This window comes from Topomyia yanbarensis, chromosome 3 (genome assembly GCF_030247195.1).
Source record: "Topomyia yanbarensis strain Yona2022 chromosome 3, ASM3024719v1, whole genome shotgun sequence".
Classification (NCBI taxonomy): domain Eukaryota; kingdom Metazoa; phylum Arthropoda; class Insecta; order Diptera; family Culicidae; genus Topomyia; species Topomyia yanbarensis.
The window spans coordinates 11,859,640-11,931,728 of record NC_080672.1 but is presented as its reverse complement, the minus strand read 5'-3'; the positions used below and the strand labels follow the sequence as shown (position 1 = coordinate 11,931,728).

The following is a 72,089-nucleotide window of genomic DNA, read 5'->3' as shown; positions in this document are numbered from 1 at the left end:
ACCAAAGATCGAATGCATCCATCAAATCGATGCCAAGAAGGTAAAGTGGTTTTTCAACAACGTAAAACTGACAGGTATGTTGTTTGTCATTGAACGAAATGTCACAACTGAAATTAAACAAAAACTGCAAGCGGTCGCCTGACGCTGTGGCGGCTTGTTCGTTTGCCGGTACTGTGGGTGGTTTACCTATTTTCTCCCACAAACGTTTCGAAATGATGCTTATGTCAGATCCCGTGTCCAACTGCAGACGCACATTCACACCGTTCAACATCACTGTAACAAAACGGCGCCTTTTATCGACGGTATTAATCACAAGACTTACGCTTTTTGTAGCATACGATCCCGGGTGCTTTTTGTTTCGACTCGCTTTGGATGTTCGCTTGGCAGTGGAACAATAAACCTCACGGTGTCCGACAATACCACAATCTTTGCATTTGTGGCTCCTATGAGTACAGTCTCGAACGAAATGCATTCCTCCACAGAACCAGCAGGGCGTTGAGGGAATGTTTTTGTCGGGTCCGGCTGTCTCCATTGGCGGTTTCTGTTGATGCTTTGAAAATTGTTTTCGCTTGATGAAATTTACCGATGACGGTGATGCTGATGACTCGATCATTGCCGTGTCCCGCTTTAGGCACAACAATCGCTGACAGTCTTCCGAAAGATGATCGAGAGTAATGTTATCGCGTTCCTCAATTTTCGACAGTAGCCGCGGTCGTATTTCGCTGTCTCCTTCCGACTTTAGACCGCAAACAAACATAAGACATTTGAACTGCTCCTCGGTAAGTTTGCTTAGCTCGAATTCAACGCAGGTCTTGTTGATTCGACAAGCATATGTGACGTAATCGTCGGTCGGTTGTTTGGTAACCTGCAAACACCGATACCGTTTACTGATGACGGACTCTGCAGCGCCGAAAAGGATTTTTAGCTTTTCAACTGTATCAGTAAATTTGTAGTCCTTCGGCAATTTCGGCAGGATGTAACTCACATATCTTTCGTGCTCAGATGATCCGAGTTTTCGCATGAGCAAGAGGACTTTCGCTTCATCGTCCAGCCGTGCAGCATCTTGCTCGAACAAATCGTCGTATCTGCCGTACCATGCAGCGAAGGTTATGTTTCCATCCGGATCGTAGCGAAACTCTTTGATATTGTTTGCTAGTGAATCGAGAATCATTTCAGGGTTTGGAGGGACCTGAATACTGATTGATGAGATCACACTCCGGAAGAAATCTTGCTGCTGCTGCATCAACTGTTGTTGCTGCTGCTGCATGAATACCTGTTGCTGCTGCATTAGCTGCTGAAAGAGCTGATGGGATGCTTCGGCGGACGACGAACTGGTACTTGAAGATTGCTGCGCTGATGGTGGACCGTTGAAAAATGGAGCCGAGTGCCGCTGATGACTTTGCTGCATTCCCGGGTGTTGTGGGTTTACTCCTGGCGGTAGTGGACCGCCTGGCAAGCCGTTTCCCGGCTGATGCTGCTCCGGATTGATGTTAGATTCCGCCATGCTTTCCGTTTACACGTGGGTGATAAATATTGGCTTTCGATCGCCAATTTTACTAAATTCTCGTCGCCACTGGTGTGGTTCGTGTTCGGAGGTGACCGATAGAGAAGATTACACGACCCACACGTTAAAACATATACTTTATTAAAATATTACGCGGACGAAACAGAGTGGTAAAAATACGCGTGTTACTTATAGTATGGTATATCACTTTCTGATTCCTGACCGGATGCTGTTCGGTGCGTCAACTGAGTGACAGGCGGGCTGCCACCAGTGAGCCCAGCAATTCCTGTTGAGTTGTAGGGATGTCCACGTCTCCAACAGTAACGTCTCCTTTGGATAGTTTTTGACATCTGTCAGTAGGTCTAGGGTGACCATATCAGACGAGTAAAAAAAACAGGGCAGTCGAAAGAGTACTGCTTCCCCCCGTTACAATCGATCGCAGTTAAAAAGTTCTGGGGTCTGGCAGGCAGAGCTTCAACAATAAAAAAAGTTCTGGGAATCTGGGAGGTAGATCTCTGTCAGAAAGTCTGTCATCGGAATTCTATCACCAAAAACTTTTTCGGATTTACACAAAGGCAGCTATGCCTGGCAATCTCCAATGACAACCATTATCTTTCGGTTTAATAGCTGCAAAACCTACCGTTGTTACCAAAAATGTCTCCATTTAATCGATTGTTATATGAAAACTGGCGGATAGCTTGGTGTAAATAATATCAGTTTAAGCCCGAAATGTTTGGTTCGTTTCCCTCGTCATTCGTTCTCCCGACACAGCGCATTCAGGTTAGGACATGTTCGGTTTCAGAAGCAAACTGAAGTTTGTTTCCATTCTACCTATGAGAGGGATTATTGAGCAAAAGATATAGATTATTCAGTTTACTTATGCTCGAAAATGTAGAAGATGCCAGATTCTGCCCTCAAACTGTCCACATAATAACAAATAAATGTTTTGGTTGGTGAAGGAATTTATATTTCCTCTGCACTGAAGCATTCCATTCTGCATTAAGTTTCAGTCAGTTGGGAAGCTAATGAATGGTGAATCTCAATTTTGGTTTCGGTAAATACATGCAGAAATAAGTAACTGATTTTGAAATTTCGCAGCACTGGTTTGAGCGCGACATTCCATACTCCCTATTATGTGGAATGCTAGACTCGGCGGTTAGTCGCTGTTCAGCGTCCAGGCGTGAAGGCATGTTAATCGTCCATTAGCTAATACATTTATTTGACACGCCTCAATGCATTACCTGAGCCGTGGAACTTTTAATATTATCAATGTGTAAATAAAAATAAATAAATCGAATTTTATTGTATATCCATCGGATCTTGTGTACGCGATTTGTTACTTTGCGTAAATATTTTATTTCTTGTTCTTGATCTATTTACTTCATTGCCTCTTGTTACTTGTGTTCACTTGGTCCACTTTCTCTAGGTTTATCGTTTTCGTTCATGCTATCCTCGCTGTTAATGTTGTATGGGCTTTCTCTATTACCTGGTTTGAGTTGTTTGTGAGGCCTACGGGTCACGATCGCGTATCCGTGTTCTTTGTTATTGTTATTATCGGTGGTGCTGGCAGTCTATTGGGAAGTAGTAGGCGCATCACAATGATCGGACACGCTGTGCGTGATTTAGTTGATGTTGATGAAGGGCCGTGTGATAGGTATGCTTGCAGTTGATATTGCTTCGTTAGAGGTTTGTGTACATGGTTTCTCGTAGTGTGTCTTCTTCTGTAACAACTTAGGGCACGCAGGGGTCTGTTCTTTATACGTGTACAGCGTGATTTGAGATTTGGTCACGCGTTTTGCTTTGAATTGAAAGTTTAGATATGAAGGAACAGGTTCCATCACTCGCATTCTCACGAAACAAACACCGTTAGAAATACCTAGAAAAAATTTCTCCATATTTCAAGCTTTAAGGATTCCACCGTTACGTATTCCGACATGATGGTTTTAATAAATTTATTAACAGTACCCAGGTGTAGATCGAAGCATATCAATCTTATCATTGTCAATATAAACGGGTATCTTGGTCCTAACATTATCATGCTCAACGACGTATTGCATGTTGTCTTCCATAGCGTAGCTTTCCATTATGGCCAAAGTTTTAAACATTATTAGTAAGGATTGTGGTGGGCTTGTATAACAACGACTTCCGTTAGTCTAAACTGCATTTGCAGATTTTCTGTTGAGTTTCAGACATCTTGAAATTAATGATCTCTATCGTACCGATGAAAGTAACGGTGCTTTATTGTTCACACTGGCAGACTTTAGGTAGAAACGTTCGTTTAATTCACTGCACTGTTGATAAGCAGAGCGACTGAATAGGTACTGGTAGCTTCCCTGTAGCAATTCCACGAATCCCAGCTCGAGAGAGCGCTCAATGAAATTATTCCACGATAGTTCCAATTTTTCTTTTTATGGAATGGATTTCCAGTAAGACGAAAAAAGCCCAGAGAACAGAAGCACCTAAACGCCGATGTGTATTTTCAAAGGCACCAAAGGGAATTCCCTTTGGTCGCAAATTGAAAGACGATTTAATCCGAGAAGACGCGCTGGTAACCATTGTTTCATCGATGTTGACGAGGTACTCATGAGAGATTTAAAAAAAAACCATCGGAAGGTACAACTGTGAGATTCGACTGTATTAAGTTTTGCTTGTCGCATTCCGATTGAGGATGAGTATACGTTGCAGTTATGGTTGTGGTCGGTCGTAACTACGATCTGGAGCATAGTGAAAAGCAAAGACTAAATAAATAGAAATATATTAGGCTTACAGGAGAAAAACCAGGACAAATCAAGCATTTTCCTCGACTTTCCAGGACACCAGGACAGTCAATGCATGTCCTGGGAAACCAAAATGTATAAACACCCTAAGTAGGTCCAACTAACGAATAAAATTCGCTAGTTGGACAGAGGTGTGACCCAACCAGCGAATCAAGACTGTATCATATCGGTTAGGGCTCAAAAGCCAAATGTCAAAATTCACTTTGAGGAGAAATTCTGGAGAAACCTAGGAGAAACCGTTACTCTCCAAGAAAGGTGCATAGCAGTCAATAAAAGAGTTCTGTTTTGCTGGCAATCAACGACTGTTCTGTGCGATGAAAGATTCGTCCGGAATTTCCCCCTAAAGTGAATTTTGACAGTTGACTTTTAGGTTTTTAGGCTTCCCAGTGGAATTGAATCAGTCTTATCGATTGTGGATCAACCTTAACCCAACGTCTTAGATCTTGGATTCAAAATCATGGTGGCGATTCTATAACATTCACCCGAAAGTCATGTACCCGAATGCATCATTTCCCCGAATGTCATAAACCAGAGTATACCATTTACCCGGATGCCATGAACCCTAATAGACCACTTGCCCGAATATCATTATTCCCGAATACTTCATTCTCTCAAACATAAAATCAAATGCAACGGAAGATACTTTTATGCTTATAAGACCATTTACTATTGCTTCAATTCCAACAAAAGGAACACAAAATAATAATACTGTCCATACAATCATTCTTCTATATGCAATAAATTCCCACAAGGGAAAATTGGACTAAACCGTTTTGCGCGTTAAGGCACAAGACCTAACTTTAATTAAATTTTGTTTTTTTTGTGTGTTTCGAATTCATCTCGTCAGTAACTAGCACCATCTGGGTGTCTAGTTGGACGATGTATCTAAACTAGTACCCAAATTAGCACTAGTTAGACACAAAAAAGCCATTCTGTTTTCGTTGCTTTATTCAGTTTATTAAAAGTCGGATAGTGAAACGATTTTTCTGGGTTTTATAAACAAAGATTTACATATCGAACCGTCGTGCTTGCCTTTAAACATCAAACATTACCATGTCGAATGTCTTTCGGCTGTACGTGACATTCGAGTGATTGACATTCGGGCAAATGTCAATCGGGTAAATGGATGATATACTAACGATAGTGGTCGTGTACTTTACTTTCAGTATAATCTATATTATCTTAAAGCAAATAGGCATTTTTCGACGCTAAGGATGTTATTTTAATGGGTATTCATGTTAAATATTACAAAAAGTTCTCAAAAGTGACTTTTGTTCTAAGCACAACCTCAATCTTGGAATTAGATATTACGAGTTGAAGCATTTTTCCTTATCTAATGCTACTAGATTGATGTTATGCTTAATAACAATCACTAAAACTTTTTACAGCTTTAACAATGCGTATGTACTGAATATAAACATTGATTGATGCTGCAGATCCCTAAGGCTTCGTGAGAGCTATTTGATTCTGGTACTGCCGCTGTAACTTCTGCAAATTGGCTCGGTATTTATCCTGTTTCTGCTCAAGGTTGCTTATGTTATCCGTGCATTTTTTCAACTCTTTATTGATGTATTCGATACGTTTGGCCACATTTTGCTTACTTTCCTCCAGTTCCTGTTTCACCAGCACCGGTCCGTAAAGTTTATAAACCTAAAATTAAGCGTTAGGCACATGGTATAACAACTCCTTCGGAAGCGATGGTCGAGTAAAGTTTTACCGTGTTTGTTGGTTTCAACAGCTGCAGTTCCTCTAAAACATTCTTATTTTCATTATACTGGCCATCAAGAAGCTGCTGTTGCTGGACAAGCTTGTTGAATTCTGCAAGACAAAATTACATTAGGATTACTACTCTTAATACCTAGTGTCTCCGCTAAAACTTACCTTTTTGGGCATCTTTGTAGTTTTTCAACTCGGATTCCAGCTTGCGCTGTAGCACGGCCGTTTCTTTATCCATTTGTAAGTTGATAGAAATCGATCAATGTGCCTTATGGGATTAAAGTTGGGATTATTTTCGGAGTTTCTATGGTGATGACCGTAATTTTGCCCGTGCTCGTGGGACGTTCAATGATTTTTGACAATTTTCTACATGACATTTACAATCGAGACCATGGTCTATTTCATAACAAAAGTTGCCTTTAATTCCGACTTCATACACGTTTAGTTGCATATAGTAAAATCTTTGAGTAACAACGACTGTAAACGTAAGAAAGATGATAGAAATAGAAAGGTTAAACCCAGTTAGGCTCTGCACGGTTAAATAAAACAACCTGCAGAAAAGTTCTTTTAACTTACTTTTGAGTTGTGCGTCGCTTTCGCACTTATTAGTGTTGTCAAAAACAAAACGAGAGGTTCGACTCAGTCGAGATCTTCCGTGGGGGAAGTTACTTTTGAGTTGTTTGGGGTGAACTCAAAATTAGGTAAATTCAACTTAAATTTGAGTATAAAAAACCTATCAATGAGTTGTAATTTTTGCCGTGGTTAAATGGAAACTACCTTCAACACGGTTTACCTAATTTTAAGTTCCCCCACGATACCACGAGATTGAGTCAAAGGAACTCAATTTTAGGTAGTTTTTTGTTTCCGTGTGGGACAGGACTTGCTGATAGATGTTTCCTTTTTTTTTTTTAATTCTATCGTTTGTCTCACATAGCTTCTCTTTTTCCCTCACATAAGTTTAAATGGACTGGCTGTATTTGACAGTACCCCCCAGTAAAGTTCAACCGGAAATTAGCTGGAATTCTGGCTGTTTCCAGTTCGTACACGCACGCTTACCAGCCGTTACCTAATTTTGGGTAGAATCCTACCCAACATGGACTAAAGTGCATCTCCTCACTTTCGGGTAACAAGCTTTGAACTTAAATTTTGGGTAGTGTGAGGACTACCCAAAGTTTGGGTTACGGATAACCCAAGCGTTGGGTACAGAGCGGGTAACCCAAAGTTTGTGTAGCAATGAAATAACCCAAAATTTGAGTAACTAGCGGATAACCCAACATTTGAGTACTGAGCGGATAACCCAAAATTTGAGTAAAGAGCGGATAACCCAAAATTTGAGTACTGAGCGCATAACCCAAAATTTATAACGAGCGGATAACCCAAAATTTCTGTAACGTTCGGATAACCCAAAATTTAGACTTCCAATATAAATTATATGGATGCTTGGCATTCGCACTAAGAACAACCATCAATATGGGTATTATTTGAAAGGTAGCCATTCGTAGATGCTGAAAATTGATGATTGGCGCCATTTTGAAATCCAAGATGGCGGCTTCCGGTTACCACAAAACACTTGAAACTACCATAAATATGGGTGTCATTTGAAAGGTATTTAGTAGTTGAAGGCGAAAATTGATGATTGGTGCCATTTTGAAATCCAAGATGGCGGCTTCCGGTTACCACAAAACACTTAAAACCACCATCAATATGGGTGTTGTTTGAAAGGTAGTAATTAGTAGAAGGCAAAAATTTATGATTGACGCCATTTTGAAATCCAAGATGGCGGCTTCCGGTTATCAAAAAACACTGAAAAATCCCATCAATATGGGTGTCATTTGAAAGGTAGTAATTAATAGAAGTTAAATGTCGATTATTGGCGCCATTTTGAAATCCAAGATGGCGGCCTCCGGTTACCACAAAACACTGAAAACCACCATCAATATGAGGGTTATTTGAAAGGTAGTAATTAGCAGAAAGTGAAAATTAATTATTGGCGCCATTTTGAAATCCAAGATTGCGGCTTCCCGTTACCACAAAACACTTAAAACCACCATCAATATGGGTGTCATTTGAAAGGTAGTAATTGTTAGGAGGCGAAAATTGATGATTGGCGCCATTTTGAAATCCAAGATGGCGGCATCCTGTTACCACAAAACACTAAAAACCACCATCAATATGGGTGTCATTTGAAAGGTAGTATGCTGGATGCTTGGCATTCGCACTAAGAACAACCATCAATATGGGTATTATTTGAAAAGTAGCCATTCGTAGATGCTGAAAATTGATGATTGGCGCCATTTTGAAATCCAAGATGGCGGCTTCCGGTTACCACAAAACACTAAAAACCACCATCAATATGGGTGTCATTTGAAAGGTAGTATGCTGGATGCTTGGCATTCGCACTAAGAACAACCATCAATATGGGTATTATTTGAAAAGTAGCCATTCGTAGATGCTGAAAATTGATGATTGGCGCCATTTTGAAATCCAAGATGGCGGCTTCCGGTTACCACAAAACACTTGAAACTACCATAAATATGGGTGTCATTTGAAAGGTATTTATTAGTTGAAGGCGAAAATTGATGATTGGTGCCATTTTGAAATCCAAGATGGCGGCTTCCGGTTACCACAAAACACTTAAAACCACCATCAATATGGGTGTTGTTTGAAAGGTAGTAATTAGTAGAAGGCAAAAATTTATGATTGACGCCATTTTGAAATCCAAGATGGCGGCTTCCGGTTATCAAAAAACACTGAAAAATCCCATCAATATGGGTGTCATTTGAAAGGTAGTAATTAATAGAAGTTAAAAGTCGATTATTGGCGCCATTTTGAAATCCAAGATGGCGGCCTCCGGTTACCACAAAACACTGAAAACCACCATCAATATGAGGGTTATTTGAAAGGTAGTAATTAGCAGAAAGTGAAAATTAATGATTGGCGCCATTTTGAAATCCAAGATGACGGCTTCCCGTTACCACAAAACACTTAAAACCACCATCAAAATGGTGTCATTTGAAAGGTAGTAATTGTTAGGAGGCGAAAATTGATGATTGGCGCCATTTTGAAATCCAAGATGGCGGCTTCCGGTTACCATAACACTGCAAACTACCATCAATATGAGGGTCATTTGAAAGGTAGTAATTAGTAGAAAGTGAAAATTAATGTTTGGCGCCATTTTCAAATCCAAGATAGCGGCTTCCGGTTACCATAAAACACTTAAAACCACCATCAATATGGGTGTCATTTGAAAGGTAGTAATTGTTAGAAGACGAAAATTGATAATTGGTGCCATTTTGAAATCCAAGATGGCGGCTTCCGGTTACCACAAAACACTGCAAACCACCATAAATATGGGTGGTTACCCCTAGGTTTAAGAACAATTATTCACTAGTGGTCTATCCCCCATACGCTTGATCATATATTTAAAATGAATTAATCACCAACAAAAAACAAAAAACATGAATGCACAATTAAAATACTTGTCTCTTAGACAGCCAGAATTCTATATTATATTCCAGCCGGTATGACTAATGTCAAATGGAATTGTAGTGGCTCGGAACTCGGGTAAGCTACAGTATTCTTCAAATGTTCCATATTGCTCGATGTATCCGATGTCAATAACCGAGATGACGTTGTTTCACCGGTGTTGATTATTGGAAGCTTCAGTTTGACATGACTGAATAGTTTCCTGCAAAAAATGTTATTATATATACGTTATACCACGACCGATCATCTTAACCATACCTGAAGTCACCACGCAGATGCGAGATCAGCTAAACGCAACCAAGGCCCATAGAAACAGGTGGAATATCGAAACAAGCCACGCGGCTCGCCACCAACGAGTTGACGATCCACGAGGCAGTACGTCAAAGCCACGTGACCGGAATCGAACGACAGCAAGGAGTGCAGAGGCAGCAGAAATAATCTATAAAAAGTGGTAGAAATTATATTAATCTTATGGCGCTTTCGTTTTTTCTTGGTGCTACACCGGTGTAGTGCAAAAAAGAGATAAACTGATTACACTCACGTTTGAATGAGTGTAGCATCGACTACACTGGTGTAGTGCAGAGTCAAAAACGAAAACGCCATTAGTTTATCTTCCAGTATATCCATAAGTAATAGTGAATAAATGTCGTTTCCACGCCCACGATAACAACTTATATTACGTGCAAAACTGTTCTTATTTACTTACCAAATATTTTGAGGAGAAAAATTGCTTCAACTATTTAGCTAAAAGCAACAAACTGCAGAGCGAAAATACGACATCTCTGATCTCGTAGAAAAAACGGGCGGAGCAAATGCAGCAGCTGATCGCTATGTTTTCCGTTCGTTGGTAACAAGAAGTGCAACTCGATCATCATCTACAAAATGAAACGTGTCAGATTTTTAATTTTAATTTGCGTAATTTTGCAATATTTACCCTTTAGATAGATTTAATAGGTGTTTGAAACAAGACGACCTAAAATGCACGGAATAAATTCTTCGATGCCGACGCATTATTCTTTTGATTCGGAGTCACAGAACCGAATCAATTTTTCAACCCTGGGGGTATTGATGACAATGCTTTAAATATACGATTCGATTAATAGAATTAAATTACAGGACTAGATTAAAAATAATAAATGTCCTTACATATCCAACTGCTCCGGACAACGATGCGAGGATACCAAAATTTGTTTATATTTCTTTAACCGTATCCAGGCCTGCGTTGATGATTTTCGTTTCCTCAGTTTTCTCAAAACACTCAAAAGAAATATCAAACTGGGACGTCATCAAGCGGTAAGTGCGGTCAAATCTTAAGGGACCTGAGCCACTCATTATAAAAGTGTAAAATGTGCCACTATTTGCTATAACTTGTTCGTACGATTTACGTTTTGCCTTTCTCAATACAAAACTGCTCTGAAAACCGTCTTTTAAAAGGAGGCCCAGAGGTCTAAGTGACATATACCATTCGATTCAGTCCGTCGAGTCTGTGTGTGTATGTATGTGCGTCTGTGTGTGTTTGTGACCACAATCTCACTCACTTTTCTCAGTGATGGCTGAACCGATTTTCATAAAATTAGTCTCAAATGAAAGGTACAACATTCCCATAGGCTGCTGTTGAATTTCTAATGGAGCCGACTTCCGGTTCCAGAATTACAGAGTGAAGAGTATGATCACGCAGAAAATGTCGATTTTAAAATTTCTGTAATTAATGTATAAAGGTGAAAACTTTTCCAAAATGGTGCCACATCTACTTAGATTTGTAGTACTAGGTCACTAACAGCCATTAAAAGTCTCTTTGGTCACATTAGCCACCGTCATCGGTTCCGGAAGCCCCGGTGGAAGTATCCAAATTCAGAATTACAGTCACATTGGTTTCTCGGTGATTTGACCAAACTTGGTCTTAAATGAAAGGTGTTTTATCCCCGTAAATGGCTATTAAATTTCATCTCGATCCGATTTTCGATTCCAGAGTTATGGGTTGTGGGGTGCCGTCACTAAGTAAAATCTGTTTCAAATCGAATATTCTAGGGGAATTGTATTGACCATTAGAAGGTAGAAATTGAGCAGTTTCTAGCGCTGCGAGGGAAGCTTCTATCTTTATGAATAAGACTTAGTGTTTCTTAACCTCACTGTTTTCAAGGAAAAATAGTTTTGAAACCCTACATGCACTAGAAAAACTATTAGATTTCATTCAGTTCTGACTTTTGGTTCCGGAGTTACAGGTTGGTTATAGCGGTCTTAAAGGAATTTCTCATATAAACCGGTACAATCGTAATACCTTATAGGTTTAAAAATTATTGAAATGAACATCAAATTACTTCGATTCGCAGGCCTAGATTACTGATGGTGAATAAAAAATTATTGGAATGTATTGTCTACGATCCGGAAAAATTCCAGATCTAAAGCCACTTCAATGACGACTGAACCAAATTTCACTAACCAAGTCTCCAATGGAAGGTATAATATAAAGTTCGGTGTTGAACCTTCCTTTTACTCCTCCACCTCTTACCTCTGAACTCGCCTTCTCCCCTCTGTCTCACCCCCCATCCTCTCAGACTAACCTCCTACATGCATCTCCTTCATCCACCACGTATACTAAAATAAGTTAGATGATTCCCGACACATCCTCCCCCTCCTACTAATTCTATTTCGTCCCTTCTCCACCATGAAGTTAACATGAAGACAACAATGAACTCACGCTGATTAAGCTATATAAATAATATATACTTGTTTGTTTCAAGTGTGTCAGTATCGACATGTTGCTTATCAGGTTCGTGACAGTCGAGCAGTTATATATGCTCATCAAGTGTAATAAGAATGAAATAGACATTTCCACAATGTTATATTGAACATAACCAGCCATTAAACCATAGTTTGGATAAATGAGAAAGGCACAATTGCACCACTAGGTGGATTAAAACAGGTTTTTCAATTCAATATTACCGTGGCTGTTTTTTTCTTTTGCAAAATTTTAGAACTCGAATAATGATTTCTTTTCTTGTATATAGTTGTCATGTCATGTAGAATAATATTCCCACAGATGTCTATAAAATATCGTACGGATCTCTTATATGGTTCCGGAAATATAGACTAAACCGTCCGATCACATATGAAATTCCCACATAAGCCGGAACTCATTTTTTTAAATGAAATTTCAGAAATCGAATTCGTATTTTTGATGCCAAACATCTTTAAAATGCATGAAACGTCGAGATTTTATGTTATCACGAATTTTTTTTTATAATGAGCGACTTTTTGAGACTTTGCCTTTCTCATATAAAGAAAGGCTATGCAATCACTGTAAAAATCGACTTTTCAACCGAGGGCCGAGTGTTACATACCATTCGATTCAGTTCGTCGAGATCGGCAAATGTCTGTGTGTGTCAAATAATGTCACTCATTTATCTCAGAGATAGCTGAACCGATTTAAACAAATTTCAGTTTCAAATAAGACGCTATTAAATTTTTAGTTCATCGGACTTTCGGTTCCGGAGTTACGGATTGAAGAGTGCGGTCACACAGCAAATTCCCATATAAACTGGTAACTGGTACATATTCAAATACGTTCAACATTACTTGGATTTGCGGGTCTAAACCACTAATGACCAATCAAAGTAGTTTTGACCACATTGGTCACCTATGACGGATCTTGATGCCCCCGGAGAACTCGCCAAGTTCCCGAGCTAATGTCACACCTATTTTCCAGCGAACTCTTAACCGATTTTGACAAACTTCATTTCAAATGAAAGATATAATACCCCCAATGAGTGCTATTGAATCTCATTCAGTTCTGACTGTTGGTTCCGGAGTTAAAGGTTGGTTATTGCAGTCACATAGTAATTTCTCATATGAACCGGTACAATCGTAATACCTCATAGGTTTAAAATCTTTTGAAATGAACATCAAATTACTTCGATTCGCAGGCCTAGATCACTGATGGCGAATCATAGATTATTGGAATATATTGTCCACTATCGATAATTCCGGAAGTCCCGGGTTCCGGGCATATTGCAGATCTAAAGCGACTTCGGTGATGACTAAACCAATTTTCACTAAACTAATCATAGTTTGGATAAATGAGAAAGGCACAATTGCACCGCTAGGTGGATTAAAACAGGTTTTTCAGTTCAATATTACCGTGGCTGTTTTTTCTTTTGCAAAATTTTAGAAGTCGAATGATTTCTTTTCTTGTATATTTATCATGTCATGTATAATAATGAAATATAATATATGCATTTGAAAGCTTTTAATGAATATAAACAACGCAAACATTCTCGTGTTCATGATTGAGAAAGCCAAATTGCACCACTAGATGGATTAAAACAGGTTTTTAGGTGAGAATATAGTCACCTCGAATATAGATCGCTTTTTTCGCTCTCACCTCACCTAACTAGGCGAGGTGACGCGTCATAACGGTGAGAATACATTATTCTTTTTTTAAACTTTAAACTTTTGTTTCATTAAACCTTTAGTAACATTGGAACCTTTGTTATTGTCAATCATTTGCTATATTCGACCTTGTATCATTCTACATTTCGTCACATCTTTTAGAATTACCCCGTTTACTAAATTCACACCACTTGAGGTTTTTGCCTGCTTTTGATCAATAAAATCGAAACAATAGAGTAGAATTGTTGCAGCCTGGAACATTTGGTATATAATTGCCAAACTGTATCATTTTGTAGCTGCTATTGTTACTCATTACTTTAACCTGCGTGTGTCAGGGGCAACAAATGTCAATCTAATGGGCCCATCATATGTAAGAGCTAGAAAATATTTAATCACCGCTAGCCGCTGCAATTGCCCTCTAGTGGTTATATTCTATTTTAACCCTAGCGATATGCATTTCAGACATTTCCAAAAAAAATATGAATCATCAACGTCCTATCAAGAGTCCAATGTGTTTTTCGAGGTCCGATCGGGTTTCGGAATGATGCGGTGGCCTCTATTTAAATGATATGAGCAACTCAACATGAACCCACAATCAAAAAATAAACAAAATTTCAGTACTCACCGATTCATGTTTTAGATCCAGCACTAATTACTTTATTCTAAGCTTGTAGGCTGAAATAAATTAATCATTATTTTTAATTGAAATTATTGCATTATGCATTATAATTACCATTCTTTTCCAGAACCACTTCATGCAATTTGATTCACAACAATAACAATGGCTGTCAAAAACATTACCTACTATTTTGTTTGAAAGGGGCTACCCAAAATATAAGTACGAAGCGATGAACTTGAATTTGGGTGGACGTCATTATTCAATTCCTACCCAACACGAAGTTCACAGCGACCAACTCAACTTATGGGTAATCGCCATGTTCAAATTTCTACCTAATTTTGGGTTGCCCATGTATAAACTTCGCAGTGAGCAAATTTAACCCAAAAAATAGGTAACTTTGTTTTTCAGTGCGGGCTCCAGTGACACAACCGATTATAACTAGAATCGGTTGTGTCACTGGAGCCAGAATACGAACTGGAGCCAGCCAGAATTCCGGTTCATTTCCGATTGAGCTTAACTGGGCCCCTTGCTGCATTTGACGTTCGAATCAACCGGAATCCGGCTGGTTCTAACTCGCATTTCGACTCCAGTGAAAATCGGCCCTTACACGTTCAATATTTTTGACAATAGTAGCTTAGTAAAGTTCAGCCGGAAATTAACTGGAATTCTGGCTGGTTCCAGTTCGTACACGGGCTCCAGTGACACAACCGATTCTAACTAGAGCCGGAATACGAACCGGAACCAGCCAGAATTCCGGTTCATTTCCAACTAAGCTTAACTGGGAGAGAATATAATGTAATGTAATGTAATGTAATGTAATGTAATGTAATGTAATGTAAGGTAATGTAATGTAATGTAATGTAATGTAATGGAAAAAAAATTGTATTGACGATGTGGATTTCAAATGGGATTGAAATATTGTAAGAATATCGTCAATTGATAAAAATATTGAACGTGTAAGCACAGACTAACAAACATAACACTCAAAAACAAAGCTTCGCCCGCTTTAACGGTAATTTTAAATATATTTTTAGTTGGGACTGTGACCGCTTTTAAAATTCTTGCGCCACTGACATATGGACAAGCATATGGGGGATGTTGTGTCCCTTTGCGAAACTAGTGTCCCAGTAGGATCCTACCGTTAGAGATTTCGTGGCGGTCCTCTTGGTATCCTAACGGATGATTTGGCTTTCCCTTCACCTTAAATTTCGCAGCAACGACCGATTACTCAATATTGTTCGCTGGTAGTTTCAACGGATACGCATCACACGAATAAAGCCTTCGAGACAAGTACTTCACACTAAAATAGCTTTATTCAACACAAGACGATTTATTGACTATCTAAATTAACTTTACTACACTTAATACTTAATTACAAATAACACAGAATATTTTTGATAGTAGCCGATCTAATCGCAATGAAGGCAGTAAAACGAATGTTCCAACGTACAAGTTTTAAATCTAGCTACTACTGTATTAGAAGAAAAGCACGCAGTTCCAGTTTCCTCAAACAGAGGTCGACTGTATCACACGATAGTCTACTCGGTCTACTCGCATCTCCCTTCGTTAAGTTTCGGCTAACCTCGACTAGGTTAGTTTCTCCTGCTTTGACATTTTGACGTAAACAGGGGATAGACCCCTAGTAAAAAAAATGTTCCCAAGCCTGGGGGTACCCTGGGACGAGACATGCGAAGATTGTCTTCTTTTTCCTTCCCGATATTGATGTTATTTTGCAGGGAAAAATCAGCTTGCAAAATAATTGCAAGCAAATGTCGATGGAAGTGCTGTGCCGATGCGGCATACATTTCTGCCGATGAGGTACAGATTTGTGCCGAAAATAATAGAGCTCATACATGACATGAATTATGTTATCGTTTCTCTGTGCTATGTAAAACAACATTAACCATAACTGTGGAGCAGAATAATAAAATTGCACTTGCCTTCGTTGCATTTTTCATATTTGTTTCTGTGCATGTACATGCATCTAAGCAACATGTAAAATATATTTTCTAAAAACACCTTGTATACAGCCAGAATATTACGATATTACCCAGACAATGTTTATTACAAGAAAATGAAAATCATCAAGAAAGGCCTGGTTCGCAGTGACAGGCCATTGCCGGTTCGCGGTGACAGTTACTTTATTTCACTTTGCACGTCCCGTCCCAGGGGGTAACCTACCAGCAAATGAGTGCTTGGGACCGTGTATAAAAGGTGGAGCTAGTGTTCTGGAAAAATTGCTGGATCGATCTTTTTTACGGAAATTTCCTCATAGTGTTATGTCTGTTAGTCTGTGGTGTAAGGACGGCTAAAACCGATTCTAGTTAGAATTCGTACACCTTTAGCGTTAAAGTTGTATAGAATTCGAAGACATTTTCGAATGTAGTTGGGATATCATCACCAAGTGCGTTACTATCGTCATTTCGGCTCACATAAACATTTCAAAATGGCCGACATAATTGTACCTCTACCCATAGATAACAGACGTTTAGGCTCGATTTGAATCGTGTGTAAATACCCGCGAATTTCACCGTATAAATCAGACGTCTGAAACACGTTTAGCAAACGTTTGTAGATGGCGCAGTGATCGATACAATGCAGTTAGAGTACAGCTGTCAAACACGTGTAGCAAACAGTTGCGCAGATGGCAATAGTGAAACACGGATTTCCAACGTTTATCAATTTGAAAGTTTACACAGGTTTTTGAAGAAATTTTGTTCTAGCCTAAACGTCTGTTATATGTGCTCTACCCATTCACACAATTCCGGAACCGGTTCGGAATTCTGAGCTGTTCAATATGCGTTTCAGCCTAGATCACTCTAACGGTCAATTTCATCACTTGGATGAAAACCGGGTTTCGTTGAAGACCGATTTTTGGCTACTTGGCCACCAGCAACCAGACCCGAAAACTTCAGTGAAAACCGGTTTTAAACCAGTGAAGAAATTGTCCGTAAGAATGTATAATAAATTTGCTTCAAATTGAAAAAATGCATTTTATTTCCGTTTTTGCATCAACACAAGGTTTGTTCCAGTACCAGGAGAAACTGGAAGTACTCCGGAGCAAACAGGGAGAAAATCGTTCCTGTACTATCTTCTTCTCTTTTTTCTTCTTCTGGTGGCAAACCGGAGTGAAAAGGAGCAAGAATTTTTTGCTCCGGAGCAACAGGGAGTAACTTCCATGTACTGGAACAAACCTACAATTTCACTATTTCGATTTTCAACTGCAGTCAGACGAGGGGCAGTTCACTCCCCATTCAAAGTGAATTGAAAATACCCAATTGAAAAAATACACGAGAAATGCTTCAATACACTTTAATACAATTAATACGCCGAAAATACACTAATGCACTAAAAATACGTTACTTCTGGAAGAATTTTTCAATACGTCGATAATACGTCTAAAATACGCTAATACACAAAAATACGTTAGTACCGGAAATATTTTTCAATGCCTCGATAACAATCCAATTCGTCAAGTAATACACTGTTGATACAAGCCATACAAATATTACATGAATTTCATGCCAAATGAAACTAATTCAGTATATTTCTTATTATGACATAGCGTGTTTTTTCAGGCCAGATTGTTTACTTTTCTCGGCATTGGGACTCCCAGCAAGTGGACTCAGAATCGGTGAATCAGTAGAATTACAAGTAGGCAGAAATCAATCAGAATTCTTGTTAGTTTGATTCAAAGGAACAATCCCATAATCTTTAAAGAAAATAAGCATCCCGTATGTTTGAAAATACTCCCAGGGGACGTGAACATAAGTAAATCCGAAACTTCCTACCAGCATCAGTAGGAAATTTTTGATCAAGAATTCGCTCGTTTTAACGACATGAACAATGGTTTAATGTTTACCCGAAATAGAGAAGCTCTGAAATCTTGCGAGTTTGAAGTTTACATTGCGATGGATCATTGCGATGGATCATTTTGTTATAGATATATAGGTTGCATTATAAATCAACACTCGTTGGGGGAATAGAATCAAAATAATAAAAAAATAATACAAAACAAGAATCCGAATTACGAGTCGCTTCCGATCAACTTGCAGGAATGAGTTCAGTCATAACTCTAAGTCCAGTTGGAATTCCGGCTGGATTCTGCCAGAATTCAGGCTCTAGTGACACAGCCGAGGCTAGTACAACCAGTAGGAATTTCGACTGATTTTACTGAGGAGCATCTCAATTTTACTGAGAAGCATCTCAATTTTTTAAATAAATTTAGATAACACTGTAGTAATTAAATAAAATACCGCGTTGCTCAAAAATCACCATTGGGTAAGCCTAATAAGAATTCAGTAAGCCTAATTAGTTTTCACCAAACTAAAGATAAAGGTTACTTCAATTACATGTTAATCTGCCTTGGTTCAACAATAGCAGCATATCTGGTAAATCTCCCTGCTTCTCATGTAATGTCCAAATTGGTGATTTCTTTAACATGCGTCGAATGGGAATCACCAGTAGAAGCAAACTGAAGAAGTCACTAATTCTCTAAATAATAAAATTTGGCATAATGCTTAATTGTTCGTTAATCTTGAATAATCACTAGTAATTCCATTTGTACTGTTTTTTTATTATTTGCGTTCTACTTGCATTCTATAATAACATTTAAACGTCAAAATTCAGTAACATTCGGTTTAAATTGATTATTCAACAAAAATACAATGCTAGCATACAATTGTACGTTTTAGTACACTAATCCATAAGAATTTTGAAATAATTCACTAATACGCATAATACATTGCATTTCGTGAACAATACACAAATACGTTTTTAATGCGCTAATACGTAAGTATTATGAAAGAAATAATCAATACTCATCAATACACAAAATACATGTCATTTCGTGAAAAATACACAAATACGTCTCTCAATTCGTTAGCCTGAATCGAAAATACTACAGTGAGTCGCCCCTCGCAGTCAGAATAATGTTTTTTTTAACCCTATCTCAGTAAGTTATATCGCGTAGCGTGTATTTTGCTGGGGCTTTTGTAAAATAATTTGCAGTACTAGAACCTTGTTGCCTTTCAATATTTTTTTGATTGACAGTTTGTTTGAACGATGGCCGTCGCGTGGTGTGCAATTTCGGGAATGTTATACGGAAAATTATTTAATCGTGACATTTTAAACTTGTGATATTCTGTTAAAAGTCAAGCATTTAATTGCTTGTTTGTTAGCAAGCGAATTGTTTCATGATAAGCTGAAATATTACAGAATTGTGTGCTTATTTTGATATGAAAACCATATGGAGCAGAAAACGAAGCCTATAGAAGTTCATAAATTGGTGAAGAATAATTCTAATTATGTATAAATCTGCCATGTTAAACGGTGACGTAGTGGTTTCATCACGTTTAGAAGATAATGTTTCATATACCTCAGTTGCGCAAGGATCAGCATATATTAAATATAAAACAAATATTGCACTCTATACCGAATTGGACTACCACACAATAGTGTTCTGGCTATAGCCACACAACGCATTGCCAAGCAGAATTTACATTGTTATCAAAATTGACATCGCGATGAACTCTGCTCTATTTGTTATCAATCAATGTTTCGATTGGTTTTCACTCAAACAAAATTTATCCGAAATATGATCGCAGTACCAAATCCTACTCCTAGGTTGATGGGTTTGACGGTATTGCAAACATCATCAAGCATATTGCGTGCATCAGTGCTAAAGAACCTCAGACAGATTGAATTAATACGGATATTGCATTACGCCTCGATAGTGGTCCATGGAGGAGACCGAGAGTTAAGAAATTGGCCCTTAGTCATCGTGCACAGACTAATAAAATAGACGTAAAAGTAGAAGCCTATTGGTGGTTGTTTTGTAATAATTGTAGTTTTTAGTACCTACTAGTGTATCAATTTTGTACTAGTCGTATGTACATGTATGTGTTTGTCTGATTATTTGTGACAGCTGGTCAGGGAATGAATGCATTACTGGCGTATATGATAGAATAGTGGGTAATCCTGCCGGTGTCCAATAGGTGCATTCGAATCGATCCGCTCGGAAAAATCGGATGGGATAAATTAAGGTACGATTAACACGTGAATCATCCAATCCTGGTCAGCATAGCACGATGAAATTATAATAGAATGCAAATGTCGTTAATGGTGAATAAACATAATGTGCTGGCATTTAGACGAGTTTAAGTAGTTTGATTGCATGTTACATTTCTTCCTTCTATTTCATTAGTCTGTGGTTTGTTGTACTTCTATTAGTTTGCTTTTACGCTACTCGTTAATTTCTGGATCTTTTTCCTTACTCGGCTTGGTATGTTTCCTTCTATTACTCTATCTTACATTAGATTCATACTAACACTCACTAACACACTAACACTACATATACTCTTATCTCATTCCAAACGTATAAACGCTCGTGGCCTTCGCGATAGCACAAACCTCGTCACAAATGCAAACATGCAATTGTTATCATCCGCACATACTTTCGCCCGCGATCTCGCTAACATTAAAACCCCATGGTTAAAAAGTAAAGGTTTTAGAAACGTTTTTTTAACGTTGCTATGATTAATAATAAAATCCACTTGTTTTGATGTCATGCTGCTTTTTTAGTTAATAACTTTTCTCTGCGAATTTTCACCAACTTACAATTTCCACGAATGTGTTCAGTAGAAGAATACCTTTAGAAATATATAGTGTTCTCATGAATTGAATGATGAGGTGATTTTTTAAGAATTTATTTTCAATTTTAACCAATTTTCCATACTAATTTTCATATAAACTTTGAAATTTTTGGAGGGTCCGTAGACGCAACCGATCGGTACCAAAATTTGCACAATTACTAAGGGTCATAAAAGGAATCAATAAAGCCTGGTGGAATTAAAAGTCAAAAATTGAACCAGTCTACTGCACACACTGTCAAGTGCAACGATGAGACGGTAGGTGTACAGTTAATGCACACAGGCTGCAGAAATAGGTTGTTGAGACAGCCCGATTGCACACTGATAAATAAGAATAACTATAACAATACCGGTGATTGGCGTTACATTGGATATCGTAATCATATTGTTCTTTGCAGGTAAATCACAAAAGAGCTGAAAAGTAAAACTAGAACAAAAAAGACGGAACAATTAATGAGCTTTTCAATAGATGCATCCCGAGGTAGTTTGCAGCTTTGAGTAGAGTCTGGTCGAAAGTGCAAAACCAGTGCACTCCACTGCACCTGTGTACTGTCATCGAAAACTTCATAAGATTATCGGAATAGGAATATAAAAAGAAAATTGGTATTTAGTTAAGAAATAAGTGTGAAGGTAAACTATATACATAAAAAAGGTAAGAATGAATATCAATAGAATGGTAACAAATACGTTTATTCCTATTGAGAAATTTGAGCAGGAAGGACGTCAAACCTATACCAAAATTAATTGTGGACTTTGCGTTTCGACTTCATCTCCTTTTCTTGATCTATTTAACACCTGACTAGGTGTTTGCTCAGGAACACAAATTGTAACTGTATTTGGAGATATCATCGATCAGGTACTTAGCTCAATCCAGCTCAACGCTAGTGCTCAATTCTGATGAGACAAAGTCGAAACGCAAATTCCATAAATTGTAAATTGTCGTATCTTGAAAGCGAACAACATCGATACAGAATCAATCTATTTCATTTTTATATTTCCGTACAGCATGATAAACTTTCTAGATTGTGCAAAATGGGGTAAAACCTTTTGAGGCCATATGATAACATTTACCTTTTTCACTCATTCTGTCTCTTTTCATATAACACAGAAGATATCCTGCTGTCCATTGTCTTTTCCCTTCCTTACACAACCAATACTAAAGTTTTTCGAGTTTTATTGTGCATACTCATTTCACAACACTCGTAATCAACAAATTTTGAAACTGATATCTTAGCAAAGTGACAATATTATTGTTTACTCATTTTCTGTGAATCGAAGCTCCTTGAACCTTAAGATGCTTAACATTGAGATGATTATAGGAGCGACACCCTCTACATCGGCTGCATGATAACACCACGCACCGGTATGATGAAATTCGTAGGTACAAGGTACCCAATTTTAACAGAGCTCTAGTGCACTTACATTCAACGGTACTCGGTTTGAGCTGCTTATACCATACTAACTTGATTTGCCGGTATGTATTTCTGAGAGCGAGAGAACAACACAACATACTCTCGAGAGCGTTCAGTCTAGAAGAGAGCGCATAACATAACCTTACCAATATTTAGATGAAAAGAATAGAAAATGCGTTAGTTTCGATAACAACAATATCCAGTCCATGAGGTTGATTTAATTTTACCGGTTTTACCCATCCCACTAGATAACAGTTTCCATGCTCACTAATATAAGTGTAAGAGAAAGAGCGAACGAACGAACGGAAAACGGGTGAGAGATGGGTATAGTTGCTTCACGAGAGAAAACGTGAGGAAAATAGCAGAGAAAGAGCTACGAAGGTACTGAAATAGCACTTTAGTATCGAACATGCTAAGCCAGAAGATATTGTGGTTGCCACTGCTGGGACCAACTCGTCGTCGTCGTCGTCGTGGACATCAGTTTGGGAAAAGTGTTGTATAATCGTTTTCTGACGGCGGTGTGCTTCTTGCTTCCAGAGCAGGAAGTAGTGCTGATTGCCCACGATAAAGGAATACGTGTATCGATTTTCCAGTAACACCGATCGACTTATTGTCGTGTATCCGACCGGGTAACCGGAAATAAGTGCTCATGTACCAGTAGCACTATCACTACTCTGTTTTGCATCAGTGATCAGCACGAGGTTTAAGTCAAAGAGCTGACGAATTAACTTGCTGTATTTAATATAATAAAAGAAATATATATTATCAACGAGTCGAGGCTAGTCGCGAGTGTGCGATAGGGATAATAAAACAAAGAACAGTGTAAATCGTCGATAGGAGCTTGAATTAGCAATCAGCAGAAAGCTCAAAAGTGGAACATCCTACTGTATTGATTATCATATATAAAATATCAGCCGAGTTCAGAGATTGTTCTGGCAAACCCTTGCCAGTGAGCTAGAGCGAGAGAAAGCAGTGGAGCACGAGATTGCATTTTCCAAATTACATAACAGCTGATTGAGGAAGGGAAAAAAAGGAAACAAAAATACCACCCTCGCCATCGGTGCGCCAAGCTGGCATCCGAAGTTGAAGGTGGTGCTACGACTGCTACGATACCGGTGAATCACTGACTTAGGAGAGTCGAAGACGAGTCTGTATTCTGCACCGATTTTAATTGTTAGTCTATCTGGAACATCATCATGTTGCGATCCTCTTGATTTCGTCTAGTGACCATCGAACAATTTTGGCAGTGTTTTAACTAATGTGACGATTGCATTCTAGTGACGAAGGTTTAAAGCCGACATCACAAGGCACGTGAGTTGTCTCATACAACCACACGCGGCAGTAGTGTTAACCCACGAGAGTTATGCAACAACGACAACGAATGTGGGAATACGTGTGTGTGCATGTAGGGAAAAAATAGTATCAGAGACTAAGCGGCTCTAGTAAGAAGTGTTTTTGTTAGTCGTGCCCTTACTGAAAAGAAAATCATCTCTCAGGCTGCTTATATTTAGAGAAACACTGTTTATATATATTTTTTTCTGTGATTGAGTAAGTGAACAAAATTGTACAAGTTCAGAGCCGAGAACTGTCAGACAAATCAAATCCTTAGAATCTATCGTTCGCAACGGCGCCATCGACTGAAGCAGCAGCATCAGTACCAGATCACACTCAATGGCGAAGGGTGCCAGAAAAAAGACGAAATGGGTGTCCCTGTCGTTAGCCAGTGCCACAGCAACAACTAATCCACCGACCGAGAATGAAACTGGTAAGTTATTGAATATTTTAAATTTATACTTCGAATTGTTATCTTGCCACTTCTGAAAACTGCTTTGACCATGTGTCAATCATGTCTATGCTCTTAGGTAGACCCGTTCATTTTGTCTATCCCATATATTCAAAGCGAAAGCACATGTTTGTCTTCACGAGCATTCGAAATCACATGGTCCTTGTCACTGCCATTTCAGCAGCAGGAACGCGTACTCGCGTTGTCGTAAAAAAAAGTATGCTGGAAGAAAAAGTAGACATATTCACCTCTCTTTGCCTGCCAGTGATGTAAGAAACGCTACTCGACCAGCGGAAGGTATAACATTGTAGACCTATTATAGGCCTGTTAGGCTGGTTTTGTTGATTTTTCTAATGATTCTCGGGTTAAAATCGAGTTCGCTATAGTGCAGGCCTCATACGCAGTGCTTTCTTTTTTTTTACAGAAGAACGGAGAGCACCTATTTTCGTTCACATGCTAAATGAGAGCTATTTGTGTGAAGATAACTGTGCGACCCGGTGACTTTGTATAGTGCAATACCATTCTTGGTGGGATATGTGCGGCTCAGAAGGTGTGCCATGTACAGGCAGTCCATTTGTTCAAAATGAAGAGATGTGCTTATCCGGTTACATGATTAAAATGTGTGGAAGAAATCTGTTGCTACATATTTTTACTTTTCTTATTATTAGACAGGTATAACAAAATTCACAGATTATATACATACTTCATATGTGTGTCTGAGAATTAAATTTGTGTGCGTGCAATAGTGCCATATCATTAATTCAGTAACGGTTGAACTGAACTTAATCAAACCTGTTTCAAACGATAGGGCTAAATGGCGATAGATCGCTTTAATTTTGTTTTGAACCCTGATGGGGTAAATGATGTCTTCAGATGAATTATGAGTACCACTGTGGACCACTCCGCCTGACTGCAAATCAATGGGTTGCGATGGAATCGATACTATCTATTCGACGATTCTGAAACGCAATATTGTAAGAAAACTGATGTGAAAAATTCGAATAGCTCGTCTTTGGGCATATAAAAACACATGTTTCGACCGACCTTTTGAAACATTGCGTTGGTCAACGAGAGCAAAGGCTGGTTTTAATAAAGTGATACTTTCATGAATTTGTGAGACATTAGACATCAAAAATCGGAATTCGATTTCTGAAATTTAAGGAGCCCTTTTGGTGATTTTCATGGTTGATTTTTTTTAAATTGGACCATTCTGCGGTTTTCAACCTAATGAATGTGTACGTCAATCTGAAGTCCACTTAAATATTGATAGCACTGTTATTTTTCTATGTCAAAACCAGCTTGACGGTTCTGCAGCTGATGCAAGAATTCGATCGTGAACCGACAAATGGGCTTTAATAACAAATGTACACAAACGGAGATTTGATTAATATACTTCATAAAGAATATAAAAGCTCATTTATAAATATTTCACGTTTCATGAAAATCAATTAAAAACAAAACGGCGGATCCTACTTTCAACTGTAAACAAACCGCCAGGCGGGTTACGCATCTGCATTTCTAAGGTAGTGTACACGGGCGAAATTAACAGCATCATTGTTTACAAGGTCCGTAAACAGAAACGCCCTAAACCAAAACCAAATGCTTGTTACGCCCCGGGGGAATAACAAATTTGTTTTCTGGCGACACTGCAGGGCGAAATTGAGAGTCGTCAAAGCAAGAGGATGACTCGAAAATGGCCTAATCAACATTTCATAACAACACTTGGCGAAATATTTTTTTTTTCTTCAATTTTATCAACGAAAACGTTATTATATAAAACATTTTAGTTATGCTTCCGAAAACTAGTAATGTTTCAAAGTGTTTCAATACATTTGAAAGCGCAGTATGCATAGACTGTTAAAATACGATTTAATTTTCTGAAGCGAATTTTCAAAGCTATTTTTCTCGATTCGATATCATTGCGACTTCGACCCTTTGGTCAATTCATGATCCAATTATTCACTGGGTCTTTACTCACTTTTCGTAAGAGGTGACAAAAACAGAAGTTTCATATTCATGTAATGTTGTTTTAAGCCACCATCAGCTCAAGGTTTTTCCAGTGTATGCTGGTCGACTTATAGTAGTTCCGAAATTGTTTATCGTGCAACCTTCGCCTTATTGTTGTTTTTGAAGGGAAAAGAGGGGGTTTGGCGGAACCGTAACCAGGGACAATTACGCGCATTCTGCTGGATAAAAGAGTTCCTTCCAACTATAGTATCCAATCACAAGGTAAACAATTTCACTATACGTGCTTAACCGGTTGTATACCGTTCCCCAGAAAGTCAATCCCCAGCATTCCATCCCCCAGAAGGTACCGTTCCCCAGAAAGACATTGCCCAGAATGTACCATTCCCTAGAAAGTCATTATCCAGAATGCTCCATTCCCCAGAAAATCATACCTCAGAATGCCCCATTCCTCAGAAAAGTTAATGTTCGTAATCATTTTTTTTGTGGTGGAACCTAAGGTTTGCTCATTACCTAATTCAAGGAACTGATGCGGTGTGGAGCTGCTGAGGTCATGCCGCTGAATGTGGCTGCCTCTCGCAAGCAAACCTGCGTTATCCACTCGTATAACCGGTTTACTCGACCATAGGGATTGGTTCCTTCTTTCAATCATGAGCAGTTTTCTGATTTTGTATGCCAAACAACTCTTGCACGCAAATTTTTCATATTTTCGTCTGACCGATTTATTCAAACATGGGTGTTAATTCCTTCTTTTGAACTTTCCCTGAATCTATATTAAAATTGAAATGAATGCTCATTTTGACAAACGGTTTGGTGTGTTTTTAGAGCATTTCTCGACAAACATATGACAGCACAGTTCACAGCGTTTAACGAAAAAGCAAACTTTTCTCTTTTGTTTACTACCAACATCTATGGTTGGAGAGTAAGGGTTTGTCCAGAATTTCCGCTGAAAGTGAATTTTGACAGTTGGCTTTAACGTCGTAATCATATATTTGTCGAGATTTATCTTTCTTTGGCATTCGAATTGTTTCGTACGCAAATGTGCGATCTACCCGAAATACATTCGAAAGTATTTTCATACCTTATGCCAAATGGTACTTATACCACACACTAACAGACATAATACTCGAAAACAATTCTTCGCCAATGTTAGCGGTCATTTTGAATATATTTCTGGTTGGGACAGTGATAGCATTTACGATTGTAATCAATATATGGCGCCACTGATATATGCACAAGTATACGAGATAGACCACTAGTAAAAAAGTTCCTTGGTCTGAGGGTTAACTAATTTGTAAATGAGTGATTAGAAGCGTGTATAGTGTTTGACGGATCGACATTTTTAAGGAGTTAATCGTAGTGTTATGTCTGTTTGTCTGTGCTTATGCTACACGACTGTTAGGTCAAATGGCCAACTACCATATAATGTCTCGTCAGACGATGTTGTGCCAAAAGACTTTATGCCGAACAGGATAGACTTGCTCAAAAGTTGGGACAATTCTTCAAGTGTGAACTGGGCAGACATAAAGAGTCATTTTCATGAAGATTCAACGAACTGCTCATGTTTGAAAGAAGGAATCATTTCCTATGTTTGAGTAAATCGGGTAAGCGAATGGATAACTGGCTTACTTGCGAGGAGCCATGGTTTTCGGCAGCTCATCCTCAGCAACTTAACACCACATCACTTCAATTACTTCGATAATGCACAAAGTTTTGGTTTCACCATATAATCTTACTTACATAACACTGTTTCATTCTTTTGAATCCTAGGATGGGGCGCTACCGCTTCCAATGATTGTTGCCCAATGTCTCTCAAAACACATCTGTATTAGATTCTGCAATTTGTTCTACATCTTTCCTGGACAATAGTTCTTTCTGGGGAAAACACTTCAGTATTTTATTTTGCGTGGAATGTGCACGAATCGAAAGCGAAGAATATCGTTTGATGGAAGTGGGACCGAGTACAGTCGTGATTCGTTGGTTGGGCCACAGCCTATGTCCAACTAACGAATTTGATTCGTTAGTTGGACCGACTGACAGACGTTCCAAAACTATCCAGAGAAGACGTTAATAGTGTAAATGCTTCTGTTCACATCTCTAATTATTTTCAGTTTGATTGTCAAGGTGAGTTTGACATTAAGATGCTTTTTAGTTGGACAATGGTCCAACTAGCAGAGGTCCAACCAAAAAGCGGTCCAGTTCAAAAGTGACCAACCAGCGAATCACGCCTGTAGTAAGTTAAAAAGGTCAAATGAATAAAAAAACAAAGCTTTTCTGGGGAATGACTTTCTGGGAAATGGTGCATTCTGGGGGATGGAATTCTGTGGTAATGGGACATTCTGGGAAATGACTTTCTGGGCAATAGTATTTTCTGGGGGATGGTATTCTGGGGAATGGCTTTCTGGTGAATGATTTTCGGGGGAATAGTATACAATCGCTTAACCCACTTGATGGTTTGTTTTGAGAAGGGTGAGTCAAACTCCTATCGAACCTTCTGAAGTTTTCTTCAAGTGACTTAGGCCGGCTACCCACGTTCCCTCGTCCAGTCCTCAATTCGTATGATACTCTGATGCCCCAGCCCCTGCCCAGGTAGGATTTGTAATATAATGTAGTTCGATTTAATATATGATGCTACTATGGAATGCTATGATTCACAGTAATAACAATCTGAATTTGGAAATTATGTTTTTTATGAAGTAAGGAACGCGGGAGTGTTGCTCCTTTTAAGCTGCTCCTCCCGTAGGCATAAAACCTTCTCATTTTTTATCTGTAAGAAAAATTACTTAGAACTTACAAAATTACTTACAATATACTATCTAAATTCGGACTGAGGTCTCGGACTAGATCAAGGAAGAGATTTTTGTCTTGAATTTCTCTCCATATCTGTGTAGACAACTTACTGCAGCTATGAGTTGAATGCACACGGGAAACAAATTGTTCCCAAAATCGTCAATGAAGTGCTATGAACTCTAGAACAAACACTTTTTTTAAGTTATAAAAACAGGACCATGAACAAAAATGATGTGTTTTATAATTATGTTCAATTTCCCTTCAGTAACGCCCACATAACGCATTTATAAGTGGGAATATCTGTTCTTGTTGTGTGAACATCAGTCACGGTTTCCGCCAAACTATTTCTAATTTGATTTTCGGTACGCGAACTAGTTCACAACTTTATGGACATTATTCATAAAACCAAACATTGACTCATAATGTTGTTCATAGATATAGAAACATTAGTTCACAAAATCAAAATATTCTGGTTATTTTCTCGTGAACTATTTCACGAAATTCGGAATTTTGTTCATGAATCCATGAATCCTCGTGAACTAATTAAAAATTTCTAATAAATTAGTCATGATCCAACATCCGTGCTCGTGAAATAATTCACAAAATCATCAAATAATATTCCCGTATTCGTGAACTGGTTTTTTATTCCTAATATACTAGTTATGATCCAATATCCATGCTCGTGAAGTAATTCATGTATTTATGAATTACTTCATCATACCTAGTATAATATCAAAACTTACCTCTCGTTTTTGTGAAATAGTTCACGAAATCATAAAATATTATTCATGTATTCGTGAACTGGTTGATGATTCCTAACATCCAATATCCGTGCTCGTTAAATAATTCACGAAATTTAGTAATATTATTTACGTCCTCGTGAACTGGTTCATGATTCCTAATATATTAGTTACGATTTAATATCTGTGCTCCTGAAATAGTTCACAAAATCATGAAATATTCTTCATGTATTTGTGAACTGATACCTACACACAGAAAATTTTTTTTAGCAAAAATAAGAGTTTTGCACTCTTAGCAAAAATCAACCAACGCATTTTCTTAGTTTGAAAACAAAACGTTTATTTTGATTACCAACTTCATTAGCTTAAAAGGATATCTTGATTATTATTCTTGATTAATTTAAAAGTTTTACTTTCAATCTGACAGTAGGCGTTGGTTGTTTCTTGCTAAGAACACTTACTTTTACCAATATTTTTTTCTGTGTGTAGTATAGTAGTCACAACTTACCAACTTACTTTTTTGTGAAATAGTTCACGAAATCATAAAGTATTGTTCAGTCTTCGTGAACTGGTTCATGAGTCCTAACAAATTAGTCACAATGGAATTTCGTGAAATAGTTCACGAAACCTAGAAATATTATTCGTGTATTCGTGAACTGGTTCATGATTCCTGATATATTAGTTACGCTCCAATATCCCTGCTCGTGAAATAGTTCACACAACGTAGAAATATTCATGTACTCGTGAACTGGTTCATGATTTCTAGTACATCATCTACAATCTGTTTTGCTCGCTGGTGATATTTAGAAGATGTCCCTAATCAAATTTTTACGTGAACTCTTTCACAAAATTTGTAGTGTTATTCGTGGAATCATTTTTGTTCCATGCACCTTTTCATGAAATGCTCTACTGCTAGCGACCAGTAATAGGTACTAGCAGTAGATATAAAAAAAAACTATTAGGATCTCAAAAATTGTTATTCATTTGATAAGATTCATTGTGATATCCGGACAAAAAACGAACCACAAATAGTGTGCGTGATATAGGTCACAGGACAACATATCGCGAATCAGTCCATGATAAAACTGCTCATATCATGAACATTAGCTACATTACTCTTTGAGAGTAAGTTCTAAAATAAAATATCGCGATAACATGAACAGAAATTACGACAATTGTATCTAAGACCCTGCAATCATGAACACAAATCACACATCTCGTGACAAAAATATCTAAAATCGTAACTGGGATCCTGAATACATGAACATGAATCACTCTACTCATGACTAAAATATCACGATAACGTGAATGTAAATTACGAAAATAGCGACTAAGATCCTGAAATCCTCAATTTTAATCCCGCTGATCTGACAGGAAAATCCGATAGAAAACTCATGAATAAAATAGTATGGTAACGTGATGAGATATCACAAGGATCGCGAATAAGCTCTGGAAATCATGAACAACGTTTGACTATCGGCTGTGTATTCCTAAATCATGAGCAAGAATCACAACAAAAACTGAACATGTCCAGGGAACAATAACAGTAACCCAACCAAACATTCCAATGTAATATGTGGATATTCGGGACGAAATAGTTTTTTGAAAAATCAAATAGTTTCATGAATACGAGGTTTGTTATTCACGGTTTTCGTAAATCGTTCAGTTCACGAAATCATGACCTCCTGTTCATAAATTTATGAACGGATTTTTTTTCCGTGCAGCAATTGTAGCATTGTTTCTTTTGCCCAATACAATACCTTGCGAAGACGGATGCCAGAAGCAAGTATAGTATTCTACAGCTCGACGTTACTGAGTTTTGATGTTCAAAAACACCAACTCGTCTTCTTCTCACTAAAAAATCCCAATGAACTTATTCCTCTCGTGATCCGATTAGTTTCCAGAGTATCATCTAGATACCAAACTTTTACCCTCTATTCGCATCTGTAACACGCCGTTTTTCATCAGCACTAAACTCTGTCATATAGGGTAGAAATATCATTCTTTGCCCCCACCCCAATTTTCGCCCCTGCTCCCTTCTATCTGCTTTACGATCTGAACTTTTTTTTGGATAAATATTGAAAAACAAGCTAAGACGATTACAATATGCAAACTGCATTAATTTAAACAATGATATTTCGAAGCGTATTTTTAATCGTAAATAGTCATACCTGTAGAGCACCCATTTTCCTGAAAACTAAAAAAAGGAGTGATGAATTTCAATCGCTGGGAAAAATATATAGTTTTTATGATTGAGCATTAGAATATTCGATAGTAATGATTGTAAGTGCTGCAGGAATACATGTCAACGAATATTCGCTATTATTACCTTAATTTGAATAAGTTCGAACGACTTTTATAAATAGCGAAATTTAAAGCAAATTGAAACCCGATTCTAATCTTCGCCCCTGGCGAAATCCCATATAGCATCTGTGGTCCCAAGGAGCAAAAAGGGGGGTTTTTTATTGCTTCAAAACTATTGCTTTAACGTCGAGGCGGAATAGGATCATTTTCGCGAACAGCTTTCGGATACAGAACAGCACCGCAAGCGGTCGATACAAGTAGTGGTCGGAGGCTGGTTTTCTTGTTTTTTTTTTCTTTCGGAAACTTTGGGTTTTCGATATCTAGGGTGTCGCTTGTGAAAAACAGTTATTTCACCACAATTTCTTTTATTGCGCTTCAAACGATTTCTGGTGTTCTAGAAAGTTATGTAGGCGGCCGAAATAGACCATTTTGTAAAATTTGAATTTTCGAAAGAAAAATCATTTTTTGATTATTAATAAATAACGAACAAAAGATCAAAAGTAGAAAACAGGAGTTTCATATTCATATATGAATATAAAACACCTGATATATCAGTTTTCTTCCATTTTTCTTTGATTAAGCAGTATTCTTTAAGGGTGTCAGGCCATTTGGCATAAAGCCATTTGGCATAAGCCCGTTTGACATACAGTCGATTGGTATAAAAGTCATTTGGCATAAAGTCAACTGGCATAATGGCCATTTGGCATAATGGCCATTTGGCATAACGTGCGTTTGGCATAATAGTCATTTGGCATAAGGGTGATTTGGCATAAACACGGGTAGAAATGCGAGGTGGCGTAGCCACATTAGGCGGCGGCAAGTTTTTTTTAATTTATTTATAGTGTCGGAAGCGCAAGAACTTTGCAAGCAAACCTGTAATCCACTCGTTTACTCAAACATAGGGGCTATAGCTAGTTTAAGTTCGACTGAGCGGCAGCGAAGTCGGACAGTACGGAAGGAAAGCGATGTGGCGTAGCCACATTAGGCGGCGGCAAGTCTTTTTTTAATTTATTTATAGTGATTTTTTTTGATTTTGTGAAAAATATTCCGTCTAAAGTATTCGTTTCAGTGCAGTGATTATGCCAAATAACCATTATGCTAAATGGCCTTTATGCCAAATGACTTTTATGCCAAATGGCCATTATGCCAAATGACCGTTATGCCAAATAACTTTATGCCAAATGACTTTTATGCCTAATGACCTTATGCCAAACGACCTTATGCCAAATGACTTTATGCCAAATGGGGTATAATCTTCTTTAAGGTTTATCTACTTTTTTCTTTCAAGTGGATTGTTCTATACCTGCTCTTTACTTTATTGAAAACTATTGTACTAGAATGAATTTATACTCTCACATCTCCAAATAATTAGTATATCAATGAGAAAATTGCACACCGTCGATAATGGCTACGTAAGAACGACATTTTATTTGTACGTTTGTCAGGAGAGAATATAACACAATTACTGTTTTATCACAGATTAATTTCAGTAATTGAAGAAATATTGACTGTAGATTCCAACTTACGTATTACGCCGTGCTTTTCAATTTATTTTATTCCTCAATCGTTGATGATTAAAATGTTTGTGCAAGATTTCCAAAAAGAAGCAATTTTAGACAAGTTTTTGTGCATAAGGACACAAGACCTTACATAAACTAAATACGTTTATTTAGGCCAAATTGCAGTAGCTTAACGAGGCCGTTTCTGCATTTTTTTTTAAAGTATATTGCATGTGTTAGTGAGGAAAGGGAAAACCGTATTTAGGGGCGGCCTGCTCGTCTGTAATGGGGGGAATATGTAGGAAGTGGGATACATTATATAATTGACATTGTCGTTGGTTGGTTGATCATTGTAACGAATATGCACCCTTGGTTGTAGTGATTTCCAGCCTGCAATCGCTGAGGCGTTTTGAGTGTCAATATTTCGGAAAATTGTTGTTACTCTGATGCTGCCATGCCAATTGCCTTTCGCAATTTGCAATCACCAATGGGTTCAAGCTATCGCATCGAATGAGCAGTCGATGTGAGAGTTCCCAAAATCGATTCTTTAGCGGAAGTACCTAAATGTGACATCCCCATGTAGCTTTAGAGTCGAACCGTACCTTTGATATATTTGAATGTTAAGCCCTGAGCAATAGTTTAGTTGAACCTTTCATTGAAGCTGCAGTTGCGCTGGTTCACGCTTCCTTGAAAATACGACTGGCTTAGTTTGCTCCGTAGAGAATTCAATATCTAGCTAGCGAGCTCAAGCCGACAAATTGTCCAAGGTATCTTGCAATGGTCCTTGCAGATCGACAGCTTTGGACCATACCGTCATGCTGCCTTAGCGTTCAGGACTTGGTAAGACATTCGTCAATACCATTCACGTAGAAGTTGTAGAGTAGGGGCTAAGACATTAGCCCTGGGGAAGATCCATGTAGCCAACTCGTGATGTCGATAATTCACCATGCACTTGTTTTTCAGACAACAGGTTTAGCAAAAAGTTTTTTTTAAATCGGAAGACCATGCTGGTGCAACTTCTCAGAGAATTGAATTGAATTAAAGACCCCATTAATGTCCAAGGAAACTGATGTCATCTGCTGATCAGAGCAACGTTGAGAGTTTGTTGAGAGCAACGCAAGACAATCGTTCGTCCCTTTGCGTTTGCGAAAGCCAAATTGTGTATCTGACAGTTATTTGCTTCGATCCAATTGTCGAGGCGGAATAGGATTATTTTCTTGAAAATTGACAAATGGAGGTCATCGCAACCCAAAAATCAAGAAAACCAGCCTCCGTCCACAACTCCACATCCGAAAGTCGTTTCGGATACAGGACAGCATCGCAAGCGGTCGAGACGAGTTGTGGACGGAGGCTGGTTTTCTTGATTTTTGGGTTGCGATGACCTCCATTTGTCTTTAGTCGTGAGGGACAGTGTTACCCTCAAGAAACTTATTAAATAAATTCAACGAGCGTCTCTCGGCAGATTTTTCAACAAGTTGAATTTGATTCTGTCTGGCCCTGGGGCTTTATTGCTATATGATCAGAGAGCAGGTGAGAACTCTACCATCGAAAACAGTGCTTCGTTCGCGGTATCGTGAAGCGACGCGGCGCGGTAGATTTTTTGTGCCGAGGTGGAACCCGGACAAACCTTCTTGGCGAACTCGAATATCCAACGGTTTGAATATTCCACGCTCTCGTTAGAACTGTTTCGGTTTCGCATACGTCGGGCCGTGCCCCAAAGAGTGCTCATCGATGTTTCTCTTGTTAACCCGTTGACAAACCGGCGCCAGTAACTGCGTTTCTTAGCTTTCATTAAATTTTTCATTCGCTTTTCTAATATCGCGTACCGTTGATAGCTAGCCACTAACCCATCATTCCGAAAGACTATACGCGGCAGCCTTCCCCCGCGTGTACGTCTGAATACTCTTTGTTCCACCACGGGTTGGGAGAATGTTTTTGGGTGTTTGCACTTGATACTCGTTTAGTCTGAGATTGAATCGGGGTATCGAGAATTAAGTCGGACAGAAACTTGTACTGTGATTACAGTCATGATCGGCAGATGACCTCCACCGTGGGGAACAGACATTATCTTCCAGTTGCAATCTAACCGTAGCGAGGTCGAGCATAAAGATATGTCCAGTGTACTTAGGCTAGGGATCCGTGTCATTTCCCCTGTGTTTAAAATTGTCATATGAAAGTTGTCGAAAATATCTTGAATTGTCGAAGAGCGATTATCGTCGTACAGTCAACCCCATCCTGTACCGTGATGGGAGTTGAAGTCTCCAAGAAGCCATTGTGGTGAGAAAATGAGTTCAATCACGCTGCAGAGGCTTCAGTGCCCCATCGTGACCCTTGGAGGAATGTAAATAGAGGCAATGCAGAGGTCTTAACTTCAATGCATGATGTCGAAGGAAGCATGATTCAATTGAAGGAATAGCATGTTTTATCCCTCCATAAGAGTCTTCTCGGTCCAGACGAATAATGTTCAAATTGTGAAAGTTTATCTTAATATTAGAAGTAAGCCGTGTTTCGCATAGGGAGTTATTGCTTCGTGTTTCGCATAATGCTTCTTCAATTCCACTGTAAAACAGTGATCAGATCCAGGATTTCGTTTAAAAAATTAGTCATTGTAGGATATGATCGCTGTAAGGAGGGGCCATTATTCAGCCAACTGCTTTAAGAACGTTTCCATTGTTGGTAGAATAGCAACCAACAAGCTTTTCAGAAGATCGGTAATATTGAAAGCTGTGATATCCAGTCCACAATGTTAGAAAATTTCAGAAGTTCCATTTCGGGTTGAGTTTCTGACTGTAGAATAGGAGCACTTGGGATTTTTAGTGCCCCGGAAAGTGCTGGGAATTTCTGGTTGTGTTTCAGTTTTCCAAAACCAGGAGGGGTTATCGTCGGGTTTTGTTTCAGCACTTCTTATTGACGTAAGGTTTTTATTTTGTACTCCTGTTTGGGACAATCATGGGCTCTTGCCAAAGAATACCCCTCGCAAGAGTTGTAAGAAGTATTATCGTCAGTTGGCAAGAGTACATACGGGTTTTCAGAGCTAAGTGGTGCAGTTTCTGCGTAAGAGTTTCTGGAGCGATCTTTAGTTTATCCGTGCGCTGTTCGTGCGTTGAACATGTCAAAAGTGTATTTGGATTCTTTCCACTGTAAACACACTTTTCAGCAGCCTTCCTGCAGGGATGATCCACATGGCCTTACTCACACTTGCCGCACCACAGCTAATTGCTACAGTATAGGTGGTTGTTTGTCCTAGCTGTTTGCAATTGGAACAATGCATGACCCGCGGTATAAACAGACGACCAGGTAGACGAGTCCCCTTCACTTCAACGTGGTTCGGCAAAGCGGATTCGGCGAAAGCCACGCAAAGCGAGTCTGATGGGTAGTATTTCCATCAAAGGTTGACATTGAGTGCAATTTCTAGTACTCCAATATCTTCACTTGTTGAAGGTCAGAGTTCCTAACGTAACTGACTCCGTCTTTCATCAGAACATCGACAGCTAGACCCGCATGTATAGAATTTTTTTTTGAAAATACAGCTCTTGGACCAAACTTTTTTTTCTGGAGAAGGAGGATCAGATTTATTATGAAACGTTTATACTGAAGGTTAATTTGTGGTACTCTAACCGTTGGTCGGTGAGAACCCAATACTCAATATTTATTGTACAGCTACTAGAAGATACCATACACGCTGGTTGATATCCCACCATTTGTGAAAAAACAAACGTCTACTGTGCCAGAGATTCGCTTGACACTGCAAGGACCCACGATATTCCGTTCGCGTCTTGAATATTCCAGACCCTTCAGGACCGGAGATACGTCATGATTTAGAGATTTTTCTATTATCAGCCACCTCTTACGCCATGGGAGCAGAAGCGCAGTTGATCAATTCTTTGCTGAGATACTTCAATTAATTGGATACCATACACTTTGTTTTGTCAGGAGCCAGGTAATAGTGTGATCAAATTCGTAGTGGACTACAGCCATCCTCACCTTGGATTGAGGCAGAAGTTTTAGCCCACAGTCGATGCCAGCATAAGGTCCAAATATCGTCAGTAGACTCACGTTGAGGCATGAGATACGATACCAGTAATTAGCTGGAAGCGTTACGGCTGTGTGTGTCTTTTTTGTATATTAGAGCTTGTATCTGTCTTGTCTGGCACCAAGCCTGTCAAGTTTATCCGAATATTAGACCCAATTCCTATTCTTCGTATTGCAACTAGAAGCTAGTAATGGACCAATGGGAAGTACGCAGTGATAGATTTTGTAGTCTTCCGTATAAATCTTATCTTCCATATAAACAGGGGTCTTGATTCTAGCACTATCATACAATTTTAGGTTGTTATACAAAATGAAACCCTGCGTAGGTTAGTATGTTGAACATCAGTACTGAGTGTCTAATATGATGGAGCTGAATAGAGGTGACTTCCGTAAGCATTAACTTCATTTGCATCTTTATTAACTTCGCAAAATAATAAGGATTTCTTGTTTGTCAGACAGATTCTGTCACGTTCGCCCGAATGACATTCGCCCGAAAGCCATTTACCCGAAGGACATTTGCCCGAATGTCACATAAACCCGAATGTCATTCACCCGAATGTCACGAACACCCGAAAGACATTCGCCCGAATGCAACATAAACCCGAATGCCATTCGCCCGAATTCCATATACCCGAAAAACATCGAAATGACAATCGAAAAAATTTAATTTATTAAGATGAAATACAAATTTTATTACATTTGATGCTATGAAGAAATTAACACTAAAGCTATATCAGTCAAATAGTTAATCCAATCACCTGGTTTGTATGATTTAACTAGGGTGAGTGAGTCCTTTCGTGAGTTCTTTTTAGACTTTTTGCTGTTGGCACCGCTTGTAGTGTACGTAAAACATACGTACTAGGGTTTTTTTTCTCTTCAAGCTGCAACTGTCTCAACACACCATAGAATTTCCACGGCTTAACAAACCGTTCCATTTATTGTGCTAGTCTTCCACATTATTGGTGGTTCTAGGAATCTTTGTCGATACATTTTCGAAAACTGACCACGAAGCGGGGGGCAAAGAAGGGTTATCGAGAAACTTTTTGATTAGTTTCCTTCCTACCAAAAATACAATTTTTACTAATGTGATCCAAAAAATCGTCGAGAGCCTTTGGACAACTTTTCCTCAATTCTTCGAGTGCCATTGGAATACCTTGATGGGGCAAGAAAGCCAAGGCAACAACTTGTTTGTAAATTAGTTGTATTCGGTGATCTTCCGAATATTTTGTTTGACGACCAAGTTGTTTTATTTTTCAGAAAAAACTTTGGTTTAGATGGAAGAATCATCCGTGAATTAGGTGGAAGAATCATCCTGTCTCGAAATCCAATATTACGTAGAGAGCTATTTGGTATATAGATTCAAGAAATTGCTCTGGTTTTGAAAGAAGGAATCAACCCTTATGTTTGAGTATACCGGGCAGACGAGTGGATCAACAGTTTCTTTGCAAACTTATTTGGCATGCAGATCCAAAGATGTTTGAAAGAAGCAATCAACCCTTAATTGTGGGAAAAGAGCTGCTCATGTTTAAAAAAAGGAATCAATCCCCAAGTGTGAGTAAACCGGGCAAAAGAGTGGATCACCGGTTTGATTGCGAGGGTTATTTGGTATACAAACTCAAAGTACTGCTCATATTTAAAGAAGGAATCAACCCCTATATTTCAGTAAACCAAGCATACCAATGGATCACAGGTTTGCCGAGTAGGGACCTCCGCTTCGGTTCCTCGACCTCGGTAATTGTGGCAAAGCCGCATCACACTAGCTTCGCTACGTAACATTTATGAACTACTATTTACTAACGGTGTTGTGCCAAATGGACTTCCACCATGCAAGATATAATTACTAATTTAATTGATTCAATTCGCTAACGGAGCATCTTAATATATATTTACCTCGGTCGATGGTGTTTCCGAAAGATTTCTTATTATTTTGTCCGGTTTATCACAAGATTTCACCGCTCGAGCTGACAACTGCGTCCTATATGCATCAGTTTGCACCTGAAGAGCATTTGTGGCGTTGGCAGCAGAACCTCAATGACGTCGGATAGTACACCTAAAGCGATGTCGCATAGCCACAGTGGTCAGTGTACGGTTGACTAATGTGGCTACACCACATCGCTTTCTGGTGCACTGTCCGACTTCGCTGCCGCTCGGTCGGCTTTAAACTAGCTATAGCCCCTATGTTTGAGTAAAACGGGCAAACAAGAGGATCACAGGTTTGCTTATAACTCCGGCGACGGGTGGATCAACGCCTCGTCTAACGGAACCTCAGCGGCTTTGCGCCGCTTCGAATCCTTGGCCTCGGATATGCGGCCAAGCCGCATCACACTAGCTCCGCTGTATAAGCTCACTTGTTATTGTTTAGTTTATTTAGGTTAAAATACAGTTTTAGTTTAGTTTATTTAGGTTGAAATACATCCTTTTGGCAAAAAACCGCATTAAAGTCGGACTTCTATCACTAAATTCACTAAACTAGACAATTACCGATTTTATATTATGCTTGAGTGAATGTGGTATTCGGGTTAATGACATTCGGGCGAGTGGTCCATTCGGGTTGATGGCATTCGGGTAAATGGTCCATTCGGGTTAGTGACATTCGGGTAAATGGTCCATTCTGGTAAATGGTTTTCGGGCGAACGTCATTCGGGTAAATGACTTTCGGGCGAATGTCATTCGGGCGAATGTGATAGAACCGTCAGACAATGTACATTAGATCAAGCGACTGACGGAGCGTTGAAGCCTGGTTTAAAAAGTCACTTACAGAGTGATCCATTTTCTGCAGCGAAATTTTTCAAATTTGACCTACCGATGCTCAGAGTTCGCTCTTTCAATTGCTCGGTTATAGCAACCGATTAGACTAGAAGTAGTAGGAAGCAGTCTGTGTCAATTATGTAGGTGTTTACAATCACTTTAAGCAATATCTGATATTGATCCTTCATTTTTTCGTTATTCTGTATCCGTTCTTATCAACGCCAATTATATCAGGCATTCGAAACAATTTTTCACGTATAATTCTTGGCTTAACTACCAGGGAGCATTGTGGCAATTAGCTAATAGGGGATCGAAGGGGGGGCTTGTAAAATATGGACAACTATGTCATCAATCTAATTAACAATTGCCAATGATTTCAGATGAAAAGTTCAAATCATCACGAGGAAGGAAAAGTTACACAGCTGTTGTCAGTGAGAACAGTGCCCGCAGTTACATTGCGGCGCATCCATCGGATTTTGGCTACACCGCCTCGAAAGACGATACCCACCATACCGACGTGAGCAGCGAAGATCGTTCGCAGAATCAATCAGAGGGCGGCAGCAGCACACCATACTCCAGCGGTCACTCCACTTATTCCCATAGGGCTCATACGCGTTATTCCAAAAGTAGTCACAACTACTATCACAGTAGTGGAAAATCTTACCATGGTAATCACTACGGAAGTAACAGCTATCATAGAAGTAGTTCATACTCCACTCAATATACCGCCGATGCCAAAAACGAACAAAACGAACCTGTTAGCATAAACGAAGGTAATGTTATATTCAATTGTAATTGGAATAAAATCTATAACTGGATCAATCCTTCCAGATGAATACACGAAAATAACTACTCCCCGTCAGGATGTACTTTTTAAGAAGGGCTACCTGTCACGGCCGAAACGACACACCACGGCCACATCAACGATGAGCGATAACGGGGCTGCCTCCGTTAACGGTACCACTGATGGTAGTGATACCGCAACTGGTAGTGGAAGTGTCTCCACCGCTGAATCGGTTACGTCCGATACAACGTATCTAACCGAAGGGCAATTCATGGAATATCCCACCCCGTACCCTTATTTTGGTTATTTTGATCAAAGTGGAGTACTTGTAATGAACGGTGAGTGAACATGTGTTTTTATGTTGTCTAACGAGAAAATAAACAGTAGTTACTGCCACTCCCAGTTCCTCATTGTGCTAACAAGAATTTCTTATATAATTTTAGGCTTCGCCGTTGATAACAATGGCTTCTCATACATGAATGGCGGTCAGACTTATATTTATCCACCAAACTATCACTGTTCGGCCACGCTCGATACCGGCGGTCAAGTGGATGTGGAGCAAGTCAACGATGTTTCAACCCCAATTGATGCGTCCGAGGTACCACAAGCCACGGATTCTGATAATAGTCCTATTCCTGTCACTGGTGCTGATCTCACTGAAAACGTCGAGCAACAACTGGTTGATGCCGGTATTGGCTACTATGAAGCTAGCAGTCAGCAAGGCGACGGTGCATTTTCGGTGCCCAACGAGGCCGAAATTGAACAACCGGACGGCGAGAAGGAAGTGACATTCGATAGCTTAGATCCTAATGTAGCGCTGCAGACGGTTCTACCGCCGTACGGAAATGGTTATGATTATGCTCAATTTTATAATGCCTACTATTACCCTGGCTGTGTTATGGCACCGTTTCCTGTGCTTGAAGATGGTACGAAGGAAAACTTTTTTGATGCAAACATGATCAAATGAGTGACATTTTTCATTTGCTTCTTTTCAGCGGTGTATTACGAACAACTTGGTGTCTTGAGTGAAGAGGAATACGCGAAGCAGTTCAGTTTCAAAAAGCGCAAGAAGTGGTACAGGAGCTGGGAAGAGGTTTGTATAAAGAAATATTTGATGCTCTTAGGGTCTACACTCTCGCCTAGGATTTCTACACCCTCGCTTACCCCTTAAGCCATAGCACAGCTTAGCTGACTTTATATACATATACTTATCTAACATGCACGCAATTTTGTTGTAGCACGTAACCTCCAAACTTCTTTACTTCTTCGGAGCGGCTTTTTCAGTCGTTTTTAATCGTCTCAGTTCGGCCATGCTGGATGCCTAGATTGAAGGCCGCTCCTTTTGGGTATGTAGCGATCGATATCATAACCAATGTTTTGAATTGGAAATCATCATTGTCGAGAATTTCGTTCCAGTGGATATTGGACAGGAAGTCAAAAATACTATTGTAGTCGGCTCTTCTAAAGTTATGGCTGACGGTGTCAGAAATATTGCAGTCATGCTTTACACGAATCACTTCAAGCATATTATGCAACAATCTTCACCAGGGGGAACGGTGCTGCGGTAATTTTTGTCGAATGGTCACACTTGTTTGAAAAGCAGAGGTCGCCGATTCTGTCGCTCTCGTTCGCAACGCTATTCGTTTGGCGCAGCAGATTAAGACTGTAGCAGTCAAGCAAGCTGGTGATGCCAGCATGGCAAGATGACAGTTCGGGATCTGCGAACATAAATCTGTCAGAAGCAGAGCGGAGAAGTTGAAACCACCAACAATCAAGATCTCATCAACCGGGCTTGCTTGAGCAGAGATCCATTCCAGTGCTTCAATGTGTGCATCAATCAATGTCAGATCACGAGTGCAGTCCGGTGGGAAATAAACCACACAGAGAAAAAGTGCGTAACCAGTCAATTTGATTCGCACCCACTCCTGTTCGACACACACCCCCAAAATATCCTCAATCAGTTGCGCTTTCAAGCGATGATGGACAGCCAGAAGCACCCCACCGCCGGTAGTCCTGAGACGAGTACGAAAAACATCGTAGTTGGTACCAAGTGCTTGCACTGACAGAATGCTTTCGCTAAGCCACGTCTCTGTGAGGACGATCATATCGAAGCATTCATCCGAAACTAGCTACTAAATAATCATCGATTCCTGTGTTCATACCACCGACATTTTGATAATATAATCAAATCAAAATCAAGGTTCGTACTTTCCGTACTCACCGTTCCTACAAACCGGACCGAGACGACTGGCAACCGCTGGCTGTAATCGCTCGACTGTGGTGGGGGGATCAGGGGCTTCCAGTTGCAGCGTGTCACAGTGGGCGATGAGTCATACCAGCATAGATTCCCATTCCCAATAGACAAAGATCTTTAGACCGATCAGTCTGACCTCCTTCCTGCTTAAATCAGTGGAACATTAAAACGACCACTACATTCGGGATATTGGCTTAAGCGAGCACTCGCTGCATGTAATGCAACATGCGTATTAGCCTATTACACAATATGTTTACAACATTGAAAATGATTTTTCGCAAAAACAAGCTCAGTAGTTTTTCTTTACAATGAAGGTGCTTTTGACAACGTGTCTTTCGAATCCATTTTGAAAGCAGCACGCGATCATAGCATAGCGTAGCATATACGATCGTGAGTGGCTGTACAATGATCAGCTAATATTTAACAAGATATCCACCATACCATGCCTCAATAAAAAAACATTTGGGATTAACGCTTTTTCTTCATAGTGGAACAAGCATCACAGTGTACACCTGGCCACGTCCTTACAATCGCCGAGGCAGAGAAAGAATGTTAGTTTAACATCTACTAGCGAAAGTGCAGGGAACCCATATCACTTTCATAGATGTTTTTTATTTTGATTATAGAGGTTTTAACCTTAAGGTCATTCGCCTGTTTTCGGGTTTGAGAAATCTCTTTTGGAAAAATCTCTAACCCTATGTTCGAGGTTGAGACTCGAACCCAGATGAGCTGCGTACAAGGCAATCGATTTACCAACTACGCTATGCCCGTCCCCCTTTTTCATAGATGTTTCAGGCATAGGAGTTTCTCAAAGATGATATAGTACAAGATATCCCGCTGTCAAATTCCACGAACAAACCTTCAACAACATCATTATGGTGATTCTAGATCTTTCGAGTTCTCTTTGAATCAGCAGAGCGCACTTGTACAAATTTATTTCAGCGTGCAATTGCGCGAGCATTATTCTAATCAACGATATCTCGAATATTATATTCATTTATTGTTAAATGCAGAAATTACCAAATACTGCTAGTTTTTTTGGAAATATATAGTACTAATAAAGCAAATTATAACGATTTTCGTTTGGAGAACTGTTTGCATCATTCATGAAATCTCCGAGCACTTTGACTGTCAGGTGATTCGCATTTCTAATGCCAAAAGCTCCTGACTCCTGCGGTAGCAGACAAAGGGTTAAGTAGACGGTAAACTCTAAACTTGCTCATATGACCCTTTTCCACGGTTTTCTAAACTTCAACTCCTAGTTCTCCCTTGAGTACTATGGCTCTTAATATTGAAGAATGTACTTCACTTTCCAGTTCCTTGCCAATTGAATGACGTTAAAAACAAAAAAAAGGAAAGTGACTCACTCTTAGTCGTTAATAAAAGGAAGGGGAAAAAAATCACCGGCGCGTCTAGATTTACTGTGAATATTTGAATTTTACGTTTATATTTTCAATGCGCCCTCAAATAAAATCGTAAATGGATGATAATACAGTCGTGATTCGCTGCTTGGACAGTCTTTAACTGGACCGCTTTTTCGTTGGACCCCCGCTAGTTGGACCATTGTCCAACTAAAAAAAATCTCATGTTAAATTTACTTTGACAATATGTCCATCAATTTTTTACACTACTAATGTCTTCTTTGGAGAGTTTCTGAAATTTGTCAGTCGGTCCAACTAGCGAATCAAATTCGTTAGTTGGACAGAGACTGTGGCCCAACCAACGAATCACTATACTGTATAATAGAGTTACTATATTCAGAGTTAGGCGGACACAAAAGCCGGAAAACTTGCAGCTCATATTTCAGGCAGAAAACACTGGCATCCCATGCAAATGTTCAAGCTTTAGCTTAATAATTTCATTGTCGTCGTGAGAAAGAGCTTTACATGTACGAATAGAAAACCTAATCCAAAAAAGATTTCGTTTCTCTGCACTCGATTACACAAGGAAAGAGTAAAATAATTATGACCATAATCACAATACCTTTTCCATATACATCCAAAAAGAACATGTTATGTGACGACATGCTCGATTGGCTCCGGCATTTGACATGTTCAATTGGCTCCGCTCATTGTCTCCACCTAACTATGAATATAGTAACTATACTGTATAACAATTAGATGGAGCACGCCAGGCAAAAGACACAATTTTCGATTGCGCCTACCAATGCGCAATTCGAATATGGTGCAAAAATTTTATAAAAGCATCATGGCCGCCTACTCGTTGTGGCTGATTCATTGACAGAAGAAAAAACGAATACAGATGCATCGATGACGCCTTCTCCTTGTTGCAAATTTGTTTTGTGAAAGTGTCGGCAAGTATTTCACAAGTTTGCAAGTATTTTGTTCTTTATGATACTTATTGCAAAGAAACACTGACAGCTGCTATCCACTATAATATTGAGTTACTTTCAACTAACAGTTATCAAACATAATAGGCCCCACATACTAAATATCATTTAGAATCTGTGTTGTTAATTCGAAAATAATTCTTTTAGTCAACAAAACCAGATTTTACGGTTCGATTAGCAACAACAAACTTGTTTTTTGTGGTCTATTAGCAACAAACCATGGTCTGAAAAATGCTTTTATACTTTTCTACAACTGATATTCAACCAAATAGGTAGAACATTTTTCTTAGACTTGTTACTTATGTTGCTTGGGAATGGTTTCAAAAGAATAGCAAAGATTTCGGCGTAGATCTTTTAGGAACTGACCGAACACTTCAGAACCGAACAGTACTTTTCAAACAGACTCTTTCAGTATACTTTTTTCCAATTTCTACCCGCCATTCTTTACCGATAAGCTTCAGAAGGATGTGTTCCTTTCTCTTTGATGACTTCCCAGTCAAAAAGGGCAAATTGCTGCCAATTAGGGGGCTATTTCAAATGCAACATTTGAGCGATTTGCCGCCGTAATTTTTTTGCCGCCCAACCCGCCCTTAAATCGCCCCCAAATCGCCCACGGAACGCGCCATTTAATCGCCCTTAATTGCCTAATATGAAAATTAAAAATAATACTTATTTTCGGATTCATTGTCTACTCAATATACTTACCAGTATAATAGGTAATCACCACCACCTTATAAGAAGAATCAAAGGTGAAGACTTTATGTCAGAGATCTTGTTCTACTATACTTACACACGATTCCACAATTTTCTACATTCGCTGGCTAAATGAAGTGCACTAGACAAACAAAATGCAAGTGAGAACACACCAACTGTTCAAAAAACAATTTTAAGCTTAAGCCGCAAACATGAACCGCTATGTTTGAAAAACGCAAAAAAACAACCAAGTCCATTTCAGCCGCCAGAAAATTTGTCTAAGTATTGAAATTGCCTTTAAATCGCATTCGTAAATTGCACTTGTTCCTAGGGGCAATTAGCACAGGCGAGTTGAGTTAAACGTCAAACTGTTTAAATCGCCTGACCATGTTCGTCCGCATTTTTTTGACAGGGTTTGTTTGATGATCTTCGCTCTCATGTCGGTGCGAACAGAACGATATTTCGAAATAGATCTTTCATTAGGGCTTAAATCGCAAATGTAAACAAGCTGCGTTTTCGCTATTATGGCTTTATGCGACTAAAATACTACTCGATTGAGGTGAAAATTATTTTAAATGGTTTATCGATCGATTTATAATTAAAGAAAACAAAACGGCAAAACATACATTTTTTTCGAGATTTCGACTTAGGCCCTTCTTGGAATATAAAGGCTAAACTAACATTTTTTGACAAACAAGGTCGATTGGTTATTATTCACAAAATTGTTTTGTAAGCGGCGGTTCTATTATATAAATGATAATTAATACCTACTGTGATCATGTCTACTCGGCGGTTCTTGTACATAAACATTCAAATATTTCGATATTTTCATGAAATTTGAAGAAAAGATGCACGCGCCCTTTCATTTGCATTGGGTTTCTATGCGCCGCTGATCCCTATTAAAAAATATCCTATTTACCCAGCAGGACAGAGTCAGTTTAGCCCATTTACCGCGCCCTTCTGAAAATCATGTTCACGGTTTAGCCCTCTCGCAAATGGCGATTGCTGAAGGGCGAAATCACGACTTGAATGCAAATTGGGCGTAACCATTCTTTTAGTTTCTACCCACTAAAACACATAGCAATCAAATTCTTTGTTATATTGTTATAAGGTTTAACCAAAGATGCTTTGGGAAAAACATGGTCATAAAGTAATTTATACCTACAATAAATGCTAGGTTTAGAAAAAAGTGAAATTTTGACGTCTAGGACACAAACAGTTGGGATATGTGTAGACGATGTTTACGATTCGCCATCTGATTTAACCTCATTTGGCTAAATTCCACCCGATTTAACCTCAATCTCGCACTAACACAACTGCACATGGATTAGTCAATGGGGAGATGATTAGTTCTATGCGAACTCGTTCGATGGCGTCACTGAACTGAAGACTGATTTTTGTTAAAGTGAACAGGGTCTGACAACAGCGACGATATGAGTAGGATAAATCGCTTTCTTTTTATCACGCGTGTACGTACACAATCGTCAATAGTTACAAATTTTCACTGATGGGAAATTTCACGAAGATCCGTTCGAAAATCTTGAAAATCATGACCGACCATCTTAGATTCCAATGAAACTTTACACGCTTCATCGGCGTGGAAAACTAAACATTTTGTTTAAAATGGTGTACTTGCAGCATTTTCGGGACAAAATTATTCGATTATCCTATTTTATACAACAAAGCTATCTGAGAACGAGTTATAGGAAACTAATACTTCTGTACGAAAAATATATGCACTGAAAAAAAGTTGTCATTGTTCACAAAAACAAAAATTTATGCCAAAAATTTGAATTTTATATTTTGTCAACAAAAACCTAAAGAGAAAAGAAACATTTTGATTGCATGAACTTATCGGTAAAAAAGTTTTGCTAACGATAACTTTAGACATGTTTTTAAATTTCATGCTAATTGACAAAAACTATAATTTTATTACAGAATATGATTCTACGTAATCTGGTCTAAGTAATCATTTTAAATCCAAATGCATTTAACAAAAATCGTCCAAAATGCGATAATTGTCGAGATATTTAGAATTTTGTTCCAACAAAAACAATTAATTCGTGTCATTATGCCCTTTTTAAAAGTTATTCGCTAATGCGTGTTGTTTATGAAAAGGTCGTAATAAAACAAAATAACTGTGCTGCTAAAGTAAAAAATTAAAACATTGCGAGAACTACTTCATTTCAGAAATTTTTTGTTATGAGCATTTTGATTTGAAATTGCGTTTGGAATCATATTCAAAAAGAAAACTGTATTTTTGGTTGTAAAATGATTTACAAAAATAAGCCAAAAGTTGTTGTTAAGCCAACTTTTTTATTGAAAGCTTCTCCATGATCCAAATACACTGAAAATGTTTCTTTTACGTCTTTAAAACGATAAACATTAGATTGTTGAAGTTTTATGATGGGGAAAACTGAATAACTTTTAAAAAGGGCATAATTACACGAATTATTTTTTTTGTTGGAGCGATATTCCAAATATCCCAACAACTATCGCATTTTGGAAGATTTTTGTTAAATGAATTTTGATTTGAAATGATACTTTGAATCGTATTCTGTAATAAAATTACAATTTTGTATGTCAATTAGTATGAAATCTAAAAACATGTATAAAGTTATTGTTAGAAAAAATTTTTTACCGATAAGTTCTTCATCATGCACATTTAAAATGTTTCTTTTCTCTTTAGGTTTTTTTTGACAAAATATAAAAAAAATCAAAGAATGGGTTTTTCTATTATTATTTATTTATTAACAGATTAAGGCCGAAGTGGCCTGTGCCGTATACAAAAGATTCCTCCATTCCACTCGGTCCATGGCCGCGCGTCGCCAGCCACGCAGTCTGTGAAGGGTCCGCAAATCGTCTTCCACCTGGTCGATCCATCGTGCTCGCTGCGCGCCACGTCTTCTTGTACCGGTCGGATTGCAATTGGGAACCGTTTTCACCGGGCTATTGTCCGACATTCTGGCTACGTGCCCGGCCCACCGTAGTCGTCCGATTTTCGCGGTATGACAGATGAGTGGCTCCCCCAACAGCTGATGCAACTCATGGTTCATTCGCCGTCTCCATGTGCCGTCTTCCATCTGCACTCCACTGTAGATGGTACGCAGCACTTTCCGTTCGAAGACACCAAGTGCGCGTTGGTCCTCCACGAGCATGGTCCAGGTCTCGTGCCCGTAGAGAACTACCGGTCTAATCAGCGTCTTGTAGATGGTCAACTTCGTACGACGGCGAACTCTGTTCGATCGAAGTGTCTTGCGGAGGCCAAAGTAAGCACAATTTCCTGCCACGATGCGTCTACGAATCTCTCTGCTGGTATCATTGTCGGCGGTCACCAGTGAGCCCAAGTACACGAACTCTTCAACCACCTCGATTTCGTCGCCACCGATGCAAACTCGAAGCGGGCGGTTCTCATTCTCTTTTCGTGAACCTCTTCCTATCATGTACTTTGTCTTCGACGTGTTGATGGCAAGTCCGACGCGCTTGGCTTCTCTTTTCAGTCTGATGTAGGCTTCCTCCATCTTCTCAAAGTTTCGTGCAATAGTATTAACGTCATCGGCGAAGCCAAGTAGCTGAACGGACTTTGTGAAAATCGTACCACTCGTGTCGATCCCTGCTCTTCTTATTACACCTTCCAGCGCGATGTTGAATAACAGACACGAGAGACCATCACCTTGCCGTAACCCTCTGCGTGATTCGAAGGGACTCGAGAGCGTCCCTGAGACACGTACTACGCACATCACCCGATCCATCGTCGCCTTCACTAATCGCGTCAGTTTGTCCGGGAATCCGTACTCGTGCATAATCTGCCATAGCTGATCTCGATCGATAGTGTCGTATGCGGCTTTGAAGTCGATGAACAAATGATGTGTGGGCACATTGTACTCGCGGCATTTCTGCAGTACTTGACGAAGAGCGAACACCTGGTCCGTGGTAGATCGTTCGCTCATGAAACCCGCCTGGTACTGCCCCACGAACTCTCTTGCAATTGGTGATAGTCGACGGCATAGTATTTGGGAGAGTACCTTGTAGGCGGCGTTCAGCAGGGTGATTGCTCGGTAATTACAGCAATCCAGCTTGTCGCCCTTTTTGTAGATAGGACACACGACACCTTCCATCCACTCCTCCGGTAAAATCTCCTCCTCCCAAATCTTGGTAATCACCCAGTGCAGCGCTTTAGCCAGTGGCTCGCCACCGTGTTTTAGTAGCTCGCTTGGTATTTGGTCGACCCCAGCGGCTTTATTATTTTTGAGCCGGCTGATCTCCTCCTGGATTTCTTGGAGATCCGGAGCCGGTAGTGTAATGTCTTCCGCGCGTGCTCCCAGGTGCGTTACCGTGCCATCCTCGTCGTCTGCTGCATCGCCGTTCAGGTGTTCTTCGTAGTGCTGCCGCCACCTCTGAATCACCTCACACTGGTCCGTGAGAAGATTCCCGTTTGTATCTCTGCACATGTCGGCCTGTGGTACGTGGCCCCTGCGCGAGCGGTTCAAATTCTCGTAGAATTTCCGTGTGTCTTTAGCGCGGTACAGCTGCTCCATCGCTTCGCGATCTCGGTCTTCCTGCTGGCGCTTTTTGGTCCGGAAACCCGGGTTTTTCTATAATATAAGTTTTTAACATAAATTTTTGCTTTGTGAAAACTTTTTTTTCAGCGTATATTTTTTCGCATAGAAGTATTCATTCCCTATAACTTGTTCTGAGATAGTTTTGCTGTTTAAAATACAGTAATCGATCAAAAAATTTTTGAATGTGATTTACGCAGAAATGTCTACGCCCTTTTGAAAAATTGCTCTGGTATCAAAAAATTGCAATTGCCAGAGAAAATCACGGAGATTCATGACCCGAACACAACTGCAAAGTTTTGTTCGTTTCGGTGTATGTCATATTCTGCGGTCGGCCGGTTTCTCATGGAATCTCTCTGATATTACATGGACATTAACAATAACATTTTTACTGGATATGTGAAAAAAATAACTATTTAGATCTTCGCTAAAATTTGTCAAAAAATTAAAATAACATTTACCTACCATAAACTTTTTGAAGATTTTTCATAGCTATTAACCAATACACGTGCAAGAGCTCTTTATCATCTCCCTTCTATATTTCAAATTATCTTGTGAAAGCATTATTTAGCATTGTATATACATATTATCAAGAGTGCTGTTTTAATGGTCCTTAGTAGCAAATGTAAACAAACAAACATAAATAATAAAACAGCATGTTTTGAAATTTTGCATTTCATTCCTTTAATTTGTAGACATATGTGTGAAATATTTAAAAACTTCTTCAGCTGTTCATTTGCGTCTTGTTAAACGCCGAAAGATTCCTTTCGTCGTATGTTTTAGCCTTTTTCATATAGGAAGGATATTTCGTATTGGCAAAATATATTAAGGATCACACTTTTTTCCAAAATTTCTACGGTAGCAATATAAAACATTCGGGAGCACGTCGTTTGACATAAGTTCGTTTGGCATAAGTTCATTTGGCATAAGTTCATTTGGCATAATGTTCATTTGGCATAACCGTAGGTGACACATACCGTCGTTTGGCATAATGTTCATTTGGCATAATGGTTATTTGGCATAATGGTCGTTTGGCATAATGGTCGTTTGGCATAATTTGAAATATACATTGAAATCTCTGTTATATTAGGCGTTGACGATGCCTAATGTGGCTACGCCACATCGCTTTAAGCGTGGTGCTGTCCGACATCGCTCCGCTCCGTCGGACTTAAACTAGCTGATAGCCCCTATGTTTAAGTAATCCGGGCAAACGAGTGGATCACAGATTTGCTTGCAAGGGGCTGCCCTTCCGACGGGGGTATACATATACAGATTCAAAGAACTGCTCATGTTTGAAAGAAGGAGTCAACTCCTAAGTTTAAGTAATCCGGGCAAGCGAGTGGATCACAGATTCGCTTGCAAGGGGCTGCCGTTCCGACGGGGGTATACAGATTCAAATAACTGCTCATGTTTGAAAGAAGGAGTCAACTCCTAAGTTTAAGTAATCCGGGCAAACGAGTGGAATCTGTGATCCACTAGTTTGCCCGGATTACTTAAACTTAGGAGTTGACTCCTTCTTTCAAACATGAGCAGTTCTTTGAATCTGTATACCCCCGTCGGAACGGCAGCTCCTTGCAAGCGAATCTGTGATCCACTCGTTTGCCCGGATTACTTAAACTTAGGAGTTGACTCCTTCTTTCAAACAGGAGCAGTTATTTGAATCTGTATACCCCCGTCGGAACGGCAGCCCCTTGCAAGCGAATCTGTGATCCACTAGTTTGCCCGGATTACTTAAACTTAGGAGTTGACTCCTTCTTTCAAACATGAGCAGTTCTTTGAATCTGTATACCCCCGTCGGAACGGCAGCTCCTTGCAAGCGAATCTGTGATCCACTCGTTTGCCCGGATTACTTAAACTTAGGAGTTGACTCCTTCTTTCAAACAGGAGCAGTTATTTGAATCTGTATACCCCCGTCGGAACGGCAGCCCCTTGCAAGCGAATCTGTGATCCACTCGTTTGCCCGGATTACTTAAACTTAGGAGTTGACTCCTTCTTTCAAACATGAGCAGTTCTTTGAATCTGTATACCCCCGTCGGAACGGCAGCCCCTTGCAAGCGAATCTGTGATCCACTCGTTTGCCCGGATTACTTAAACTTAGGAGTTGACTCCTTCTTTCAAACATGAGCAGTTCTTTGAATCTGTATACCCCCGTCGGAACGGCAGCCCCTTGCAAGCGAATCTGTGATCCACTCGTTTGCCCGGATTACTTAAACTTAGGAGTTGACTCCTTCTTTCAAACATGAGCAGTTCTTTGAATCTGTATACCCTCGTCGGAACGGCAGCCCCTTGCAAGCGAATCTGTGATCCACTCGTTTGCCCGGATTACTTAAACTTAGGAGTTGACTCCTTCTTTCAAACATGAGCAGTTCTTTGAATCTGTATACCCTCGTCGGAACGGCAGCCCCTTGCAAGCAAATCTGTGATCCACTCGTTTGCCCGGATTACTTAAACATAGGGGCTATCAGCTAGTTTAAGTCCGACGGAGCGGAGCGATGTCGGACAGCACCACGCTTAAAGCGATGTGGCGTAGCCACATTAGGCATCGTCAACGCCTAATATAACAGAGATTTCAATGTATATTTCAAATTATGCCAAACGACCATTATGCCAAATGACAATTATGCCAAACGACCATTATGCCAAATGACCATTATGCCAAATGAACATTATGCCAAACGACCGTATGTGTCACCTACGGTTATGCCAAATGAACATTATGCCAAATGAACTTATGCCAAATGAACTTATGCCAAACGAACTTATGCCAAACGACGTGCTCCCAAAACATTCGTAATCCGGTACTGATTCTTCGAAAACTTCTAAAAATTCATCCTTCATCGTATTACATTTGCTAAAATAGGTCTTATGTGCAGCGTTGCATGATTCTTTGGTCCAAAAAGGACGTAAACGAAAGGTCCTATACTTTTAAATAGGATGCATCATACTTTAATTCTACATCAACATTAAACCTTTCATATTTTTAGTAATATTTACCCTCAAGAGACTATATTAGAATATTTGTTCTACCAAAACACATATTTGCTTTAGGTCCATGAAACATTCATCTCGATTTTCTCATTTCGAGGGGAATGTCACCTAGGACCTTTTGAATAAGTACTCTTGCTATAAGAACTTTGAGTTTAGCCAATAAATTTAAATACTGTCAAAATAGTTTCCCAACTGACACTATACTAGTTATTCAAGCATTTTTTCTTCTTTTCTATCGTTACTTTCATCTCCCCCAGTATCCAACGGAACTCCACGAGCCAGGAAATTCGACAGACGTAAGTGTTTAATTCAAAGTAAACATCATTTCATAGGTTGTTATTAATTTTGTTCAATCGACAGGATTATTCGAGCGCAGACTGCCGCAACCAAGAAGCAACCTCCTTTTCTACTGCGGAAACACCCGTCCACGTAACTACGCCAGAATCTTATCTCGAAATGCAACAATCTTCCAAACAACCGGTCGTGGTGCCGGATGCCACCTGCACTACTACGCAGCCATCAGATTCATCTGTTCAGCCGCAAACGCAAAAATCAGAGAAATCCGAAGTAAGATCTCATCCTTCGAACCCATCGAACCCGGTTCCACGGAAGCAACCAAAGGCGGCACAATCCCATCCACAGAAATCGCGCAAACGAGATCTAATCGAATCAACACTGGCCTTCGCCGAGCAAAATATTGACCTAACGAAATCAGCGTCCCGTTTGACCGTGTCCTCGAAACCGACTGATGCTCGACAGGACGATGCCAACGTGTGGCGAACTGTCCGTAATGGCAGAGAGGTTCCGGTAGAAGAAAATCGAGACCTTCATTTCATTGATACGAGTGCTATGACTAAAATGGACGCAATCGAGGAATTATCGGAAGCGACTTCAAGTGAGGAGATTTGTCGCGTAACTCCGAAACTTGAAGCTACAGATGGTGCTGAAGTCAGTGTCTTGAATGGTGCGGTGAAAAGCGACAAAAAGGGAGAGAGAACTGGAAAAAAGGTAAAGAAGACTGCCAAAGGAAAAGGAAGGAAACAGAAGAAATTTAACTTATCGCAGCAACAGAGAGGTTTTGAAGTGATTGAACCAGAATTTACTGTTTCGGTGAAAAAATACGAAGAAAGTGAAAATGAACTTGATGTTGTATCGGAAGAACCAACGTCAGAGGTGAAGACGTATCACGAAGAAACGAATGAAGTAAATTCTTTTTCATCTCCAGCTGAGGAATGTCTCATTTCGGATTGTACTGATATCGAACAGGTGCCAGAAGTGGAGAACGAAGAGGATACCGTGGCGAATCTTGAGCAAGATTTGTATAATGTACGGATTGATGATTTACATTTGAATGATGTAGACGTTTTACCCGAAGTTCCCTGCCATTATGACCAGCAAAGTGTAACAAATGATGAATCTTGCTTCACGAGCAGTGTAGAAACTACAAACGTTGAAGAGATTACACCATTGAACCAGGAGGACGAAATAGTGACTGATGTGCCTTGCTTGTTGACGCCTGTTCACAGTCAACCACGGGCCAGTGATACCTATCCAGAAGAAGAACACTTGAAAGTCGATTGTTCTACGTTGGAAAATTCGAATAACGATTCGAAGTCTGTTCACAGTCAACCAAGTGAAAGTGATTCCTATCCAGAAGAAGAAAATCTGAAGGTCGATTGTTCTCCATTGAAAATTTCGAATGATACGAAGTATGTTGACAGTCCACCAAGGGCAAGTGATATCTATCCAGAAGAAGAACATTTGAAGGTCGAATGTTCTACATTGGCAAATTCGAATAACGATTCAATGTCTGTTCACAATCTACCGAGGGCCAGTGATATCTATCCAGAAGAAGAACACCTGACAGTCAATTGTTCTACATTGGAAAATGCGAATATTGATTCGACGCTTGTCCACAGTCAACCTAAAACCAGTGATTCCTATCCAGAAGAAGAACATTTGAATGTCAACTGTTCTACATTGGAAAATTTGAATGATTCGAAGTCTGTTCGCAGTCAATCTAGAGCTAGTGATATCTATGCAGAAGAAGAACATTTGACGGCCAATTGTTCTGCATTGGAAAATTCGAATAACTCACTCTCTTCGGAACCGGCTGAACGAGACTTCGCATGCACAGAAAATAATGCCGAGGAAGATTACCATGACTGCAAGCATTTTAGTGAAAAGGAGTATTCCGAAGACCATGATTCCGGCCTTCAAAGTCCTGCCGCATATGTCGCCTCTACCACCAGTGGGGAGGAGCGTAAGGCATCATCCAGTTCCTACAACGACAGTGACACCAACTTGACCGAAGCTGTCACCAATTGGCTCTCAGAGACATTGCGAAGCAAGAGATTGGATGAAATGTTTGTCCTGCCGGAAGATCCAACTCTGTTGCACAAAATCCATCAATTTAATATAATGAATCTTGATGATTTTCTCGTTCTGTCCTCCGATACGTATAGCAGCACCAGCGCTGATGAAGCCGAAGATGCCGACAGTGATTACATGAGTGATGTACAGATAAGGAAGCACCTCGGCGACGACCTCGACATGCTCGGTGACAAACAAAAGACAGAATCCCAAAAAGACCCGCTTGTTGTTAAGCAGACTGCAAATGGTCACCATCTAGCGATCGGGGACCATTCTAATCATAAGCAAAAACGCTGTATTATTATGTAAAATCTACGCGACCTAAATCTACTGTTACTTATTAAACTGAAACAAAAACTCGCGCAAAAAAAAATTGAACAAAAACAAGTCATTGCATCCTCCTTTCTACTGATAACATATTGATAATTAACATTATTTCTTATGAATAGATTGCATCAAGTGCCGTTTTGTTTTCGTTTGTAACCGTTAATTTTGCATTCATTTGAATTTAACTGTGAAAATGGAAATAAAGCTCGAAATTGAAAAATTATCTCTTGATCTATTCATTTCAATGTGAGAACGTTCGTTATAAGTGTACCCTGCTATCTACTGTGCTGTAATCGGACTTTTGCTATGTTATGACGGATTAAGATTGATACCTGTTTCTATTCTAATCGATTCGCTTCGCTGTTAGGACAATGTTGCACTGGCTGTTAGCAGGATCTGGTACTGGTGATGACTTGACGTCGGGGGAGAACATTTCTGAAGGATCAGATGAGGACAAAGTTCTTGATCAATTGGGTCATGCAGTGGAGAAGTTATTGCCACGCAATCGAACTTTGTCAGCATCTTCTTGTATAGCTTCCGCGATCGTTCTCTGGCCGATTTGGTTTGCTTATCGTCACGATTTGAGTGACCACCATCTTGTAAGCCAACAGTCCGGCTCGTTTTTAAGCTCGATGCATGGTTGTAGATGACACTTCCAGCTTTCTTGGGGCATCTTGGATGAAGAAGTCGGGGTTCCGCTTAAAACAGCTGGTCACTCTTCTCGTCATTTTTGGTAAGTATTTGGTAAATCGATTGCCTTGTACGCAGCTCACCTGTGTTCAATTCCCAACTTCACACATATGGTTAGAGTTCTAATCTGAAAACTTAAGCTTTATAATCAAAACAATGTACAATAGTGTACCGGACAGTCCACACACCATTACGGAAGGATAACGCACAACGACGCGTGAACTTGCAGTCTACCGAGAAGTACCAGTGCGAAGTACCTTCTTCCCGTGCATCTTCAAGGCTGATCAACGAACTGAAAAACAAATCGGCCACGTTCTAATTAACGGAAAAATCTCTTAGCATCAAAACCTTCAATGTCAGAAATGTTGAACACGGACACCGAACGTTGTCTATAACATTGAAAAAGCTTTTGCATAAAAGCAACCAAGTTTAGGATTTTTTCTTTCATTTAAAGGTGCTTTTGACAACGTGTCTTTCGAATCCATCTTGGAAGCATCACGAGGTCATGGAGTAACTTAATATATCACGATCTGAATACACGCAATGCAATACATCTGTGCTTATCATTAGGACAAGTGGAGATAAGGAAAGTGAGTGTTTGCATATGCCTTCAAGGTGGCTTGCTAGGGCGGATTTCTTCACCCTCGCTTAACTTTTTGTTGTGTACCCCAAAATGGGTATAATTTAGTACAACACTAAATTATACCCTAAATTAGGTTACGCTCTTTTGGCGTACCTACCTTTGCAGAAAGCAAAATAAAAACATCTGCATTCGAGACGTCAGTCTCGCTTTGCAGTACGTGATTACAAAGTAATAAGTAGTGTCTTATAAATCGTTATAAAAAGAACTTTCCCTTCGTGGTCCCCAAGTGGTTCCTGCATCTACTGAAGCTGTTCCTGCTCTACTGGTCCACCTCCCGGAAGGACGGATCTTTCACTTTTAAACCAAGCTCACCAGCACCTTTAAACCAGGCTTAAGCGCTAAGCGTGGATGCTTTCAGAATAGATTCTTTTACCACAAATTTCCTGTAGAAGTGCCGATTGTGCGAGTTACAGTTGGATGGTCGAGATGCCTACTGAGAGCCGCTCCACGAGTAATTAAACAAGCGGAGAAATGCTTCAAATGTTTAGGCTTTGGACATTTAGCATGGGCTTGCAAAGACTCGGACAGTTACGGGATGTGCTGGAAATGCGGAGAAACGGGCCATCTTGCGAGAGAGTGCAGGCAGAGGCCGAAGTGCTTGCTTTGACCCCAGCGGAAGGAAACAACCATCAGACGGGGGGCTTTAAATGCCCAGCCTACAAGAAGGCGACTGCAGGCCAACGGTGATGGAGATGACCCAGATAAACCTGAATCACTGTGATACCGCACAGCAACTGTTGTGGCAGTCTACGACAGAAACTATGTGCGATGTCGCTTTGATAGCAGAGCCTTATCAAGTCCCCCCTAATAACGGTAACTGGGTGGCGGATAGATCAGGAACCGCTGTGATACAAGTAATGGGTAGATTCCCCATCCAAGAAGTGGTAGAACGTTCATATGAGGGTTTCGTGATAGCCAAAATCAACGGCATCTTCGTGTGTAGCTGCTACGCTGCTCCAAGGTGGATAGTAGAGTAGTTCAGCCTAATCCTGGAGCAGTTAACCGAGCAGTTGATCGTTTGGAAGCCGGTAGTCATTGGTGGTGACTTCAACGCACGGGTGTATCCTGCAGGAAGCTCTATCGAAGTTAGACGTACAATTGTGCATTGAAGGTTCTGTTAGCACATTTCGGAGAGACGGGAGGGAGTCTATCATCGACGTCACTCATTGACGGCGAACATGGATTGGAGAGTATGCGAAACGTATACTCATAGTAACCACCAGGCGATTCGCTACAGTATCGGTCAACGGAACCCCGCGACAGTACAGAGAACGATGACCGGCGAACGAAAGTGGAAGACGAAATCCTTCAACAAAAACCTCTTTGTTGAAGCACTTCGGCCGAACGGCGGGACCGAGAACGTGGTTGCGGCTGACCTAACAAGAAGGATTGTGGCGGTTTGTGATGCCACAGTGCCGCGAAAACTGGAACCACGCAACAAACGGCGTCCAGCTTACTGGTGGAACGAGACGCTTAGTACGTTACGCGCTGCTTGTCTCAGAGCCAGAAGGCGGGCTCAAAGAGCAAGGTCGGATCCAGACAGAGAAGAGCGTAAGGCAGCGTTTCGGGTAGCTAGGGCCGCTTTAAAACGGGAGATCAGACTTAGCAAGTCAGATTGCCACAAGGAGCTATGCCGAGAAGTGATGGCGAAAATGAAGGGCCCGACAACGCCAGCCGAAATGTGTCCGAGCAAGCTGAAGATAATCGTCGAGGGTCTTTTCCCGAAGCACGATCCAACTATATATCGAACACCGACACCGTACGGCGAAGAAGAAGGAACAAACACGGATCGGCAAGTGACTAACGACTAGATAGCAGAAGCATCGAAGCGCCTAAAATCAAAGAAAGCCCCTGGTCCGGATGGAATACCAAACGTGGTACAGAAAGCTGCGATACTGGCATATCCGGACATGTTCAGGATAGTGCTGCAGAAGTGCCTAAATGAAGGTAACTTCCCCGAAAAGTGGAAGCTCCAGAAGCTGGAGTTGCTGCCACAGCCAGGGAAGCTACCTGGCGATCCTGCCTCGTACAGGCCCATATGCCTGCTGGATAGACACGGAAAACTCCTGGAAAGGATCATTCTTAACAGGTTGACGAAATTCACGGAAGGTGAGCGCGGATTGTCCAAGATGCAGTTCGGTTTCCGCAAAGGAGCATCGACAGTGGATGCAATTCGGACAGTGCTCGAGAGTGCTGAGAAGTCATCTAAACAGAAGCGAAGAGAAGATCGATACTACGCTGTGGTCACGATAGATGTGAAGAACGCGTTCAACAGTGCCAGCTGAGAAGCCATCGCTGCATAGAATGAGGGTTCCCGACTATCTATGCCAGATCCTGAACAGCTACTTTCAGAGCAGCAGAGTGCTGCTGTACGATACGAGCGAAGGGCAGAAGTCATTGCGTGTCACAGAGGGCGTTCCTCAGGGCTCCAGGAAAGTGAAAATCGACACTTGAAGAAGTGGAGGTGTCGGTGACGGAAACAATAGACGCGATCGAGATCTGGATGAACGGGGTCAAGCTGCAAATAGCTCACCACAAGACGGAGGTGTTGTTGGTCAGTAACTGCAAAACGGTTCATCGAAGCGTGTATTGAAGCAATTGGGAGTTATAACTGGTGGACAACTGGTTGAGCTTCAACAACCACGTTGATTACGCCTGTGAAAAGTCGGCGAAGGCAACGAACGCAATAGCGAGAATCATGCCAAACGTCGGTGGCCCGAGAAGCAGCACGATACGTCTGCTATCTACTGTTTCGTCATCGATACTCCGATATGGGGTTCCTGCCTGGAGTGCTGCGCTGAAAACCAAGCGGAACCGCGAAAAGCTAAACAGGACATTCCGGCGGATGGCCGTACGACTCGCGAGTGCCTACAGAACAATATCGTCGGAGGCAGTATGCGTTATCGCCGGGATGATCCCCATCTGCATCACCCTGGCGGAGGACGTGGAATGCTATCAGCGGAGAAATGCACATAACGCTAGGAGACTGGTCCGAGCGGACTCGTTGGCTTAATGGCAACAGGAGTGGAACAACGCGGAGAAAGGAAGGTGGATCAACCGACTCATCCCAAAAGTGTCGGCCTTGGTACATAGGAAGCATGGAGAGGTGAACTTCCATTTTGTTTGTCCGGGCACGGATGCTTCCGGAAGTACTTGCATCGGTTTGGACATGCTTCGTCACCCCTTTGCCCGGAGTGTGCGACTGTGCAGGAGACACCAGAACACGTGGTCTTCGAATGCCCTAGGTTCGAAGAAGCTCGTAGGGGTATACCTGGTATGACAGTGGAAAATATCGTCGAAGAGATGTGCCGTGACGAACATACCTGGGACGCTGTCAACAGAGTGGTCTCGAGCATACTCTCCGAGCTGCAGAGGAAGTAGCGAAGAGACCAACAAGAAGCCACAAATCGGGTTTCGAGAGAATTTCCGCCGCCGGGGAACTCTCCGACTGTGTAGACTAGGTCCACCGCCAGGGACCAGTTGAGTAGTACGTGACGTAGCACCGAGTTGGGTTATCGGGGCGCCTGTGAACCGGACATCAAGCTTCACCGGAATAGCCGAACCGATCTCAACACCCTACCGGGTAGCTCATGAGTAGGCTAGATCCACCGCCGGGGATTAAACCGAGTGGACCGCGTCGCAGAGCTAGCAGTGGGTCGTTGGGGCGCTAATGAACCGGAAGTTACGCTCCACCAGGAATCGCCGGATAAACCTCAGCACCTACTGGATGGCCCTTGGAGTAGGCTAGATCCACCGCCGGGGACTAGATCGGGACGACGCGGAGAGCTAAAAGGCTCACAGAAACGAACATCGGTATCAGGAGAAATCTACCGCTCGGTTGCAGGAGAACAGGCTAGATCCATTGTTGGGGCCTAGACCGAGTAGTTCGCGAACAAGTGAGGGCGGGAGCTGAATGGCTCATCGGGAAAGTAGAGCGAAACGGAACGAGAGCAAGCCAAAGGGCTCAAGAAATTGTGGTGCTAAAACCAAAGGAGAATCGGTATCGGGAGAACTTCCTTCGCCGGGGACTAGACTGAGTAGACCGCGAAGAGACACCACCAGTCACGGGTCGTCGGGGCACTAGCGAATCGGACGCTCTGCTCCACCGGAATCGCCGAACTGACCTCGACACCTGGCTGGTTGGCTCGGCTTCTGTCGCCGGGGAACTCTCCGCCGGAGTAGGCTAAGTCCACCGTCGGGGACTAGACCGAGTAGTTCGCGAAGAAGTCGGGAGCTCAACGAGTAAATGGCGCTGAATTGTACGAGAAGGGAGTTGCGGTGCTAACTGACACAAGGGAGCCGAGTCGTGGTGCTGAATGGGCTCGGTGAACTCGACAATCTAAAGTTTGCCGCTCAGATTGTCTTCGTAGGGGAGAAGCACAAAGTCTCGACTTTCCGACTGCCTTGCAGAAATTGTCAGTCTGTGTGGATGGTGGAGAATTTGGTGGTGTGTCGAGGAGTGGCGCTGTAACCCTGCGGAAGAAACGAACTAGTAAGTAATGTGTGCTATGCACATAAAAACCCCTCCCCGAAGTAATGCCGTAAGGTAGTACCGGGAAGGAGTCAGGTTCTGGGCAAGAGCAGTGGTTTTTTAGCGGGTCGGGTGATGGCAGCCCAAACCCGTTCCCTGACACATTGGGGTTTTTGTACATTTTCCCCGTCTCAGAGTTTTCTTGAAAATTTTTTTACTGGTCTCAAAAAAAGATAGATAGATAGATTCAGAGAAGTCGACTATAACTAAATGTTCTACACTGACGGATCAGATCTCGATGGGTCCACTGGCTTCGGTATGTTCAATGATAATATCTGCTTTATACAAGCTCAATGATCGTGCTTCAGTTTACGTCGCAGAATTAACCAGAATTCAGTATACCCTTGGGGTTACTTTGCCCACAGATCACTATCATCATTTCGGACAGCTTCGGCTCTATCGAGGCTCTTCGAGGTATTTTTCTGGGAAGATACGGGAGTCTTTGTGTACGTTATCTGAAAAATCTTAGGGACAGGGGGGTAGGGGGTCATGTCATGTTACATAGCTTTTTAAAAGAGGGGGGGGGGGGGTAGAGTTACCGTTAAGCTACGTAATTACCAGGGGTATTTAGAAGTTTGTGACGAAATGCTACGATGGGGGAGGTGGATGAAAAATCACTCAAAAGTGATACGTCATTTATGGATGGTCTCTTACCAGATTACCTTCGCTTGGGTCCCCTTTCATTGCAACATATCGGGCAATGAAAGGGCCTGCTCTTTAGCAAAGGTGGGCGCAATAGAAGGTGACATCTATGAAAGGCCAATTTGCTACAACGAACTTTTCAGTATCTGTCGTCAGAGGACACTCAACAGTTGGAAAACCTCGTGGAGCAATCGGGATCTTGGACGATGGTTACATTCCATTGTCCTGAAGGTATCAACGAAGTCTTGGTTCAGGGGGTGTATATGTTCTAACCACTACTCATTGGATGCGCATTTGCGGCGTATTGGGCTTACAGAGAGTAGTATGTGCGCTTGTGATGAGGGCTGTCACGACATCGAGCATGTTGTCCGGACGTGCGCTGGATATTGTGCCGATAGGCCTCAGTTAAAGGATTCCCTTCGGGTCCGAGGTAGACCACTCAATGTCCCAGTTCGGAATATGCTGGCTAATCGCGATCTCCCCTATATGTTTCTTATTTACATCTTTATAACAACGATAAACATCACAATTTAGCCCCTCTCTTTTATTTCACGTTTCTAGAAGCTCCCTGTCGTACCTTGTAGATCCGACCAGTGCCAGAGTGCCACATGCGACATAGAAGGAAACCGAAGCGAGGCCAACTCGAGGTCCGATGACTTTTGAAGGATTCCCCGCGAGTTCGAAGAATACCATCCGCCAACCCGGTACTCGACGACCTACCAGAATGAGGCGCTAATTTTTGTCGTCGATCTCCCGTTTGCCCGAAAGTTGTAAGTTTTGCTCTTCTTGCCTTGTCACCATATACGCCTTCTCTCCCCTGTCTTTGGTACAACTTCTGCTACACCGATGTTGGAAATAATTGGGGCTTCTGAATATCTTAACCAAGCATAAGTCTCAGTTAAAAAATCAAATTTGTATTCTGTATCCCTAGTTTTAAGATAGCTGTGAAATTACTCATAAAAACTCTCTCTTTTGTGTACCAAATTATATTGTTAGTTTTGAGATAACTGTAAAATATTTCGTAAAAAACTATTACTCCCCCTCTTGTATATCAAACTCAATTCCTTGCTTTAATTTTTTTCATGAAAAAAAATCGTTTTCCCCCTATCGAATTTTATTTCTAGTCTTAAGATAGTTGTAGAATTCTTCCTCTCAATATAAAAAAAAAACATCTGAACATTGTAACCTTCCAGCTTTAAATACGTAAAATGTAAAAACAAAAGAATTTAGCACCGCAAAGCTAACGAAGTTGTGCCTATCAAATAAACGAACTGAATAAAAAAGTTTAGATCCACATTTGCTTTGACCAGGCGTGTCAGTTCGTCCGCTAACCATATTCGTGCATTAGTTTTCGTCTGTCACATGCGGGTAGTTGGTCCCGATCAGAGGCGGCTTTGAAGTCCACTTACAATTAATGATGTATTGGCACGTTATATTCAAGGTGTAGCTGCTCGATGTTGACGTTCGCTGTCCGTGTTCAACATTTCTGACGTTAAAGGTTTTGATGCCGAAAAAGAATTTTCCGTTAATTATAACGTGGTCGACTTGTTTTTTAGTTCGTTTGTCAGATGACCTTCAGGTAGCCTTTTGGATGCACGGGAGGAAGGTACTTCGCATTAGTACATATTATGATCCACAAAGGGGTAAAAACAAGGGGAAACAATTGTTTTTACCGACACATCTTTTGATGTGCTCGAGCAACGATCAGTCACAAGTTTGCTAGCAGCCAAATAAGGGTTGGAAAAGACGAACAGTCGATACCGTGTACCTTTTCAGAATCATGAAAAACACAACATAAGTTAAAACATTTATAGAATAAATTCTAAAAGACGGTTTCTGTGCACTTTACTAGCAATGCAATAATGGACGAGTACCTACAATAATAATTTATAGATCTTTACCCTTACTTCCACAAACGCATCTAGTTGATTTTGACTAGAAACTGGAAGCATTAAATTAAGATGATATTTTCTGTAATGGACGTAGGCTAAACTCATCTACAATCGGACATTTGGCAATTGAAGATTCCATGGATGGATATTGTTTCTCGAAATGGTAAATATTGTAAGTTCTATTTCCATCTTCTCTCCTATATGCTTCGATATTTCCAATTCTCATGTTCTTAATGTTCGCTTTCTCGTTCAAGGTCTTCCGTCTGACCTTCAAACCCGTCTTGGTTTCGGCGCCCTGACCATTCTAACAGCGTGCAACGACGATACACAAACTGACAAGAGGTCATTAGGTACGTGATTCACGTGATGGCAATGCACATTTAGGTAGCGTCTAATATTGCATTAGAAAAGGATCATACGATGATCTTGCACTTGTTTCACTCGGACGCTGATTGCTTTTTTCGACAGGATAAAAAAAACAAAACTTAAAAATAAATTCCGCACAGTTTAATACAACGATGATGCGCGGGATGGATTGTTTAAGAGTGTAGACTTTTTAGTGTTGCTTGCTAAAAATATTGAACTACTTTAGCGATCGGGCGGTGGAGTGGGCGGAATTTGAGGTTTATTTGAATGAAAATAAACCCCCCCTCAGACTTGGCTTGGTATTTGCGCGTTTGTCGCATATGAGGTATAGATTTTGAAGCGCGCGCAAGATCGTACGAACACATGTCATCTTGTAACCACCACGAAGATTAGCAGATGAGAAAATGATTTTACTAACTAGTGGTCACTTTTACAATACGATCGAGTGAAAAGCGCAACTATAAGCAATGAATTTCGGAGTGCTACACTGGAGCTATCGGGACTTTCGGATGATGCCTGAAGAACTACGAAAATGTGGACAAGAAGTATTGGAAGTGTATCTAAAGGAAAACTTCATTCCCGCTATCCCAGCGTGGTTTTTTGAAGAAATGGTTCGTCTGAAATTCATCTGCTTAGCCGGGAATCTACTGGAGGAGTTACCAGAACAAATATCGCTATTGGTGAACTTGGAGACACTCGATGTTTCGCAGAATGAAATAAAAGCGCTTCCGAAATCACTAGGATGCTTGCATAACTTGACTGTTTTGAAGTTGAACCAAAATATGCTAACGCATTTACCGCAAGGTAAATTCGATTATTTACGATATTGTGTCTATACGTAAACTAATTTGAAGTGGAACATTTACAGAAGTAGGACAACTAGTTAATTTGGAGGTTTTGGACGTGTCCAACAATAGATTAAATGAAATCCCCGTCGAACTGTCGCAGTGCGTAAATATAAAGGAACTAATCCTGAATGATAATCAACCTCTAGTTCAAATACCTCAGAAACTATTCACACTGCCTCAACTTGTGTATGTTTCGGCTGAAAGATGTGACTTGGTGCTGCTTCCGTTCGCAGTGAATACTGTTTCGCTGGAAGTTCTTAAACTATTCAACAATCATGCGTTGACTCATTATCCGTTGGCGTTGGAGAAGTTTATGCAACCCAATTATGATTTGTTGAACGCTGTGGAACTGAAAAGGTAAGTTGTCCATGAAAAATATGACATAGATACCTCACAGTATATGTTAGAATCCATTCTACAATAGTAGCTAGTTAATCTTTCTCATTTATTCAAGATTTTCCCTCAGTTCATTCATCAATTCTAATTGATATAAAGATTGTCATCTTTATTCTTTCCATCAATTTACATGTGAGCTATTATTTTTTTTAGGATACGGAAGCCATTCTACCACCGAGAAATCATCTGTGAAGCACTACAAACCAAACTGATATTTCCAGCCGACCTGACAGCGATCCTCGATCGACGGAAATCGGGTCATAATGCCAGTACTTTAGTTGAAATTTGTTTGCAAAAATGCTACGATCAATCGGAGAGGGGTGTTATCCATTTACCTACGACCTGTTTGCCAGTAGCTTTGTATCAGAAACTTCAGCATGGCCCTGTGGCCATCTGTGGAAGCATTCCATGCGGAAAAAGCATTTTCACTCGTGGTATTCTAGGGCTTGTTAAAAGGTTCGTATATTTTATCTAATATAAACTACATTGTTTCGAATTTTTCAAAACTCATTCGGCCCAAAACTCAGATGCTCACTTTTCATCCCTCATCATCAGATTATGTATGCAAGTGAGAAAAAGAAAGATAATTTAAGTGACTATAACTTTGTCGAAGACTGCAAATTAATCCAGCTTTGTAAGAAGAAGTTATTAGAAGTTTTCATACAGTGACGTCTGAGTCTATTTTCCATTAAGCGCATGGTTGTGAATCAGTAGACGATGAACCTAATTTGTTGTGAAAATATGTTTAGGTTTTGTTGAATAGTATGTTTGGAAGAATTTTAATACTTACACAATATGAATAATGTTTTTAATAGAAAAAATTAGTTCCACATTTCTTTGAATAGAGGACTAACATTAACTTCTGAAAGAAGAGAGAAACTTGACATGTTTAGCAAAATTACTGGCTGTTCGACATCTACGTAGAAGACACCTAACTTCTATCTCTCTCCATTGAATCTATTCAGCTAAACCCAAACAAAAGGTGAAATCTACTACAGATTCCCCACCAGGCGCTATATGCAAAGCTATTTAACTTAGACTTCACTTCGTTAAAAGTTTAATATCTTCTCCTAACAAACTAGGATTGATTTGCCGGCTTGGTTCAAGTTTAGAGCAGACCCCAAATCGGACAGGTCTAGCTACTGAACAGGGTGGTGGGACTTGGAAACTACGCAAGGATGGGACTACAATAATTTTACTTGGTAATTCTTTATTAGATATGTTGTGTTTTCTTTTTCAGACGGAAACATGCTCGCCCAGTAATATTCAGCATCCTTTTCTGCTCTAAAATATGCGCTGATCTCTGGTTTCAATACAGCTGTGATGATTTCAGCGAGCTTAACTGGACATTGATTTGAAGGCATTGTTGATGGAGTAAATTCAAATCTTGCGACTTGTAAAGTAGACACGAAGACAGAGTAGGCGTTGCGCTGCAACGAAAAAAAAAAATCGTCAGCACTAGTCCAGCATAAGACGTGGCACCCTCAAAAACATTAATAAAATGTGATTTTGCAGTGGATTTTGTGAAATTTCCGAGTTCCGAAAAATATTGGTCCTTCACCCACTGACAGGTGAGCCCCGGTGTCCGTTACATACCGTTGTTCTAATTGACTGAATTAACATTGGTGTTTCTTCCCGCCGACTGAACTGACATTGGCTCTTCTCCTCATCGGCTGGTGAGTCCTGATGTCCGGCGCAGTTCGTTCAAATTAATTGACTAATAGACTGAACTAAAGCGAACCCTATACGAGCTGAAATATTGACAAAAAATCGATTATTGATCAATATATTGATAGTGTAAGGACATATTCATAATATTGATTCTGTTAAATTTAAATGGGATTGATGGATTGAAGCAGCCTTGGCAATATATTTATTGACAATATTTCTGTCTCTTGTAGGGTCCGCTTAATAAAAAGGAATCTACAGTATCTTTACCTGAATGACCACTGCGCGTCGACTGCCAGTAGTTGCAGTTCGTGATTGATCGAGTGAAAAGGCACAATGAATCAAAATGGTGCTTAGGAGAAGCAAACCATTGAGATATCTGACGTTTAAAATACGCACACTGAGTTCTCGCATTTTTATACTACCGCCCTCCCCTTAAGCCCACAAGCGGTTTGTTTTCCTCCCAATTTAAACGTCAAATCGGCACAATACCAACGCAGCTGGATAAGTCTATTCCCACTGTACATGTTTCACTGACCCAACATTTTCATAAAATGGTCAATAACGACGCCGGCTATATTCAATGCTTTTCTATTGGGGAAATAAATGAATATTAGGTCGACACTATTGATAAAGGCCGAAATCTCTGAATCCCCGCGAACATCACGAAAAGGAATTGTGTTCGAAGGAAAGGGATAAGATCAGAAGGTATGTCTTGGCAGACAATATGATTTTAGCAATATGTACGATAGCTGCTAGTAATTAATTTCCAAGAATTTAAAACGAGAATTTAAACCGGCCATTAGGAGTGTTGCTTCTCATTTACAATTTAGTGATCATCGCAAGATATTTTTTTTCAAATTTTTCGTTAAGCGAGAAAAAGTCTTGAAACCTACTCAATCGATATTTTTTTTCAAATATTTTTACAGAAGGAAAACAATGGAAAAGAACTACGAAAAGAAAGAAATTGTCCCGAAAAAAAATTAATCGAGTGTAGTAAACAGCTATAACCACAGCTAGAACCGCATCGACCTAAAACAAATATCATTCAATATCAAGGCCAAGTAAATAATCGACCAGTTTAGATAAACAGCCGGGACCACGCATCATCGATATCTGTTCTGCATCAGCATTATGAGGATCATAAAATAAACCATATATCCGTCGTAGCAGATAAACAGTTCGTGAGAAGTGTCGCACTAATTGAGTTCGTGGGAATTGCAGCTTCAAAATAAATAGTTCCTGGAAAGACCACCCGCATCGTTCTCAACAAGATAAGCATTGATCAAGGACAGGAGCTTATACTATATAAGTTAGTCTTAAGAAACATCAAGTTTAGTCTTAAGTGAATATTGCAATAAAGAGCATAAGCCAAGAGCGTGACACTCTTTTATAAAAATATTTCACCTGATTTTATATTTTAATGTAGAATACATTTAAGGTTTCAATATAGGGGTCCCGTTTCAAAATATCGGCTGCGGCGCCGCGTCAGATTTTGAACGTTAATAACTTTTATCATACTTAACAGAATGATTTGATTTTTAGACCAATTTGTTGCAAATATGTTCCTCTATGCTGTATTAAAATTTGAAGTATGTATAACATGTACTAATAACAAAAAAAATGTGTTTTGAAAAATCTTTCGAAAACGACTCGGAAAAGTGAAAATTTTCAGCCCATCCCGCACAGAGCCGTCGTTATGGTAGACCAACCGAACAATAAAATAATGAAAAGTTTATATATAGGTCCATTACATGTTTGTTCGTATGGTTATTCGCATTGGGTTGCTTGACGAGAGCACTTGGTGGGGGAAAGACGGCATATTCCTTTGGTTAGGCCATTAGAAGCCGGACGGAAAGGAAAGGCTCATGCACGGCACGAGAACGAGCGAGAAAGCGATAGTAGTGCATATTAGCGCGATTATATAAATATCTGTCGGTCGGTTTTTCTCATCATTCGTATTCGTTCAAGCACTAGCAAGCAGCCAGTCCACCGAAGAAAAGCAGTCGGCGATGACGACGGCGGAAAAAGTGCCCCAGCTACTGGTGACTCATCGGAACTGTCGCCCTGCAAGAATTTCGCCCCAACTAAAGGGCAACAGAGTAGGCTATCGTTCCAGCGTCTGGGTCGTGAGATTGTGCAGGACTGCAAAGTCGAGCTACGCTTACAAAGCTTAGTCGTAATGATGCCCCGAGAAGCCAACGATGCCTACTTGGTCGGTTTGTTCGAGAATGCAAAATAGTGCTTTCTAGCTCACCGTGTCCGCGGGGAGTGCGTCTGAATTATGCTCCCGCAATAAAACAATAAACGGTTCTTTACAGGACCAATTAATTGTGTTCTAATAAGAGTTAAACTGAAATTTACATTTTATGGTGTATAACAAATAATTTTCAGAAAGCAATATAAGAAATACGATGTGTGGAAAGAAAGAAAGAGAATTTAAATTATCCTCTCGCTCGTTTTCGTGCACTGCTTTTCCATTCCTTTCTGCTGCTACTACCATCATAACTAAAACGAATGTGCGTGTTCCCCCACCATCTCATGACCAGTGTTGCCACAATTGCATGTCGCTATTACAATTTGAATTATTTTATTGATCCTCTCTAGTATTGATAAAATATAGAACGTGCAAAGTACACTAGTCGCATGCTTTTATTCGAACTTTTTGGCAGCCTCCGTTGATTAACTGCATAAATCGATTTGTTTGTGCAGCTCCTTGCTAGTAGCAAACTAAATAGCCTTTATCAGCGCTAACAAATAACACGAAAGAATTTAAATTTGTGAAAATCTTTTCCTTCCTTCTTTTCAAATCTGCAACATTCTTTGAAAATATTGTTTGAATGTTGTTATTGAAAAACTGAACATGCAAGTTTGCTAGCATTGGCCACTAGATTGAAGGCGATGGAAAGACAGAATATTCGTTTTGGTTATGCTAGTATTGGTAGCCGAACGGAAAGGAAAGGCGCAGGAATGGCACGAAAACGAGCGAGAGAGCGATAGTAGTGCTTTCTCGTATATGAATATTGGTCGTTCGGTTTTTCTCATCATTCGTATTCGTTCAAGCACTAGCAAGCAGCCAGTCCACCGAAGGAAAGCAGTTGGCAATAGCGACGGACGGAAAAAGTGCCCCAGCTACTGGTGACTCATCGGAACTGTCGCCCTGCAAGAATTTCGCCCCAACTAAAGGGCAACAGAGTAGGCTATCGTTCCAGCGTCTGGGTCGTGAGATTGTGCAGGACTGCAAAGTCGAGCTACGCTTACAAAGCTCAGTCGTAATGATGGCCCGAGAAGCCAACGATGCCTACTTGGTCGGTTTGTTCGAGAATGCAAAACAGTGCTTTCTAGCTCACCGTGTCCGCGGGGAGTGCGTCTGAATTATGCTCCCGCAATAAAACAATAAACGGTTCTTTACAGGACCAATTAATTGTGTTCTAATAAGAGTTAAACTGAAATTTACATTTTATGGTGTATAACAAATAATTTTCAGAAAGCAATATAAGAAATACGATGTGTGGAAAGAAAGAAAGAGAATTTAAATTATCTTCTCTCGCTCGTTTTCGTGCACTGCTTTTCCATTCCTTTCTGCTGCTACTACCATCATAACTAAAACGAATGTGCGTGTTCCCCCACCATCTCATGGCCAGTGTTGCCACAATTCCATGTCGCTATAA

General features: G+C 40.3%; 4 protein-coding genes across 6 annotated transcripts in view; 2 read left to right on the top strand and 2 right to left on the bottom strand.

Moving 5' to 3' along the window:
• LOC131693731 (uncharacterized protein K02A2.6-like) overlaps window positions 1–1,504 on the bottom strand; it is an 11,140-nt gene extending 9,636 nt beyond the window's left edge. Inside the window, exons 1-2 of the mRNA XM_058981834.1 lie at window positions 1,248–1,504; window positions 1–1,196 (exon numbers count right to left, since the gene is read on the bottom strand). The exon at window positions 1–1,196 is cut by the window's left edge and continues 410 nt beyond it. Of these exons, the coding sequence (XP_058837817.1) occupies window positions 1–1,196; window positions 1,248–1,504 (1,453 nt within the window). The remainder of the gene's footprint in view (window positions 1,197–1,247) is intronic.
• A 3,975-nt stretch (window positions 1,505–5,479) lies between these two features.
• Window positions 5,480–6,389, bottom strand: LOC131692157 (probable prefoldin subunit 6). The gene is made up of 3 exons (XM_058979035.1): window positions 6,163–6,389; window positions 5,999–6,099; window positions 5,480–5,931 (listed from the first exon to the last, which is right to left on the bottom strand). Exons 1-3 carry the CDS (start codon window positions 6,233–6,235, stop codon window positions 5,722–5,724), a joined length of 384 nt encoding a protein of 127 aa, XP_058835018.1. The 5' UTR covers window positions 6,236–6,389; the 3' UTR covers window positions 5,480–5,721.
• A 13,163-nt stretch (window positions 6,390–19,552) lies between these two features.
• Window positions 19,553–56,965, top strand: LOC131688517 (uncharacterized). Of its 3 annotated transcripts, none has more exons than XM_058972816.1 (8): window positions 19,553–19,778; window positions 24,050–24,318; window positions 40,795–41,187; window positions 41,246–41,536; window positions 41,642–42,124; window positions 42,194–42,291; window positions 54,300–54,338; window positions 54,403–56,965. In XM_058972816.1, exons 2-8 carry the CDS (start codon window positions 24,225–24,227, stop codon window positions 56,722–56,724), a joined length of 3,720 nt encoding a protein of 1,239 aa, XP_058828799.1. In that variant the 5' UTR covers window positions 19,553–19,778; window positions 24,050–24,224; the 3' UTR covers window positions 56,725–56,965. The 3 variants fall into 3 exon arrangements, with proteins under 3 accessions (XP_058828799.1, XP_058828798.1, XP_058828797.1); XM_058972815.1 differs by having other exon boundaries at window positions 23,832–24,318; XM_058972814.1 differs by having other exon boundaries at window positions 23,778–24,318.
• Window positions 56,966–65,889: 8,924 nt separating this feature from the next.
• LOC131691871 (uncharacterized) lies at window positions 65,890–68,225 on the top strand. Its single transcript, XM_058978547.1, has 4 exons — window positions 65,890–66,310; window positions 66,375–66,711; window positions 66,904–67,206; window positions 67,991–68,225. Exons 1-4 carry the CDS (start codon window positions 65,974–65,976, stop codon window positions 68,106–68,108), a joined length of 1,095 nt encoding a protein of 364 aa, XP_058834530.1. The 5' UTR covers window positions 65,890–65,973; the 3' UTR covers window positions 68,109–68,225.
• The last annotated feature ends 3,864 nt before the right edge of the window (window positions 68,226–72,089 follow it).

Coding starts and splice junctions, on each gene's coding strand:
- LOC131692157 (XM_058979035.1), bottom strand. CDS start 6,235: ATGGATAAAGAAACGGCCGTGCTACAGCGCAAGCTGGAATCCGAGTTG. Junction 6,100..6,162: donor CTACAAAGATGCCCAAAAAG/GTAAGTTTTAGC, acceptor TTTGTCTTGCAG/AATTCAACAAGCTTGTCCAG. Junction 5,932..5,998: donor TGTTGAAACCAACAAACACG/GTAAAACTTTAC, acceptor GCTTAATTTTAG/GTTTATAAACTTTACGGACC.
- LOC131688517 (XM_058972816.1), top strand. CDS start 24,225: ATGGCGAAGGGTGCCAGAAAAAAGACGAAATGGGTGTCCCTGTCGTTA. Junction 24,319..40,794: donor ACCGACCGAGAATGAAACTG/GTAAGTTATTGA, acceptor CAATGATTTCAG/ATGAAAAGTTCAAATCATCA. Junction 41,537..41,641: donor TGGAGTACTTGTAATGAACG/GTGAGTGAACAT, acceptor ATATAATTTTAG/GCTTCGCCGTTGATAACAAT.
- LOC131691871 (XM_058978547.1), top strand. CDS start 65,974: ATGAATTTCGGAGTGCTACACTGGAGCTATCGGGACTTTCGGATGATG. Junction 66,311..66,374: donor GCTAACGCATTTACCGCAAG/GTAAATTCGATT, acceptor GAACATTTACAG/AAGTAGGACAACTAGTTAAT. Junction 67,207..67,990: donor ATTCTAGGGCTTGTTAAAAG/GTTCGTATATTT, acceptor TTTCTTTTTCAG/ACGGAAACATGCTCGCCCAG.